The 72089-nt window shown below is 46.9% G+C and overlaps 1 long non-coding RNA gene and 1 pseudogene across 2 annotated transcripts; both read right to left on the reverse strand.

Annotated features, from left to right (window-relative positions):
- Nucleotides 1-12807: 12807 nt before the first annotated feature.
- LOC110142098 (uncharacterized) lies at nt 12808-24591 on the reverse strand. Of its 2 annotated transcripts, none has more exons than XR_002315228.2 (4): nt 24447-24591; nt 16547-16746; nt 15598-15786; nt 12808-13122 (listed from the first exon to the last, which is right to left on the reverse strand). It is a non-coding gene; the product is annotated as an uncharacterized lncRNA (long non-coding RNA). The 2 variants fall into 2 exon arrangements; XR_002315226.2 differs by having other exon boundaries at nt 12808-14500.
- Nucleotides 17469-18822, reverse strand: LOC139036726 (dnaJ homolog subfamily A member 1 pseudogene; annotated as a pseudogene).
- Nucleotides 24592-72089: the final 47498 nt, after the last annotated feature.

Here is a 72089-nt window from a genome sequence, read left to right on the forward strand (position 1 = left end):
TATATATACACATAAGTATATATATATATATATATATATCATATATATATGTATACACATAGGCTTTCCAGGTGGCGCTAGTGGTAAAGAACCTGCCTGCCAATGTAGGAGAGATAAAAGACGTGAGTTCAGTCCCTGAATCAGCAAGATCCCCTGGAGGAGGAAATGGCACCCCATTCCAGTATTCTTGCCCAAAAGATCCCAAGAACAGAGGAGCCTGGCAGGTTACAATCCATAGGGTTGCAGAGAGTCAGACATGACTGAAGTGACTTAGCAGTTACAAATATATATAAGCAAACATAAATCAAATATATTTTGCCATTATTATTTTGGGCAACTGTTATCTCTTAAATCAGAGAAGAATTGGAAAAATAAGTTTTTCTTTTACCTTCACACTTATCTTCTCTTCAACGTCCTTCTTTCTTTATGTAGATTTGAGTTTCTGGCCTATATTATTTTCCTTATCTCTTAAGAATGGTTTTAATATTTCTTACAAGGCAGATCTACCAGCCCAAATGCCCTCAATTTTTGTTTGACTGAGAAAGTCATTCTTTCTCCTTCACGTTTGAAGAATAATTTCACAGGTTGAATTCTAGTCTGGTGGGGATTTTTTCTCCCTACACTTTAAATATTTCATTCCACTCTCTCCTTGATTGAATTGTTTCTGTGGAGAAGTCGGATGTAATTCTTATCTTTAATCCTCCATGGGTGAGGTGTTCTTCCCTCTGGCTCCTTCAGGGTTTTTTCTTCATTTTTGATTTTCTGAAGTTTGATGGTGAGGGTCCATATGTAGTTTTCCCCAGTGTTTATAATTCTTGGTGTTCTCTGAGCTTCCTGGGTCTGAGATTTGCTGTCTGATACTCACTTGATGGGGGCTTTCGAGGTGGCTCAGTGGTAAAGAATCTGCCTGCAATACAGAAGACACAGAAGATGTGGGTTCTATCCCAGGGTCGGGAATATCCCCTGGATGAGGGCATGGCTATCCACTGTCATATTCTTGCCTGGAGAGTCTCATGGAAAGAGGAGCCTGGTGGGCTACAATCCATAGGGTTGCAAAGAGTCAGCCAGGACTGAGCAACTAGCACTTTCTTTTCTTCACATGGTGGTGAGGGGGGGTAGGGTCCTCTAGCCTGTGATTAGGTCTCTGTCTTTCATGAGCTTCTGTCTCTAGACTGTGAACTCCTCCAGGGTTCTCATTTTTTTCTCTCCTTTGTTAGAGACAAAGAGGCGGGGTGACAGGAAGAGACTGGAGTTGGGTATTTCCTTTCCCCAGTCATGTGTGTGTTTATGTGCTCAGTCATGTCCAACTCTTTGTGATCCCATGGACTGTATCCCTCCAGGCTTCTCTGTTCATGGGATTCTCCAGGCAAGAATACTGGAGTGGGTTGCCATGGTCTCCTCTAGGGGATCTTCCTGACCCGGGGATAGAACCCAAGTCTCTAATGTCTTTTGCATTGGCAGGCAGGCTCTTTACCACTAACACCACCTGGGAACTCCGCAGGTTAGGTTCTGGTTAACTAGTTTCCCTTGAGGTCAAATACTGTTAAGAAGAACAAAGTTCTCTGGAGCAGTCAAAAATGAATTCCTTTTCCCCTCGCCTTGCTGGAAGCCTGAGGGGATTTTTCTCTGATATTTGTTACAAGAGGATAGTCAAGTTCTTGGAGGTGCATCTCACAATATGGTGGGGGACCTATAACTGGGTCCCTTGGGGTTTCTACTCTCAGTGTCATTCACACTGGGCCAACACCCCCACGATTCTTGAATTTCAGTTCAGGATCTCCTGCCCCTTCACTGGCTGCTGCCCTGGAGATGCTGGGACTTCCTGCATTTGTGCATCTCTTCAACTTTGGTGGCAGCATTTGTCTGTGTCTCCCTTTTTAAGAGCCAAGAAGAATTGCTGATTTTTCAGTGTGTTCAGCTTTTCACTTGTTAGTATGAAGTGGTGACTCTCAAGCTCCTTCCATGTAGAACTGGAATCTGGCCAGTTCTTTGTTGGTAAATATTTTTCCCTGATAAATGCCTGTAAATCCCTACCTTTGACTCTGAGCATCACTAGAACAGATCCTAGTGGCCCAGCTGGCGGACTATGTTCCCTCTGTCCATTACTGTTCATTGAGAGTGACCATTCCCACTCTCTGACCCTTCCCCACAACCTTCAGGCTTCCTCTGCTCTTTGTATCACATGGAACATCCTTAGTCATCCATGGGCCTCACCTTGTGAGTGCACTAAGGTTCCCAACTTCCAGGGGAGCAAACTGAGCTTCAGAGAGGTCACGGCCCCTCAAATTTACCCCGACAGCAAGCGGTCATCTGGAGTCCAAGCCAGGCGCTATACAAGCCCAGCTGCCTGCTTTCCTGGAGGGGCCACTGTGCCCTCTGTGTGAAGTGTGGGGGGGGTGCTGCTCACAGCTGCCAGCAGCCAGCAAAACAGGCCTGAGAACAGGGCTTCTGATCCCGCTTCTGGGAAGCTAGGGTGAAATAATCAGGGCTATTTTTAATGTGGCATTTTATCATCTAATCTGCGGAGGGGAATGTACGCAAGTTTCCAGAGTAACAATTTAGATGTCTTGTTTGGAATTAATATCTTGCAGCTCTTAAAGCCTTGGAAAAAAAATTGAATATTAGTCAGGTATTTAGTTGCTAAGAGACGATGCAGAAGCAGCAGGCCTGTTCAGAGGAGACCATGGAAATGCCACTCACCATGGGGTTTGAATCGCTGGGTTTGTAGAAACACGGCTCTATCCCTCCAACCACCAGGGCATTTTTTTAAACAAAGAAGTTTCCTCTGACTCCTTTTCATGGTCCCCTAATTCCTACACTCAGTCCCGAAAGAATGATGGCCAAGCCCAGACCTGCTCATGTCGGAGGAAGGAAGGGCTGGGGGATGGGATGGTATTTGCTCAGTGGGCACTGTGGTCCACTCCATCCTCCCCTTGCTTCCCAGACTAGACCTGCAGGCCATGGTGTGGACACTTGACCTGAGTTGGAACAATCAGATTATGTACCCTGTGAATTTGGACCTGGGTCCGAGAGACTGTCATGTGGATGTCTCTCCAACACAAACAGACAGGACTGGGTGTCAGGGGTGACTGTGGGTATGGCCACTGGCTGGGAATCAGGTGGAGGGTGGGAGCAAACCTTTGTGTGCAGAAGCCCAGAGAGGCAGGTGGAGGGGCTGCTTCTGCTCAGCCTGCACCCTGTACCCCTGGGTCCCGTGAGACATGGGGATCCTTGTCCTGAGTTCTACCCCTCCTGGCTTAGGCAAGCTCAAGAGGTTTTCTATTTCTTGCAACCAAAAAATCCTAATTAATCTCCACTTGCTATTGGAGCATGCTCAGAAACACACTGTCATCATCAGTGTTCTCCCTGGAGACACGGACGTCTGAGTCTTTGGTTTTCAAGCATCCTGAGTCTTAAATCCTGGACTCGATGCCGCAGCCCCTCAGGGTTCTCTGAAATCCTGGTTAATCTCCTTCTATTTCTCCTTCCCTGGTACACCTGCCTTGGCCTCATCTCCGGAGCCCCAGGTGACACGAATCACTGTTCTCTCTGCAGAAGGGATGCCGGCCGTCATCAGAAATGCAGGTTGGTGATGACTCAGAGTGTCCTGTGTTAACGAGAGTCAACTGTGGGAGGGTAGTTAGGCTTGGAACTTGTTGAGGTCTGCATCCTGGCTCCATTATTCACAAGGCTTACGGCACTGGGCCCATTATCTCATTTTTCTAAGCCTCACATTGTGCATCTGTATATGGAGAAAAACAATACTCTCTGGTCTTGAGGATGAAAGGAGGTAGTCTACTGGCCTACTACTGTCAGCTGAACTGAGTCATTCCCACCCCAGCCAAATGTTGGGGTCCTGGCCTCCAGGACCAGAGAAGGTGCCTATATTTGGAGAGGGGGGTCCTTAGAGAGGTAACTGAGTTAAAGTAAAGCCAGGAGGGTAGATTCTCAAACAATGTGTCCTTATCAAAAGAGAGAGAGTTTAGGCAGAGGTAGGTACACAGGGGGCCTTCCCAGGTGGTGGTAAAGAATCCGCCTGCCAAAGCAAGAGACGCAAGAGATGTAGGTTGGATCCCTGGGTCAGGAAGATCCCCTGGAGGAGGAAATAGCGGCCCACTCCAGTATTCTTGCCTGGAAAATCCCATGGACAGAGGAATCTGGCGGGTCTCCAGTCCACGGGGTCGCAAAGAGTCAAACACGGCTGAGCGACTGGGCACACAGGGAGAACACCCTGTGAACATGCAGGGAAGGCCCGGAGATGCAGGTACAAGTCGAGAAACAGCGAAGATGTCAGTAAAGCAGCGGGAAGCGGGGAGAGGCCTTGCGCACATGTTCCCTCACGGCCCTCAGAAGAAGCAGTCCAGTATGCAGCTCAAGTCACTGCACATTCCGGCTGCTGTGTCTTCCAGCGTTTCTCTCTTCCCTCTGATCCTGAAGGGCACCCCCCCGAAACCCCATGGGGAGTCTCTCCTTCCTTCCTGGGGAAGCTCTGAGGAATCCAGCTAATCTCAGGATGCTACAGTGGAGAAGCCAAGCCCTGAGCCACATGGAGCCATGACTTAGCGTGTTTCTGGAGGGTCCTCGGGTACCCCGCTGTCTGCACTGCACCCACTGAAGACTGAATCCCTTCCATGTGACCCACAGAGGAGAGTCTGGGTCAGAGGCTGAAAGGATGAGGAAAGAGACCCCAGGAAGCAGACATGGGTCACCTCTGGAGGCTGTGGGACTAGAGATGACGGGAGGGTGAGAGAAGCCGTCTCCCTGAGTGCCTGGTGACCGAAGAGAAACACAGACCCACAGCCAAGCCCTCACTCAACCTGTCCTCTGGACCCTGTGCCAGGCTGATTATTGAGTCTTGGGATGTATTTTTGTTTTATCTGGTGATGCCTATCTGTCTAGTCTTCCTTCCCAAAGTTCAGGGCATCTTCCTTCCCAAAGTAACAGAAAGAGCCTGCCTGCCTCCAGCTCAGAGAGGATTTTGAGGATCCAGGGCAAGAAGGCTAGGGAGGAGGGGAAGCCAGTGCGAGTAAGGAGGGGTGGGGAGGCCTGGGTACTGCTTTCTGATGCCCTGGGCCTTGCACTCCTCCAACCAGAGGTCAGAGCAGCAGGTGCAGCCTCTTGGGTTGCCTGCATCTTGACTCGAGTCTCCTGGCTGACAAGCAAGAGACAGGAAGTTCAGCTTCTCCATGGTCCTGCCAGCCATCTCTGTTCCCAGGGCCAGGGGGGTCAGCTAAGTGTCTCTGCAGCCTGGAGGTGAGCGCTATCACCACAGCCACTGCAGGTTCCCTGAGGTCTTTGAAGCCAGAGTCCTGCTCAAGCTCAGCTCTCCACGCACTGGAGAGAGAAGGACGGCCACTCTGACAAGGGCACTGGACCGAGGGGGCACCACTCCGGCCCTTGTGGCCTCCTCTGGCTTTCAAAGCTTGTCACTTGGGACGCCTGGGGTGATGTGCCCTGGAGGCCCTTCCCAGCAGCATCCAGAGGAAATGGTGCCCCCACCCCCACCCCGAATCTCCCTGCCTCCCTCCTCCCATCCCTTCAACTCGCAGCTGCCAGTTTCCCATTTTCCCTCTCACGGCAGCACATCAAATTGTGAGCAGGTTAGTGATGCTTTATGAAAATGTTTCATATTCCCAAGATTCAAAACTGCCATCATGCAAGTTTTTCCCATGGAGATGGTGTAAACAAAGTGGCTTTCCCAGTGGTCACTCCCATCAGTGACATTTGGTGGGTGGTGAGGATCCAGGACGAAGCAGTGAGGCAGCAAGACTCACAGAGTAAACGCTCATCCATCCTTTCCCAACCCATTGGTCATCCTAAGCATCTTAGTAATAGGAGTTTCTGTTCCAGAAACCTTGCTGGAGAGAAGACTCGAGGACATTCTAAAAACCAAAAGATTCTCCAACCTCTGATAAAACGAAAACTGGTGCAACTGCTTCAATATATTCATTCTCTTTGCTGTTAAGACAAAGCAACCTTAAATCATTACATTAAGACGTTTTAGCAAGGAAAACGATAGATTCCCTGAATGATGTGTTTCTCCCTACCTCGGGATGTGGGGGATAGCAATGTTTTCAGAGGTGGAATCTCAGCTAACCACTGAGAGGACCAGAGGATTCTCTCTGGTCATGGTGGTCCACTGAATAATGGTCCCCAAAGGTGTCCATGTCCAGTTTCACGGAATCTATGGTTATGTCACCTGACTTGGCGAAGGGTCTTTGTAGATGTGCTCACGTTAAGGACCTGGATATGGGAGTGGATCCTGGATTATCTGCTGGCCTTGATGTAATCATAGGATCTTTATAAGAGGGAAGCAGGAGGGTCACAGTCAGAGGGAGAGATGGGGAGATGCTATGTGCTGACTTTGAAGATGAAAAGTCCGTGAGTCCAGGGATGTGAGTGGTCCCTGGAAGCTGCTAGAAAAAGCACGGAAACGAATTTTCCCCTGGAGCCTGGAGCAGGATGCCGTTCTTCCTGCTCACACCTTGTTTCTGGGCTTCTGACCTCCAGAACTGGGAGTGGATATGTCTGTGTTGCTCTAACGAGGTTGGTTCTAATTTCTTACAGCAGTGCAGGAAACAGATGCTGGAGTCCAGTGTGTACTCCACACCTTTCCCTCCAGTCCTCTCTGCTCATCCCTCCAAAAATACGGTGGGACCAGCTAAGGGCTGAGGGCAAGGAGGCAGAGGGCAGGAGGTGTTGACATGCATGGCCAAGAGCATTCTTCTTTATTCCCACTGGCTTCCTTCTCTTAGTTGCACATTTGTTCAGGGGACAAGCTAGGCATTTGGGGTTGGGCTGTGTGTTTCCCAGAGGTGTGGAAGGTCAGCAAGAGCATACGCTTGGTCTGTTTGTGCAGCCCACTACCCATCCACCTCTCCCAACACCTCCACCGAGGCACACAAGTGGATATACAGTAGGTATTTGTTGGTGGAGTGAAGGCACCCTGCTAGACCCAGACTTTAGGCTGTATTGGGTCAGCAATTTTCTTGCATCCAGATCAAAAAGAAATGAAAAGAATGCATTTAAGCAGTGTCAGTGTGCCTCCACCATGGGCAGCCAGGCTCCCACCTGCCCCCTCTCACCCCGTGTTTTCCTCCTGTGGCTCAGGACAGCAGGACTTGCTCATCTGGGGGAATCGCCTTCCTGTGGGAGTCCTGGCTGAATCTGATATCCTAAACATTTTCATTAAGGGCATTCTTTAAGGTATGCATTATCACCCTGGGCAGCAAGTGCCAGGCTGCTCAGAGTGAATTACTATGGTTAGCACCTGAGCTCCTGCCGGATTGCTGTGGCCCTGCATACAATTCAAACCATTTCAGGCACTCAGAAAGAATTCAGCCTTTTGGAATCATCCAGAGCTATCACAGAGGGTGAGCTGGTGGGCCCGTGCTGTGTTTCAAGGGACAGTGACCAGCCCAGGGGGTGATGACATTGCATCACATCTGTCCTGGATCAGACCAGACCTGAAACTCACCTGCTTTGAGCTAAGACCTTGCTTTCATTCCATCCCATATAAAGTATCTTGAATGATGTGGCATTTGTAGCATCAACTTCTCTACTTTACAGTGAGGAGAAGTCAAGTGTCTTTTCCAGAGTCCAGCTAGTAAGTACCTGGTTGCAGTTTGTCCCCACAGGCTGTTGCTAGAATCAAGATTCCCAACCCCACCTATGCTTCTGCCTACTACAGGTCACCACAGAATTTGCAGATGTAAACTTAATACCCATCAGTCCTAAAGGAAATCAACCCAGAATGCTCACTGGAAGGACTGATGCTGAAGCTGAAGCTCCAATACTTTGGCCACCAGATGTGAAGAGCTCACGCATTGGAAAAGACCCTGAATTTGGGAAAGATTGAAGGCAGGAGGAGAAAGGGGCCACAGAGGTTGAGATAGTTGGATAGCATCTCTGACCCAATGGATGTGAATTTGAGAAAACTCTGGGAGATAATGGAGGACAAGAAAGCTGGCATGTTGCAGTCCATGGGATTGCAAAGAGTCAGACACAACTTAATGACTGAACAACAACAAAAACTTAACACAAAGAAGAGATTGCCAGATGAGAAGGTCTAACCCCGTTAGGTAGTGAGTTCCAGGTCCATAGAAGCATTCAACTAGGGGTTAACCCATGGCTCCAGTCAGTGTCTTCTGAGTGCAGAATAACCTTCCCAATTTTGCCTCCATAACAACATAATTAGCCTTTAATTAGTCTAGTCCCCTTAGGAATAACAGGAAGGGACACAGTGGGACCAGAGCTCTGAGCATCATGAGTCATTTGTCTGCTTTCTACAGTATCACATGCCTAGGATTTTGTTAGCTGGTTATCCGTGAATAAGGTAACACGTGAGTTACCTTACCGGTTTCTGCTGTCTGGCAAGAAAGGAAACTCCCAGGTTTGGGGCAGGGCTGGGGTGCGGGGTCTGCCCTACCCTCCTCACCTGAGACAAAGGAACCCCAGGGCTGTAAGAGCAGAGGCATTACTTCTGACAGTTGTGGGACTTCCCTGGTGGTCCAGAGGTTAAGAATTCACCTTTTAATGCACGGAGTGTGGGTTCCATTCCTGGTCGGGGAACTAAGATTCCCCATGTCGTGCACTGTGACCAGAATTTTAAAACAAACAAACAAAAAAAGGCAGTCACTTTCTTGATTTCTTTTTCCCCCTCATTAAAAAGTGATCCGCATCCACGTCATCAGGAACACTAGCAGAAGACACAGACGGAAGAGGAGCACGAACTCCTGACCTCCCTGATCCTCTCCCAGGCTCCGTGAATGCGGGTGGGCACAGGAGAACCTCTGAAAGGGCAGAAAATCTCAGGGCAGCAGAACCAACTTCTGAAAACAGTGGAATATTGGCAGCCTGGATTGAAATACTTCTGGAAAGTCATTTGTTGGTTTGGGAAGAGTTCCAGGAGCCAGAGCCAACTAGATCAGGTAGAAAAAGATGGCTAAGAGCATGCATGCCTCTTTCCATCAAGCAAATATTTACTGAGCATTGCTCACTCCAGGGCCTTCAACACTCAGGGAACAGCGAGGCAATTCACTTGCCTTAGCAGGACTTATGGACAGTGAGCAGAGTGAATGGTGAAATACAGAGCATGTTGGATGCTGCATGAGAAGCTGTCCGTCCATGGAAAGGAATGCCAAGTGGCTACGCTATGCCTGCCACTGGGACATCCTTACAGAGGTCACCGTGTTACCTTATTCACGGATAAAGAGCTGATGGAGTGACAGCCTGGTGGAGTCCAGTGAAGGGTGGTGGGGATGACATATGCCCAGCACACAGTGGGTGCTCACACACTCAGCTGGTTTTTACCCCCTTGCAGGGACAGTCATCTCACCCACTTTCTGTCCCTGCCACAAAGACACATGTGCACACACATAGGTGACACATTTTACTCAGAATAATTATAAATATAACAAAGCATGGTGTTTTCTCAGCAGCAGAGGGGGCGCACCCTCTGACCAACCAAGTTTGCTCATTCTGCACCTGTGGGTACATCTGGTGGGTCCCTCACTGTCTCCCAGAGTTTGCTCATGAATTTGTACAAACTCTGGGAGACAGTGAAGGACAGAGGAGTCTGGCATGCTGCAGTCCATGGAGTCATAGAGTTGGACGTGATTTAGCAGCAGAACAACAACAACTGGCGGACCTTTCTAAATACATTGGGCCTTTCCATCTTGGCTACAGGAGACGGACCCCCTTATGTCATTCCAAAGCTTCAGGAGGGGCTGACCTGTCTCAGGGTCCCTGTATTGGGGGGCATCTCCCCAATATTCTGAAGATGCTGACCCATGTGCAAACTGGCTGGTGTGGGCTGAGGACACAGTGGAGGTATACACAATGGTCCCTTTTGACCACTGTGTTTTGACCATCATAATTCAGATGAGGTTGTTTTTTAATTATCCAGTTAGTGCTTCCTTGTCGCCAGGAAGTGCACGTCTGACTCCAGAGTTGACTTAGGGATGTAACACACAGAAATGCATTATTGTGCTCCCTTGAGCACCCACCTCCAGATGCCCGTGTTTCCAGAGATTCCGCTTCACCGAGCTTTCCTGGCAACCCATCATTTCTCGGATCCCACAGGCTCCCCAGAGGAGCCCTTGCAGGTCGCTGTTTAAATGAGGAGAAAATTGGTTATAAATCAACTTAATTTTCAGAGATATTAATCCAAGGAGAACCCAATTTTGTGTGAGACGGTGGCTCCATTAGAAAGTTACCTGAATGCATAAGGAAAAAAAAAAGCATAAATGTATCTCTTAAGTTGAAGTCAGAGAAACATTTTAAATTGTGCCATGATTACATGTTCCTAAATGTTTTTCCACATTCACTCCCTTCTTGATTTCCTTCATATTGTCAGTTTGTCATAAGGAGGAAATACCGCAAGCAGGAGGAAAATGGCAGAAGCCGTGTTTACGTGTTGTCAGAAGCTCAGAGCATCTCTGACCCTCGGCTCTTAACTTCCATCCACTGGGTGGAGACTCTCATTCCCCAGGGTGGGACTGAGGGCTCTGGGCAGAGGATGTGCTATGAGTCTCTTCACTCTGTGGGTCATTTTAGTGTGTTCTCTAGACTCTGACTCCATCTGGGGGCTGGTGGAGAGACACTGGCCACTTTGGTTCCTCCTCCAGGGGCAGTAGGGGGACCTGGAGGCCACCCTTGGATGGATGGATGGATGGACGAACAGCCCTGTCCCCAGGGTGGGGGATGGGAAGATGGCCCCTGAGCCTGGAAACCACATAAGTGGGAAAGTGAGAAGCGCGTCTGGGAAATGATCAGTGAACCAAGGTTTTATTTGAGTTTGAAACCTGTTCTTTATGCATATGGATTTCCAAGATGTGATCTGGTACCCTGGGGCCAAAGAAGGTGTCTGCTTTGAGCTCTTCACAGCTGCTCTTCAGCTTGTTGCTAATCTCTGGATTGTGGTACTGCATTTGCAGTGTTTTATGTACTTATATAAATATGACATTTTCTAATTAAAAAAGAAACTCACATTTGTATGTACATTTGGGAAAATATAGGAAATTATTAAGAAGAAAATTGAAGTCTCCAGTCATCCTAGCATTCCTGTTTGCCTCCTTTCAATGTCTCCTGCCAGTGTTTGGGTTATAGGTGTGTGTGTGTGTGTGTGTGTGTACAATGCAAGACTTAACCGATCTTTTATTCACAAATCTGTCTTTTGCTTTTCCCCTTCTGTTCATATAAAAGCATAAGCATTTTCCATATTCTCAAAATATTTTCTGAGGATGAATTGGTGAATTGTGTCATATTTCATCATGTGGCCGTTGCATCATTTTTTTTTTTTTTTTTACAACTGGTATCTTCTTGTAGGTCATTTCAGCTGTGTGAAATTTTTCATTAATTTTGTTGCAATGCCCATCCTTGTACCTAAGGCTCTGGCTATGTCCTTTCAGTAAATCAATGATGTTTCTAATGGAGTGATACTGACTGTCACTCTGGTCTCAGAGACTGGACACTGGGAAACGTGATTATGCCCAGCTTAGACAGATCCTGACCCTCCCTTTAAGTGGGGGCTCCCTGCCAGCTGGGGGTTGAGCCCATGCTGAGCCCACAAATGAGGCTGGTTAGAAAGAAGGGGTTTGTAAATGGCTTACGCTGCCTTTGGTTCCAGACAGTCACAACAGGATAGATGTGGTGCTGGCTTCCAGATGAATAGGAGCTTTTTCAGAGATGTGAAAAGAGAGAGAGAGAACAGGTTAGGAGTGGCACGTCAATTTCTGACTGAAAGGAAAAAAATTGATCCAAAGTAAAACTCTCATCATTCCAAATATCAGTGTTTTCTTCTCCAGTTTCGTGCTGTGTCCAGCTGATTAGACTTGGAGGGGTTTCCAGACAATCACAGCAGAGTCACTCAAAGTCCACTAGGAGGACGGAACCTCTCAGGGTGGTCCCCGAGCAAGCCCAGCTCCGGGTCAGGGGCTCCACCTGCCGGAGGAACCACTTGGGGTCAGATGAGGGAAATACTTGGCAGAACATGACCCCAGAGCTCTCGGGCAGAGGATCTTGGTAGAACTGGTGTCTCTTCTGGAGGGTTGTTTAAATGATGCTTCCCCAGGACCAGATGGGCTGATGAGAAGTGGTTGATGTCATGAGGACCCATCCCTCTGTTTGGGGTCCATTGCAAGTGGCTCAGAATAAAGTTGAGCTTAGGATCAGGACTGAAGGAAAGGTTAGGGTATCTAAGAATCTGAAGATGCCAGAGTCCCACGGGGGACCGTAACCAGGGGACAGTCCTGAGGGAACCTGGGGTCTCCGCCTCTCCTTCCTGTTCCCTGCTGCTTTTTCTGCTTCTTTGAGTGTGTGGGGCTGAACGTGACTTCCTTAGCATTCTCTTCTCTACCCGCCATTGCGCTGAGCTGCTGGCAGGCCCGGACAGATCTCTTTCTGCCTCAGTGATGTGTCCCACAGAGGGACCGCTGACGGGCTCTGTCTGGGCGGGTGACCACTTGTGCTTCTGTTCCCGTGGCCAGAACTGTAGGGCTGACTCCTCCAGCTCCGCTAATCTCTTCGGACCTTTCTACCCCCAAGGTCTGGATGGCATGATGCCAGGAGTCTCCAAGGAACCTAAGATGTGCTGACCTCGACTGACCACTAGTACCCATGTCCACTCTTCTCAAATGTCTACAGCAAGAGTGGAAGGTGCAAATGCAGGCAGTCCTAGGGTTTCCAAACCACCAGGACTGATCTGAGGGTTGGCAGCCAATTCCTTACAGCTCCAATTGAGACAGCGCTGCTCCTCTTCCGACTGAGCCTAAAATATTGTCCCCCAGCCCCTCTCCCCCTCTCTAACTTTGTCCCTCCACTTGCAGCAGCCCGTTTGAACATGTCAGCACATAGGGATGTTGGTTACACAAAAGGCATCATTAAGTGCGATTGAAAATCAAACTGCTATTTCATTAATGGACCCATTATCAGGAAATACAGTGGTATTTGAATACCTGCCTGTGGTTACTATAGATACACCTCTCCTTGGGTTGCACTTCAAACAAATCGTTGGCGTAGCATTTCCAAGCTTTGTGCACCCGTGAGTGTTCTTTGATAGACGTAATTATCCCAGGCATGCTAGATGATCTTTATTTGAATGCTTCGAATTGATGAAAAATGCTGCAAATGCAGATTGTCGAAGGAAAAAAAGAACAGTGTAATTCATATCCTATCAGGTATTATTATTCCTTAAAAAAATGAAAATCAACGGGTCCATTACCTGCTCCTAGTTCTTATTTGGAATGAGCTGCAGGGAGATGACCATGCTCCACTCCCCACAGGAATTCTGGGAGCCACGACACCTAGAGATGGATGCCCAGTGACCCGGGTGCAGCCATAATCATGCTGGCACCTAACATGGCTGAGCTGCTAGCCTCTCTTCCCTAAAAGGTTCTTGACTCCTGGGAACATGTGAGATGGGAAACAAGATGCCCAAAGACAGAGAAGCTCCAGCTGAGCAGAGTTGGATGCATGGAAAGTATGGGTGGGAAAATGACTTCTTAATGTTCTGTCTTTCCAAGTCTGCAGAGAATAAGAGAATTAGAGCGCAGCCCAGAAGGGCAGCTGATGAGGTCCCCGAAGCGATGGGGCCGGGGGAGTCGTCAGCGTTCTCTGGGCCCGGAGTCTGCCCCTGACCGAACCGTGTGGCTCAGAACCCCGTATGGATGTGGCTTTCTCTCTGTTGGATTTTTACAGTCATGACACCTGGTTCATGAAGGAGCTGGTTCCTTGGCTCAGGTGCGTCTCCAGAGGTGACAGGTGGTTCTAATGGGAGGTGCGAGGAACCCACCCAGTCCACCAGAGCAACTTCTGACGCGGGCTAGCAGAGCAGTGAGGCCAAAGGTGTGCTGTCCGACTCCCTCACACCCACTGGGGAGCACAGAGGATGCCACGGGCCTTGTCATGTGGATGGCAGAGGTGTTCACACCACAGCGATCGGCGGTAGGAAAAGAACACCGCAGTGTGACTGCTGTGACATGTGGGCTGCTGGCATTTCACAGGGATTGCCTGAGAGATGGTGAAACCGGTGAGGATGGGGATGTCTTTTGTTTCCTATAAGCCAGTTAAAGGACCGTTTCATGCAGCTTGCAAACAACTAGTATACAGCGTGTCTGGTCAAAGCATTTCAAGGGAACTCATCAGGATAGTTCTCTAACAGAGCATAGGGAGGGGTAGTGGAGAGTCTATTTAGGCTGTGTCGCAGGATGAAGGGTAGTTTGAACTTCTGCAGCAGAGCATGGCGAAAGGAGGTGATGTGATGTTCAGAGCAGAGTCTCTGGCTGGATTTCCAGTGACTCCAACCATCTCTTTAAACATAAAACTGGTGTCTGGGAGGTGCGTTTGGCTGAGACCGAGCAGGTGGTTTCGGGAGTCAAGAACATGCAGGGAAGATGGGTTAGCAGCTGAGCCTCAGCATCCAATGACTGTTTTTAGGGATGCCTCCCTGCCTCTTCTCGTGATGTCTGCGGTGTCCTCCTCTCAGGGAACAGCGTAGGGCCTGAGAAGACAGGTGTGTTTGGTTTTCCTGATGTTACAGTCCAACCTATTACCTGCATGGGCTGGTCTGATCTCTCATTTCCCAAACTGTGCTGGGCTCTTTAAAATGGCTAAGCCCGTGTATCCCCAACTTTGTCAACAGCACTGCAGCTGGAGTTGATCAGTTCCCTCCTGCCTACTACCTCTCTGCAGCCCAAAACCCCTACCTGTTCACCCCCAGGCTGCTGCCAAACTGTTCCTCAGGCCTCCTTGATGCCACCCTGCCCTTCAGACCATGGGCAGACGGTTCCTTCAAAGCATGAACTTGGGTACTGTCACTCCCTTTCCTGAACTCCTCCGGGGGTCCCCTGGTGGTCACAGGCATCTCTCATTGCCTGGCCTGGGTAGCCCCTCTCTCCCTGGCGTCACCTTCTTTCTCTCCCCTCTCAACCTTGGTCCTGGGGGCAGGTCCTGACATTTCCATCTTCATACGCCTCCTGGTCTCTTCAATGCTGCATCCTGCCATCATTCCCCAGGGGAGCTCCCGCCCATCTTTTAGGCTAACTTCTGACATCCCTTCCCTTTACCAGGAAGCATTCCCCTGGCCCAGTGGCTAGTGAAGGAGCTGCTGCTCTGTCTCCATGGTGCCCCAGCACCTCATTCACATTGGTGATGGACATGGACCATGTTGGCGCCACACCCACACCTCCTCCTTGTCTGTGTCCCGACCCATCTCTGCCAGCCTGTGCTCCTCTGTCTAGGGCCCTCCTGGTCCTGCACAGTCCCCACTTCTGTGCCCGGCAGGCCAAGTGTCAGATGACTAGAGTCGCCCAGGAGCGGCTTCCCATCGACCTATCTTGGGAGACTGTCAGGAAATCCTCCAGCTCCCTCCGCCCTCAGGACAGATGACTCCGAGGTGCAGGTCTCCAGTGAGACTATCCCAGGTCCCCACAGTGGCAGCTGCCTTAATGGCATACCTCGATTAACTCCCTTCTTCCTGGGTCTCCCTCCAAAATAAGCATCTGACCCTTGAATCCTTGCTCAGGCTCTGCCTCTGGGGGAGCCTAAATGAAGGCAGGGTCCCTCATCAATCTGCTGTGGTCCCCGCTCTGAGCTCACCAGGGACGAGCTCCTGCCAGGCTGGCGGCTGTATCCCTGGTCCAGAGCATCCTTCCTGGGCATGTGGCTCAGCTTCAGTCAGTGCCAGTGAAGGAAGCACATGTGCTTGTTTCGCTCTTCAGCCAACAAGAGAATCGAAGGTTGCTGGCTGGCCTGCGGTTTGGGGCCTACTTGTGCCCAATTGTTTGCCTATCAGAGGAAGAATGGACAATTGTTGCTGGAGGCACTGTTATTTAATACTTTCTCTTCCTTTGTGATGTTCTAAGCTTTTCATGGAACTTACAAACTGGTGGGGGCAGGTGGGGTGGAGAGGTGAATACTTGTCTTTAAAATACATGGATGATCTTGACCCTTCTCTTGTTAGAGAAATTCACAAGCTCCTTGGCATTTGGGATCCCTGCTAGAAACATAGCCCTGTAGCCATTATTCCTCTGACTTTAATTAAATTGAGAATGATATCTCACCTGCAAGATAAGCCAAAAAAAAAAAAAATAAAAAGAGGGAGCGAGCAAAACTTGGAGATGTCCTTGTTTCTCTCCGCTTTAGCTCTGCATTGTGAGCATTTTTTTAAAAGGGAAAAATTCAGATTATTTATTGACTAAAATCTAATACAACTTTCTTCCTTTATTAATAATTATCCTTATTACTATAGAAACAGTACCCAAACAAACAGAAATTACCTGCAATTTTCTCTTGTCAAAGTTCACTCAGAAGAGTGGGCAGCTGAAGTGAATCCCCAGGAATACTTGAAAAATTATATAATTATCTACAAAGTGTACTAATGGTGCTAAAGCAAATGGCTTTTCATTTCTCTTGCCATCTTTGACCTCTTAGCACAAATAATCCCAGAGAGAGAGAGAGAGAGACTGCAACCACTTGCTCGCTAATGGGTAGGGGTAACTGCTGTGAGATTTGAAGCTATTTCTGGCAATTTCTGATAATTAATTACCTGAAATAGAGCGATGCTATATAGTGGACGGAGAAAAGATAAGACTGCAGCAGAGATGACATTTGGAGCCTGTTTAGCTTAGGGGAGACGGTTATGGGACAGATGGGAGGGCCCCCAGATGTGGTGTGTTTGCTCCCCTGGTTCTCAGGAAGTTGGCCAGAGGAATGGGGTTTCTGATGACTGGTGCAGATGACTTCTCCCTGGAAGAAAAGTTAAAGAGTGCATTTTCGGTGGTTGATACTATGCTGAGAAGGTTAACAATCGCAGTTGATATGGGGCATTTCAGCAGGTCCAGGGGTCACCACAGAAGGTGAAGATTGCCATCTTGGGGGCAGAGAAATGGAATGACTTGCCGAAAGTAGTTCAGTCTTGATCAAAAATGGATATTCTGGGCTTTCCTGGTGGCTCAGTGGTAACGCACCTGCCTGCCAATGCAGGGGACACAGGTTCCATCCCTGGTCCAAGGAAATCCCATGTGCCTCACAGCAACTAAGCCTGGGAACCACAACTACTGAGTCTGTGCCCTAGAGCCTGGGATTTGCAACTACTGAACTGATGTACCACAACTACTGAAGATCGTCCGCCCTAGAGCCAGTGCTTCCCTACAAGAGAAGCCGCTGCAATGAGAAGTCTGTGCACTGCAGCTAGAGAAGAGCCCATGAAGCAATGAAGACCCAGCACAGCCTTAAATAAAAACAATAAAATAAATAAATGTTTTAAAAAGTAAGACATGGGCTTCAACATACTTCTATTAGACTCTATTAGATGAGTTCAGTTTGTGAAGTGAGTGAAAGTCATTGAGTCGTGTCCGACTCTTTGCAGCCCCATAGATAGTCCATGGAGTTCTCCAGGCCAGGATACTGGAGTGAGAAGCCATTTCCTTCTCCAGGGGATCTTTCTTTTTTTTTTTTTTTTTCAGAGCTTTTATATTCGAGTTTATTCTTCATTTAACTTTTAAACACTACTATAGTTGAATATTAAAACAAAAGCAAGTAGTGAGCATATTATGATTATAGTCCTTCACTCAATCACTACTGCAATAAAACCCCAGCAGTGAGTGTTATTCACAGGCCTACTAAGAGGTCTGACACTGAACACCACCCCGAGGATGATGTTCATCATCCTCATATGCTTCTCCATTGTAATGACGCCGTCTTTCCTGATTTGGATCAAAGTCCACTAATTCTACCTGGTCCATTTCATCAGTCTCTTCTACTTCCTTCCTCTCAGGCAGAAGTTTTTCCAGCAAAGAGAGTTTATCAGGAGAGAGAAAGCCATTCTCAGGAAAGTTTACCTTAAATTCAATGATTAGGCGACCCTTTTCATATGGCCTACGATAAATTGGCATGCCTTCATTTAGCACACACTTGATATCTCCATGCTTGACGATCTGACCTGGATGAGAAGTGATGACTATAGTTCGGTTGTCAAGAGTAGATATTGGCTTCTGGAAGCCACACAATGCCTCAACCAGCTGTATGTCCATACACATGAAAAGATCTTCTCCTCGTCGAGTAAAAACAGCATGGTCCTTCTGATCTAAAACAATGATAATATCTCCTGGCTCCAGTCCTGGTTCTTGGTCTCCTTCACCATGGAATGTTATCTTCTGGCCATCTTTCATGCCTTTGTCAATATGAACTTTTCTTTTCTCGAACTATCTTCCTTCCATTGCAGTTTTTGCATCTATCTTTAGGACTGATCCGCTCCCCATGGCCCTGGCACTCCATGCAGACAGACTGAATTTGCTGAACCATTCCAGGTCCTATCTGATGAGTTCTTATTTGCATTCCAGTACCCCGGCAATTGGGACAGCATTCTACCGCTCCTTTCTTACCACCTCGGCCTTCACATTTGTCACAAATCACATTCTTTTGCAGAGCTAGTTTTCTTGTTGCACCATTATATAAATCTTCTAAAGTTACTGTAAGTTGATGCACAACGTTTTTACCTCTCCTCTCTCTCTGCATCCTGCCTCCTCCTCCGAAAAACATATCAAAGATGTCCATTGGGGAGCCAAAACCACCACCTGCTCCACCTTCTTTAATTGCCTGTTCTCCTCCTTTGTCATATAATTCCCTTTTCTTTGCATCAGAAAGTACTTCATAAGCTTGAGAAATCTGTTTAAACTTCTCGCCTTCATTTGGATTCTTATCAGGGTGGTACTTCAAGGCCAGTTTCCTGTAAGCCTTTTTCAATTCTTTTTGGGTGGCATTGGGTTTGACCCCCAAAACATCATAGTAAGTGGTTTCTTTCACCATTTTCTACAGCCGGTGAGCGGGGCCGATGCCGGTGTGGGGGAGCGGGAAGGAGCGCGTTGCTGTGCGCAGCTCGGGCAGCCACCGCTCCTCTGCCTTTCACCGAGCGTTCTGGAAAGTTCCCCAGGGGATCTTTCTGACACAGGGATCGAACCCAGGTCTCCCTCATTGCAGGCGGATTCTTTACCACCATGGAAGCCTGAGTTCATTTAATTGAATAATAAAAAAATGGGGACAGGGTGGGGAACTTTTTTAAATCAAGCTGAGCCTGCCCAAGTCTTTCTGTGAGTTTGATGATGTCATCAAAACCTCTCTTTCGACAGGTTGAAATTAACCAAGGTTGCGACCACCTCTGTGTATAAGAACCAATGGATCATGAAAGAGGGGAAGCATTTATTCAGAATTCTTTACCTAGGACTCCCTTAGGCTTCCTGGAGAAAAAATATATCAGCTCACACTTGGTTGCTGCCCTTAGGACTCTCAGATTAGCCCACTATGTTCATGCATGAGCCAGTTAATCAGCAGTTCAGCGGTGGCTTGTTTATAAGGAGATGGAGAAGGAGAAGTGGGTTTGGGCATGGTTTTTGGCCCAGGCAGGGGGCATAAGACCTCTCTTCCTCCTGGAGCTGCGACCTGAGTGTGAGATGCTCCTTACTGTTCGCCACAAACTCTGAAGCCAAGAGGAAGTCAAACGCACGCGAAAAAGAACCTTCTCTCTTTAGTGATTGAAGAGGCTCAGGAGTGAGAGGTGTGGAATCAGTGTTGACACAGAGCCGGCTTCGAGTGGAGTGGGGAGGCTGTTTAAATAATAATAAAACACTAACTGAATGGGAAGATCCATTTGTGTATTGGTTTCTGAAATGAAAGACGAGGACTGCTTTGCCTGTAATTGCTGTCAGGCTTTAAGCAAGCCTCTTTTCAGAACTCTCCTTTTCATGCGCCCGTGAAAATTGTTACCAAGCAACAAAGCAGGTCTGCAGTGGTGTGAATTCAGGAGTGATGGACACGGAGACCTTCCAGCCAGCGGCCACTGAGTGACGCCCGGGCTCTGGCTGGGGCAGGGCCTGCCAGATGTTCAGGATGGGACTGGGGGTGGGGAGGACAGGGTGTGAGGTTAAAAGTGTTATAAATAAATGAACAGATGTGTTTTCACGCACCGCACAGCAGCTCTGTATGGTCTGATTTTTTTTTTTTTTTTTTTTTTTTGCTGCAAGATGGTAGCATCAAAGGGTGGGTGTGCATCTCTTTGTGGGGACAGTTATGTCCAGTTCAGCCTTGGCCACCCGAAGCTGAAGGAAAAGTCCTGATTCAGGACTCCAGGGAGACCTGAGAACAGGGTGGTCCTGAAGCCCCAGTTCCCTTTCTGAAGTACAGCAGTGAACTGACCACCAGGGGCCTGGACCCACTCAGTCTCCCTCAGTGGTACCTGGAAAGTGGATCGGTCAGGTCTCATCAACACTACCTTGTCCCCTCCGAGTCGCTGCTCTGACCTGGCCGTCTCTGTGCCTGGAAACCCTTGGAGGCTGACCCAGCTCCCGTGCAGCACTGGCTGTACTTGTCTGAGGGCGTCTGAGGCAAGTTCTCTGTTGTTTCTCAGTTGTTATTCCCTCCAGCTGGAGATTCTGCCCTCATTTGGGGACTACCTAGCCTGATTCTTGGTCACCGGCTGCCTTCCCCAGGAGCGATTTTTTCCTCTAACTTGAGTGACTCATCCACCGCCTTTGTGGTTTCCATCACCTCCACACCTTGTTCCACTGCAAGACACAGCAGTTCACTTGCTAGAAATGCAGACAGACAGATATAAAATAAGCGAGGCAAACCATACAAGAATAGAGAGTGAACTTTAAGTGTACAACACACGGTCACTCCTGGATGATGAACATGGGGCAAAAGAAGTCAGATGTGAAAGTGCACGTCCTGTGTTGTTCTGTGGATGGGAATGTCAAGAACAGGTTAGGGTTGGAGGGCTAGAGCACAGAGGAACATGAAGAGTGCTGAAAATGCTCTGTCTACACCTGGGGGCTGGGGGCGGGGGGTGATTACACCAGTGAGGTTTTGGGACTTTTAAGTGCTCTGGACTGTCTCCGGGTAAGTTATCCCTCAGTTTAAAAGAGAAAGGAGACCCAAAGTCCCTTGCCTAAATAGAGTAATTTGGTTTGGGCCCTTGGCAAAATCAGAGATTCTCCCCTCTGGGTTGGACTAGTTGACTACCTTGGGGGAGACAAGGTGGGGGGCAGAACTTTCTAGAGATCTCTCCAACCTAAGAGGTGTGGTTCCAGAACCTGCCACAGACCCAAGACCCAAGATGCTCATGTCCCATCATGGGATCTCTGATTTGGATTCTCTGCATCTGTGGAATCAACCAACTGTAGATCCTGTAGGAATAAATGTATTCATTGGAAAAAAAACCTCAGTATAAGTGGATGTGCACAGTTCAAACCCACATTAATAAAGATCCAACTGTAGACAGATAGGCCACAGTTAGATAGATAAATGACAGATAGATGATCGATAAATGATAGATGGATAGATTGTTGTTGTTCAGTTGCTCAATTGTGTCAGACTCTGCCACCCCATGGACTGCTGCATGCCAGGCTTCCCTGTCCTTCACTATCTCCTGGAGTTTGCTTAAATTCATGTCCATTGAGTCAGTGATGCCATCCAACCATCTTATCCTCTGTAGATAGATATAATGGAAGAATGGGCCATAGAGGCAAAACTGAGCAATTAGGGCCCACGAAATCTTACTGCATTCCCACCTGCACTTGGCCTGGCCAAGGTGGTGGTGGCCTGGACCCGGGCAGTGATAGTGAAAATGAGAAGTGTTCAGAGGCTCTGTGTGTCTCTCAGATAATTCTGGCCAGATTAGCTGATCCACAGGAGGTGGGGTAGGAAGGGGAGAGAGTCAGTGCTGACCTGGGGGGGGGCTTGTTCTGCAGTAGACACCCATTTCCTCTTGCCCAGTGTCAAGAGCATTTTGGCCTGCGAGATTCCAAAGCCTGGTGAGTTCAGATCCTCCCCAGATGAGGACGATCTCCAGGACAACCAGGACCAAGCAGAGGAGAAGGTGGGTATGTCCACGGGAAAGCTGGCTTCCGTCTCTAGGAGGAGCTGTCATCACGAGTGACCCCTGGCGGCTCCTGAGTGCAGACACGGCCCCTTTGACATCAGCCTTCTGCAGCATCTGTGGGGAGAGGGGTGGGAAGGGGCGGGGAGGGGCTCCCTTTCTGGAGCGGGCTGTCTTCCCTTGTGTCAGCTCCTCGGAGCCCTGACACCAGGACTCTCCTTGCAGAGCGCTTGATGGAGATCAAAGTGCGCGTGTGCATCCTGTTATCCCGGAGCCTGTCTCCCCCCTGCCACTTTCAACGAGATTTCCGAGTCGTTCCGGGCACCTTCAGAGGAAGCAGTGCTCTCGCTCTGGCTGGCTCATATGGAGCAGCTCAAAGAAAAGCGTCTTTGAAAGCTTCCTCGCCTGTGTACCGCTTCCGTGAGCGCGGCCTGCTTTCCTGGGCTCCTGGCTCTGGCCTGCAACTCTCTGATCCATCTCATTTCCAAGTCCTTTGTGCAGAGTCCTAGCAGCCGGCTCAAATGGGAGCAATTAGCTTCAGCGGGTAATTAGGCTTCTTTGCTGGCACTGGGCTTGAGCTGCAGGACATAATCGACGATTTTTACTTCAAGTCCACTTTGTATCACCTCTCCCAAGCCTGAATCAAATGGTATGGTGTTTAGAAAACCCAATTACATTCCAGGAGCTTCCAAAACACTCACAATATGTTCTAACGAGGGTCCTTGCCATTAGCTTTAACAATGAATCTCTTCCCTATCTTTGCTATTCAACATTTCCCTGTTTATAAGGACTTAAAAGCTGACGCTCTGACACTTTAGCCACCTGATGCGCAGAACCGACTCATTGGAAAAGACCCTGATGCTGGGAAACATTGATGGCAGGAGGAGGAGGGGGCAACAGAGGATGAGATGGCTGGATGGCATCACTGACTCAGTGAACATGAGTTAGAGCAAACTCTGGGAGATAATGAGGGACAGGAAAGCCTGGTGTGCTGCAATCCATGCAGTCACAAAGAGTCAGACACGACTGAGGAACTGAACAACAACAAAAGACAAAAGTATCTCCTGACCACCCTGAATCCTATCACGGGTCAGCCGCAGGGTGGGGAGCCCAGGGTGCTGCTTTAGCAGCTTGGGTCATACATTTCACAAAGGGGAAAGACAGTGAAGATGAGGAGGGTTGTCTTAGAAAGATTTCACCACCCAATGGTCACAAACGGCATTGAAAGGTGATCTTAGGGGTCAAAGAAGAGGGACTTGTGGGAATTTCCATGACATCATTTGCTAAGACCCCACTTCCTACCGAGGTCACCACCTTCAAAGACATGGCTCCTATTAATGTAGAGAAGGATCTTTGCAGAGTCCCTGAACTGTCAGGCATCCCCACCTCTCTCTCCCAGACATTTCTGTTCATTGCTCTTAACTCTGTTCTCTACAACACACAGTCTGGGAAGAAACTCCACAGAGTGGGAGCATTTCAAGTGCTTGAAGGGACATCTGTGACCTTGAGATACCTTTCTCTTGCTAGTCACACACTCCTAGGTCCTCCAAAGGTCCTAGGTCTTTCTGTTCACACCTGTGTCCCCCACTTGGACAGGGATCCACAAGCCAATACAGTGGCTTTATGCCAAGGGAAAAGCATCCATCCAGGTGGGTGAGCTAAGCAAAGGCAGTTCCTCTGGGAGGTACCTGTGGGCATCTGGCTGAGCCAAAGGCAATTCTGCGCTAAGCAAGAAGGAGACCAAGGACATGGGGAAATTCAACCCCCATTCACCCTGATAGTCAGGGTCTTTGGAAGATGCTGTGATCTTGCCAAGAGTAGGCACCATGTTCTGGAAATTAACAAGTGGAAGAGCTGGTTCTCACACAACAGGGATGGACACTCATTGGACAGGCAAACATCACAGGGATGCACATGAGGAAATAACATCTAATGGCCATTTTCACCTTGGGGTTCATGTTTGTAGCACCTGAAGGATGAGGAAGTCAGGAGAACAATAAGTCATGGGAAGTGCCATCCTGGGGAGGAAGGGACCCCAACTGCTGTGGGACCTGGTGGGGTCCTGGCTCCACCCCTGCTCACTTTGGCCACATGTTTACTCCCCCCTAGTCTTGGTTTCCTTGTTTATAAGACAGGTGGGGGGATGCACACCCACTTCAGAGAGCTGTTCTGAGAGACAAAGGCTGTGATTTCTGTAGTGCTGCTTGCTAAACTTCTATGTCCCATATGTACTTGAGGTAGGATTATGTCGTCTAATTCATGTTTGGCCAAGATTCAGAGCATCTTGAATTTGCACAGAGAAAAAGCACTCAGGAGCATGGTGAGAAAATTGAAGGGCTCTCCTCACTTTCTAGGAAACAATATGGGAGCCAGGTGGATCTGCTAGGGCTTAGAGCAGGAAATAAAGACCACTTGATGGGGTAGAAGGAGACAGTGACTTAATATGAGGAGTCAGGTGTTTGTGAACTGGCTGGACAGGTAGGGAAGTGAATGCTAGTGATGCACAGACCAGTCAGCCAACATAGACCACATATCCTGCAGAAATGACCTGCCAGGGGGCTACCACCTCACCTACCTTTGGGAAGGTGGGAAATTGGGAGACCCACCGATCTATTGATGACATGTGGGACTGTGATCTCCCCATCTGGGTGCTAGGCTACGATCATAACCACCAAGATTCTCAGGCTTCATCCTGGCCACCACTTCCTGGAATGCAGGCTGGTGACCTCACACAGACTGGTTGAAACCAGACAGAAGGAGCAAGAATATGCTTCCCTTCCGTGTTCTACATCCCAAGGAGAATGTCTGATAGGCAGAACTAAATACTTGCCACCTGCTGCTGTTTAACAGGCTATCATAAATTTAGCACATGTTGATTATCTCGTAGGTTCTGTGGGTCAGGGGGCTTGGCTTGGTTCTCTGCCTTGGAGTTTCTTAGAGGTGGCAAAGAATGTGCTGGCCAGGACTGGGGTTTCATCTGAAAGCTTGACTGAGGAAGGACCTGCTTTCAAGCTCTCTTAACTGCTGGCCAAGTCCATTCTTCCAGGACTGTTGGGCTGAGGTCTCGACTTCTTGCAGGCTGTTGGCTGGAGGCTATGCTCAAGGGATTGTTGGGGCCACCTGAGTGTCAGCTTACTGCAGAAGGGACTCTGGAAAATATAGCTTTTGGCTGATCAACATCAGCAGGACAGGAAGCACTCAAGAAAGAAGTGTGAATGGATACCAAATTCCAACTGACCGTATTAGTGAGCAGGAGGAAATTAAACAACACCCAGCACAACAAGGAAGACCTTCAGTGGATCTAGTCTGGCAAATGGCCTTCCCTACCTGCCTATCTGGTGACTATCAGGTCTTTGGAGGTCTAGCGGCAGCTCAGAGGCCACTTTCTACAAATGCCCCTGCAGATGAGCCAGGTCCATGAAGCAAGGTCACATCCTATTGCTGGAAGGAGCCTTCTGCTCACAGAAGAAGATAGTATATTAGAATCAGTAATACAGTAGCAACCCTCAGCCCCTCCGTTGAGTCCTGGAGTCTCCACCTGGACATCACTCATCTCTCTGGCCCCAGGATCCTGATCTGATAAACGGGATCATGATGGTCTGCACCTCCCAGTGTGGTGAAGAGCTGATAACCATAGAATTATTAATGTTTTAAAATAATTGAGCTCTTAGCACATTTTCCAGAGCATGGTAAATACTCAAAAAACATCGGCTATTTTTATTTTTCAGCCAGATGCCCTCTTTCCCCAGATGAGGAGACTGAGCCGGAGGGCTAACGTGACTTCAAAGATTTTCAGTAGCCAAATGGTCCTGGGGCTGGTTAGTTAGTGGTGACAGTGAGTCCAGAAGCCAGTCCTGCAGCCTTTTTTCCATAATCTTCAGGAGAGATGTTTCTAATAAAATAGACAATTCTTTCCCCTGTTTAGGTTGGAACATATGAGACTGGATTTTAGTTGCTTTATTATTATTATTATTATTTTTAGGAATTATGTACTTAAGATTTTAGTACTTAAGTACTTTAGTACTTAAGATTTTATGTACTTAAAATTTAGCAAATTTTAAATTTGCTGCATGTTGACTAGTTATGGGAGACACACTCCCCTCTACAGCCTGATTACCTGGGTACATGTATGGCTGGCTGTCTAGTGTTCACAGAAGTCCCTGGCTCCTTGATCAAGGAAATACCCATGCCTTGACCTCTGCCCCCAATGGCCCTGGATCTGAAACTAAGATCCTTGAAACTCAGGCAGAGGGACAGCTGGTTTCCTGTGATGAGTCTGCACTAGAGAAACCCAACAATAATTTTTCCTGATTTACTTGAAGATCATTGCTTCCAAACAGGGTTTGGTTTGGTCTCTGTATCCTGCTTACTGGTGTTTCTCTGACAGATAAAACCTGGCGTGACTTGGATCCTTCATTAACTAGGCTGAAAGGGACAATATCTATCACTGATGTGCTGTCATAGGCAGGTAAGTCCCGTTGGCCATGGCTGCACTCTGAGACTAGCAGAAGGATGAATAGATAGCAGGCAAGGGTGGCAGCTCTCGAGCTTGGAGGTGACACTCCAGCATCTTGAGATGGCCTTCGAGGCCAGTGAGAAGCCAAGTTGGTGTATGACCCTAGGGGGACATTCCCAGTTGAGAGGTGAGCAGGAAGCCCATCCCTCAATTCACATCTAGTGGTTCCAGCTTCCTGGTGACCCTGAAGATCACTCTGGGCAGGATGGAGGATGGGAGGAACTCTTACGTCCACTCACAGAACATTTCACTAGACCCTCTTCTGGGGACTCTCTGCAAGAGCCCCCTGGGGGGGATGACATCACCAGTGTTAGAGTTGGTTGAATTTTTGTGTTTAAAATAAAATGTGTAAGTGTGCAGGGAGGGGGGAGGGTGGTTGGGGTGCACATTCAATTCACCCAGAGTATTAAAACAAGAACCTCACCCAGGCATCTTGCAGGGTCTCTGTTTAATTGGTCCAGGGTGGGACCCTATTGTTTGTATTTTTCAGAACACCCCGGGTGATTCTAATACTCAGTCCAAGTTGAGAGGCTCGGGTACACACAAATAAGCTTGTGTACAAAATCTCCCCATGTGTACAATTTTTTATTCACTCATCCACAATATTTACTCCTCCTATTTATTACCATGACAAATGGTGACAGAGAAGACCAACACCAGGCCAGTGGCTCATCAAGGAACAGGGCATATCTAGATACCTTCATATACATTCAGAAGGAGCTGGCATTTGCCGAGGAGGCTACTGAGAATGGGAGGAGCTGGATGATTTTGGTTCAGGGCAGGTACATTATGTTTGGGCCACAAAGTGAGAAATTTCACCTTGGGAATCTTGCAATGGAGAATGGTAGCCACTGCCTGTAGTAGGAACCCAGTAATTCTTAAGGAGGCATGGTGGGTTAAGCCTCCCACATGTTGGGTTGTTTGGAGTGATCCCATTATACAGCCTAATGGGAAGATGAGCCAGGATGATAAGGCCTGAATGGGCAGCTGCAAGTAGAATGCCAGCCAGTGTGTTTTCTTTTAGACACTCAGATTCATTTCATTCCTAGTGAATTTTCAGGGGACACGGCAGGATGCACCGACAATTTAGAGGCAGAGCCTGTGGAATCAAATGGATGGAGGCTGACCAACCTATTCATGCTTGGAGGGAGCACCTGGCAGTATGGGGACAGATGGCTTGGGGGAAGAGGAAGGACTGGAGGCAGATGGCTGTGGGTTCAAACCCAGTTTGTCCTGCTTATAGACTCTCCCATGTAAGGCACACATCCTTATCCGCACCAATAAGAATTCTGACAACTGCATCTTGGCATCACAGTCAGACCAGTGCTGAGCCTGGAAAGTCCCAGGTGCCACAGCTGTTGCACAAGAGGTGCTTAATGAACTGTAAACATGCTGGGTTTGTATCAGCTACCTACTGCCTCAGTGCTGTGTAACAAACCATCACAACAGTAACAGCTCAGGGAATAACCATACAGTCTTTTTCCACCCACGTACAGGTTGACTGGGTTGCTCTGCTGATATGACTCAGGCTCAGTGGACTCACTGGAGTTGGCTTGTTCTGAAGTTGGCTTCAGGTGGCTTGGAGCAGCTGGACCAGCCTCCACTCACTTTTTTTTCTGACAAGTTACCCTGAATATGTTCTCTAGGGAGTAGCAGGTGTCAAACCATGAAGGGAGATGCCCAAGTGACTTTTCCAGTCTCTGCTTGAGTCACAGATGCTAACATCCTATTGACCAAAAGTCACCTGACTGAGCCCAACATTCACAGAAAGGAACAATCCTGGGACAGAGTATGGATGCTGCACAGGCAGCCACTTTAGGGCCTTGGAGGCAACCACATTTTCATGGAGTTTGTGGTAGAAAAACTTGGAACTGGGAGATATTCTACAAATTTCATGTCCTTTCTCATCCTGATCTGAGGTTCTGTGATAACCAGTTTGATGAAAGGGGTACACATGCAAGTCATGCAGTTGATGAATGTAACTAGAAGACCATGATGACTAGGTGAGCCTGAAGAGGTGGAAACCAGAATAGAATATGAAGTCCAGAGGCTGCAATGACTCAAAACAAGCAAAATGATAGAATGTCCCTTACAATTGGCCAAAAAGCCTCCTCTATATAAGACCTTTCAGAATGCATCTGTTGAATGTACATTTTTCTTCTGCAGTTTTCTCAACAGTAAACATCGAAATAATTGAGCGTTTGCTGTTCAGAGATGCCTTTTGTGTGAACTAATAAATGTCTTTCCATCTTGTGTTTGGGGGAGAAGTTCAATAAAAATGGTCACAAATGATTAATGCTGCCTACTGCCAAGATGTTAATTGCTTCATTTCAGAGTCTAAACAGTGGGTCTTCCTGGGCAGCCCCCCTCCCAGGACTGAAAGGCTAATCGAGGAACAAAGGCTGAGTGGTACTTGCGGGTGATGGACAAACCCCTAAAAACAGAAGGATCCTGAGAAAAGGGGGTGGGGTCCTTCTCAGAGCTTCTCTGGACCCCGAGCTTCCCTCTTTCTTTCCAGAAAGCCACTAACCTGTGGGTGGCTTGGGGGGACAACGTGTTGACTTTTTGCCCACAAATCAGTCTCCCTTATCCCTTGAAGGAACTCTCCTCTGCTGCTGACTTTGAGAGTATCATTGCTGGGTTTAGCCAATTGGGGACCAGCCTCCCAAATCTTGACTTCCTTCCCTGGGATGCCCTAACTCATATTTACTTTCACTTAAAAGGGTATGATTTCTTTGGAAGAAATCAACAGTTTCCTCTGCATGCCAGGCTTGTTTTATGACATTAAATGTTTAAATAAAAAAAATTACACATGTATCATGAAATGTTGATGGAGTGATTATTTTTATTTTGCATGTGGGGATTACCAATTATAGTTCTTGGATTCTGTGCAGAGTGGAGTGTGTTAGTTCCTGGCCATCTTTCTGGGTGATACAAAGGCCCCCCCACCTGGCAGCTCTGTCTGTGTCATGATGGTCCCAGGAAAAGAGAAGAAAGATGGGGGTTGGGGTGGAGGGAGAACTAAGTGCCCCCAAGGGGTGGGAAGTGGGGAATTCTCTGCCTTTGTGCCCACTTTCACTCAGCCAACCAGTCCTCCAGGAAAGTCAGGTCCTGTGCCTTGCAATTTCGTGGCCCTTTGGGGTCTGCTGAGTCTCTGGTCATGGCCAGTGCTTGAGTGGAAGTGTCTGTATTTAAGCCATTACCTGAAGCTTTTTGATCTCTGACCTGGAGCTCCATGGAAACTCCTTAAGCCTCAGTTTCAACATCTGTGAAATGGGCAGTTGCCTTACCTGCTAGCAATACCTGGAAAACCGAGACAGGGCTTCCGAGAAGGTGTACCATGTCTGGACCTCCTGAGCACGTATGCCTATCGGACCCTGGGGCAAGCACTGGCTTCCTTTGTTGGTCTCCTGAATGTGCTGGATAGCTCAATTTCCTTTTTAAACAGAGGCCAAAACTGAGGCTGAAGAATTGATGCTTTCAGGCCCGGGACTGAAAGATGGCCAGGGACTAACAAACTGTGGAATTGAAGACTCTTGAGAGTCCCTTGGACAGCAAGGAGATCAAACCAGTCAGTCCTATAGGAAATCAACCCTGAATATTCATTGGAAGGACCGATGATGAAACTGAAGCTCCAACACTTTGGTCACCGGATGTGAAGAGCCGACTCATTGTAAAAGACCCTGAAGCTGAGAAAGATTGAAGTCAGGAGGAGAAGCGGACAACAGAGAATGAGATGGTTGGATGGTATGGACTGACTCAACGGACATGAGTTTGAGCAAACTCTGGGAGGTGATGCAGGACAGGAAAGCCTGGTGTGCTGCAGGCTGTGGGGTTACAAAGAGTTGAACACAACTTAGTGACTGAACAATACTCAGTTAAGTAACTTATAAAGTTCAAAAGCAGAAGTTGGAACCCAGTTGGTCCAATGCAAGAGTTTGCGCTCTTAACGCAGATGGTCAGCCCTAAGCCACTGACTTCTGAGCTGGAGGGGCAAGGCTATCCTTTTCTCACCCTAGAATGGCATCAGTTTGTCTATCAGTTCTCCCCTAATTGTAGATTGACCAGCTAACTGAACTAGAAGAGTTACAAACTCTAGGAATTGAGCTGCTGTCTGCCCATCACCCAAGGATTGTTCATCTGTGCTTTAAAACATCACTCCTCAGTGGGAGTGGTGGGAAAAGGCAGCATAACACAGCAAAACACAGATTTAAAAAAATTGAAACGCTGTTTGTTTTGCCTGGTGAGTGTGTCTGGTGCTGATGGAGCAGCAGCAGGTTCTGAATCTACAATGATTTTCCCGACTGCCTGTTCTCAGCGTGGGAACCTGTCCTTCAGCCCTCCGGAGCCTCTCCTACACCATGCTGTGGAGTGGGGCCAGCAAAGGTGCACGCCTGCCGCTCCAGGAGTGGGTAAAAATGCAAATCCGGGCCCTTGAAGTCATAATCCTGTTGGAGACATCACCTCCAGTTGCCATGGTGATGATTATGTTGTCAGAGGATTATCATTTCCTGTGAAGGATGAGTCCAGAGAACCAGACCAACCTCGAAGAAACAAAAGACCTTGTTCATAAACAATTGGTCTGAAAATTAAAACAAAACACAAGGAGTAACACATTAGCTGGCAAACGTGTGACACTCCAGATTCTTTTATTCCAAATAACATGGTTTTCAGGTTTTTAAGTTCAAAGCTTGTGTTAGGGGGGAAATTCTTTTAAAAGCCATCACAACAAGAGAAAAAAAGCAGGGAAATTTAATAAGAAACATGACAGGAGAGCAGAGAAAATACAAAAGTTGAAATATAGCAGATAACAGAACAAAAACATTAAATGGCTTTTAATGAAAGGGTTACCCTGAAAAAATACAACTGAAGGGGAGCAAAAATAATTTAATTATTTTATTACAAAGAGAAAGCAGATGAGCTGTCACTCATAAAATTAATCCACAAATTTGGGCTGAATTTGGAAAGATAGTTTCTGATGCAGACACACGTGGATGGAAGGACCCCATTTTGTCAACTGATTTACATGTAAGATGAATATTCTTCAACAACCCTGTCAGATTATGAATCGATATGAACAATCGAATGTCAGTTAAGCATTAGGTCTAAGAAAAAATCTTTCAAAAGTTAAGTTGAGAAGTAAATGTGTTTATAGGCATCCTGATATTTCATTCAAAAGACTTCATCAGAAGACTGTTCTGCCTTCTGTCCTGTCTCAAATTCAGATCTCCCTTAACACTCTAAAGAGCCAGCTTAGGACCTGGTTTCTGGTCAGCATGGCATCACCTAGCTTGAATTTCATTTTCACTCTGCACTCTCTTTCTAGATCAGAGAATGCTCCATCAGTGCTATTTTTTTTTCCACCAATGCTATTTTTGAGGTGTATTACATACCTGTGAATTACCCAGACTTTTTGTTGCTCGGTCTCTCATTCGTGTCTGACTCGGTCACTCCACGGACTGTAGCACTGTCCTTCACTATCTCCCAGAGTTTACTCAAACTCATGTCCACGAGTTTGAGCCTACCAAGGCTTCGACTCATGTGTATCCATCAGCACCTGCTACACTAGTCTCAAGTAATGAACCTTCACTGAACCCAGAACTTGGAACAAGTGTTTCTCTCTCTCGAGTCGGTGGGACACCAGTCATAGTTTTCTTTACACCTTTGCAGATGAGAGACAGGGAAGAAAGGAAGGCCCCGTGAAGATGCAACTATAAGAGGCTGGAAGAAGCAGGAAGGATTCTAGCCCTCCTACCTGAGAGCTCGGCTCTGCCCATACCCTGATTTTAGATGTTCATTCTCCAGAATGATGGGGGAATTCATTTCTGCTGCGTGAGCCCCCAGCTTGTGGCCCTTGGTTACTGCAGCCCCAGAACACACACAAGTCATGAGTAGGCTTTGCTTCCAGACAATTTTGGCCTTTCAGACATCCTGAGATATGGCCATGACGAGAGAGGCAGGGTCCAAGAATGCTCACCTGAGACCACCTGGCCCACAAGGCATGTGGCGGGGTGTCCAGGTGGCAGAAACCAAGCTGACATCTCACTGATCATCTACTTTGTCACCTCAATGGCCAGATCACTGTCGTGGCCAAGACAGCTGCTGGGCTTCTACGTGCAGTTTCTTATCAAGTGCACACCCGTGAGAGGCTTGGATGTCCCTATTCTCATGTCACAGGTGAGGAGCCTGAGGCCTGGGGCAGCAGATCTCCTTCCAGCACCCAAGCCTGCATCCCCTACTTTGGTGGAGGGGGGGTGGGAGGGGGTGTGAAATAGATTCCCACAGCCCCTCCTGCAGCCCCATGCACACAGCAGGTGTTCACTAAATGTTCACCACGGGAAAGAATGAGTCTTACATGGGGTGTCGGTGGAGTTCTTTTGTTTCAGGGGAGTCTTCCTAGAACACAGGGCAGTGCTACGTCCCAGGGAAGCTGAACATGAGGTACGCAGCAAGGCTAGCAAGGTGGGAGCTCTAATAGTGGCACTCAGGCTTCTTGTCCTCTGTCTGCCCTGTGGGTGGAGAGTTTTCTCCTGTCTTTCCTCCAGGGCCCAGGAAACTCCATCCCAGAAACCAAGAGAAACATTCAGAAGACAGGATCAGTTTCAAGACCCGTCTTTTCTCAAACCGAGAGGAGGCGAAAGACACCCTGTCTAGGCATGGAAACGGGTGAGAGTCTGAACCCCTTGAGAAGGGGCTGGGGCATCTCTGGCTCCTCTGCTGGCTCTCTGAGGTTTTCCTGAGTGAATCTGCTATGGTTTTCTTTGGAACAGCTCTCCCTAAGGGAAGTGTCCTGGGAGACCCTGGGAAGGTCATTTTGTTCATCATCTAATTGACTGAAGTTCATTGAGGATGAAAAAAAAGGAAAAGAGAAGAAAACGTGCCCAGAGAGAATAGAGACCCAGGGACAGGAAGAAGATAGATTGTCAGATACAGCACCATGAGGAGACGAGGGAAGCATTGTATTTTCCTTTTCTAATAACCTTAGTTAATATGCGATGATCAATCACACCATCACGGGCGTTTTTATCTCCCCTGAGTATCAATACGAAGTGGCACTGACGTGTTCCCAATACAGCCCTGAAAGGCGATGGGCGGGTACTTGTCTCTGAGAGCCTCGGACCTTGATGGTAGATCAATGATGTCAAAACCTCCTGCTCTGTCGTGAAACCAACTCTGATGATGGTAATTAAGCTGTGAGAGTTGGTCTGGCTGAACCCAGCACTCTCCTGCTGCAAACAAAGTTCTCATTGATCAGACATTTTTTATTTTTAATATTCATGGATTAGCCACACTCTCAAAGCACCCCATTACCATGTGCATTCGAAATTAGTCCTTCTCCAAGACCCAGAGATCCTGCTTCAGCGGCCCCAACACCACATCAGGAAGCTGGGTTTCCAAGTGGACCCGATGGCATCTGCAAAGTAGATGCTGGCACGTTTGGTGGAGCTTTGAAGTAGCCAGAGGGCTCTGCTCACCTGGGTGAACCCTCTCTCTCCCTGGGGAAGCCAGCTCTGCCTGCTGTCCCCTAAGAGATGGAGCCACTTTGCTGAACCAGACCCCAAGGTGGAGGAGGCCACGTAGACATTTGTCATATCCTCTAACCATCACAGTGTGCACCTACCAGACATCAACTGTGTGGTCAGGCACTGGGAACATGTAAACATCCAGGCAATGGGTCCATAGTGCACCCACCCCAGTCCCTTCTTTATGTCAACCCCTCAATGTCTGATGAAGTCCCTTACAAACCCATCTGCTTTCTGAAAACTGGAATGCCCATCTGCTGGGGGCCTGCCCTCCCCCGTTCTTGTCCTCGGATATTAGAAACTCATCTTCTTGATATATCTTACTTACCTAGAACTGCTTGGTCACCTAACTGAGATTTATTTCCAAAATCTCATTTGGAAAAATTAGGGAGATTATTTCTTGGGGAAATATTACACATCACAATGGGAGAACATTTTATTTCAGAGAAATGCTTCTTTCCCATTTGATCTGCCTTTAAAATCCACCCCATAACACATGCAGAATCATTTCTGACAATTCTCTCATCAACTCGGTTTCCTCCAGCCATGCACAGAGAGACTGCTGGCACGCACCATAAATCACGTCTGTCGGCGAGAGCATGGAGGGTGCAGAGAAATGAGGTCTCCTCTGCATTCAGAGGGAAGCATGGCATGGGGGTGTGGCCTTGGGAGTGTGTGCGTGTGCATGCGTGTGTCTCCCAGAAGGACCTGGGGGCAAGGAGAGGACCCAGAAGACGCTGGTCAAAGGCTCCGAGGGGACGCCACCAATCATGGTGCCACCGCCATGGGGAAGTACCCAGGGCCCTCTGCTCTCTACAACTATCCCTCCCTTTAAACTCCTGTGTCAAATACCCTTTAAGTCCTTGACAAAATAGCATTAATGATACCTCTTCAGATGGACACAGTGAAAACCACTGATGAAATAATGTGTGGCCAAGAATCTGGGGCCACAGGGGCACCATTCATTGCTGGTGGGAACACAGAACGGAGCAGCCATGCTGGAGAGCCGATTGGCCGTTTCATCAAAAAGTTACACACCCAATGACCACTGATTCAGGACTCCTACTTCTTGGAGTCACCCTGGACAAATCAAAATGAATGTTCATGTAAAACTTGTACATGAATGTTTATAGCAGTGATTATCCCAAACTAGAGATAGTCCAGATGACCTTCACTGAGGGAGTGGGTGGATGAACACACTGTGCTACATCCAAATGGTGGAATATTACTCAGCCATAAAAAGGATTGAACTGATACAACAGGGGTGAACCTCAGATGCATTGTAGTTAATGGAAGAGGCCAGACTCAAAGGCTTCATCCTATATAACATCACTCTCATGGTGAAACTGTAGGAATGAAGAGGTGCCATAGATTAGGAGGAGGAGGTCCTGAGGACAAACAGGAGCTGAGGGTGATGGATTTGCCTGGGTCCTGACTGAGAGGTGATGCACGTGGAAAAGCTCATTGAATCTGATACAGAAAGGTGAATTTTGCTGCATGCAAATTAAAAAAAATTAAACTGAAAAACAAAGGGGAAAGAAATATTTCTTATGATTAGTTGGACTTCCAAATCCTTCTGTTTAAGCAGAGTGACTGGTGGAGACGTCGACACTTGGGGAGCAGCCTCCTCATGCATGGCTGTAATCGTCTTGCAAGGCTGTCTTTCTGGCTCCGAGATTGTTCGGATGTTTACAGTCAGCATGGAATTACCACCTTGTGATGAGAGTGGAGGTCTGTGCAGACAGATGTGCTTGTTCAGGATCCAGGTGTGAGCCTCTGAGAGGGAGCTTTCAGCTCAGAGGTCTGGGAATGAAGAAAATAAGCTAAGAAAATGCAGAGCCAGGCAGATGCCTGTGGAGGTACAGGAGACTTCCTGCAGGTAAGAATCTGTGGCTGCAAGTCCCCCTAGAAAATAAAAAATATTAAAAGTATAAATAAATGATAGCTAAATGATAACCAGATAAATAAATGATAACCAGAACCAGGCCAGTTAGAACTCTTTAATTATTCAGATTGTGCATTTCTCTTTATTTTCCACCACCCTCTGCTTGACGACTAGAAGGTAAGAGCTGTACACATCAGTCACAGTTATAGCACTGAGAAACAAAGGACTAACTCAATATCTTAAACCAAAATGGGAAATTCTGGAGATTCCAGGATGGCTGATCTGGTGACCGTTAGCATACTTAAGGACAAGATTTTTTCACCTTTCTGCTCTGCCATTGTGTTGGCATTCGTTCCTGGACCTGCCCCTCATGGTCACAATGTGGCTGCAGTAGCACCCAGCTTCTCATTCTCAGAAAACATCACCCCAGGGCAGGAAGAGAGGACGGTCCTGTGCCTCCTTTTAAGAGGTAGAAAATCTTCTCCAAGAGTCCCTCAGCAGACTGTCCTTCATACCTCAATCTCAATCCCTGTGGTCACAGGCCACTTGTTATAGGAACTCCTAAACTGATCACCGTCCAGATGAATGATTTAACTAATCAAGATTTAACCACCCCACCCCTCTGGGCTAGAGCATGGTCTCCAACATCTCTAAATTAATAGTCATCTTATGCATGAACAAAACTGATATTTTTTTCTCTGAGCAAGGAGGCAGGTTTAAGTCAGAGGTATCTGCCAACTTCTTTTGTGGCTTTTACAAAGTAAATCTCTTAGAATTATTTTGTCCTTTAATTTGGGACACACTACACATCTTCATAGCTTGTTGGATTAAAATAAGAAGGTGACTGTTGCCTTAGATTCAGGATGAGGGGCATCTGACAGCTGTATGATACTTTAGGAGAAGAATTTGTAGGAGGTGAGGGGGCATTGAGGGTGGTGAGGGCACCCTGGGAAAGGACTCATCATGAGAAGTGATGATTGAATAATGATCTTCAACCACCAAGTAGTTCTGTTACGTTATACGGGGCTGCTCCTAAGACAGATGGGCACTTCTATATTTAGAAATATGTTCAACAATGAGGATTTTCATGGCAACCAGAAAAATGTTTGGCGATGACTCTTCAGTTAACTTTAATCATTCATTCATTTAGTTAACGAGAACATTTTGCCCCAGCCCAGCACTTAATTGAGGCCTTCCATGGTGCTTTTTGAAAAGCAGGAAAAGAGGGAAAAGGAATGTGAGAGAGAAAGAAGACATAGTCTGACAGAACTAGACCCTAGAGATAGAGGGCTGGTGGTGGGTGGTGGGGAGCGGGGGAACACCAGGAGTGATGGGCAGTCAAGTATATGGGTGAATCCTGTGCTGGGCACTTCTGGGAGACAGGAAGAGAATGAACAAGATCTTGTGTTTTAAAATCTTCTCATCCATCAGGGAGATAATACAAGTACCCTTAGAATCATAATGCATTATATTTGTGATAGGTGGTTGGAAAAAAATGGGAAACAATGACTTGTAGCTTCAAAGAACTAAGAGCACATCCCTGCCTGGGGGCAGAGGGAGGCTTCTGAGGGGCTGGGGTGCGAGCCACATTTGGTTTGTACACAGTTGTTCTGATTAACCTCCGATGAATGAATGTGGGAGGGTTCTGGATATTTCCTGGGACGGAGGGGGATGATGAAATAGATTTACTACAAGAAGGAATCAGGTTGTGTCTTTTTATAAACCAGGTTGGGTTCTGCCTTAAATAGACCACTCACAAATTTGATTGACAACCTGCTCCCACTGGTCCTTATGCTTAGCATTCATCCTCTTCCTCACCCAAGGAACACATACATCTCTAGCTCATTTGGGCTCACCATTCCACGGGAAGCACTGGATTTAACAAATTATTATAGTAATATGTGTGTCGCCTTCACCAGCACAAACAAGAAAAGATCTCATAGGTGAAGGCAGAAGGTCAAGTGGGAGTTAGTTATCCAGGAGAACCCTTCCTGCCATTCTGGAAAACTTTTGAGCTATGAGGCATCACACACTGAGTAATCACTTGACCCACATCTGGAAATGAGCTAGTCCAGATCAACCCAGTGTCAGCTGGGCAGGTAGAGAGGTCCATTAATTCCCTGGTCCCATCTCACGTAGATGGCCACATAAAACTCTCGCGTTCTTAAATTTCACTTTGGATTTAATTAAAAACGCCAAGGTCATTCACTGACTATTCCAGCTAGTTAGGAGGTCTGTTCAATTTTTATGCGAATCCCATTAAAGTTCACTGCAGATATGTTAAAAATGCTAACTGTGCTACAGAAATTTTAAACCACTCTATGTGACTTCTGCCATGTGGAACAAGGGCATCCGACACCTACAACATCACCTCAAACCGAAATCAACCTCAGAGTCCGGCAGAGGTGGGATCCCAAGGACATCCATGAGGTCATCATGGCAGGAATTGACTCCAAGGAGACCCAGCTCTTTTGGCCTTGGCTGGCCCACCCCCTAAACTCAGTCCAGGTCCTTCCTGACTTGCAGGCAACAGACCCAGGGCCTGGACACCCCTGAGCTGTCCTGTCTGGTGGCCAATGGCCATGGGTGACTATGGGGCCCTTGAGATGTGACTCATCTGAAATGAGAGGTGCTGTGAGGGCAAAGCACAGACCATATTTTGAAGACTTAGTGCAAAAAAAAAAAAAAGCCTGCCAAATGTCTCATGAAGATGTTTCATGTTGATTACATCTTGAAGTAATAGCATTGGGATCTACTGGGTTAGATGAAATGCACTGCCTGTTTCTTTTCACCTGTTTTGATGTGGCTACTGCAAAAGTTTCTCATTGCACCGCAGTCCCACCAAACTTCCCCATGCTTCCCTAGCTCACCTCCTCCCATCAGTCTGGGAAATGCTCCATGTTGCAGTGAGATGGAGGCCCAGCTGTCCCCTTGGACATGTCTTCTGGACCCCTCTGTCGTCCTGTGTAAGGGCTTTGGAAAACACCAAAACAGGACACACAGCCCCATCTGTATGTGTGTTCTCTCAGTTCCTCAATTTTGTCCAACTCTTTCTACTCCATGGACTGTAACCCACCAGATCCCTCTGTCCATGGGACTCTCCAGGCAAGAATACTGGAGTGGTTGCCATTCCCTACCCCGTCTGCATGCACCTGCCTTAACTGACACCACCATCCACAACCCTTGGCTTTTTGGGTAGAGGAAACGGGTTGACCATTCCATGAAGGGAAAGGATCAGCTTTTGTGCAGCCACCAGGTTCAGTCAGTGTCGTTAATCCCCTTGCACAGCTGAAAATGTGGAGACTTAGGAGATGAAAGAGCTCTAAGATCTTAGAGTCATCAGGAGGCTGGATTTAGGCCTGTCTAACCCTGAGCCTGATTCTTTTGAAGCGACATAGCGTGTATGACCCCAAGCCTGTTTATTTTTGTTTCTAAAATAATTGATGTTTAAAGTAGCCTCACTGATCAGCACAGCTTATCTGTATTTTTCACACACTCCTCATGAATCCTGAGCTCTTTGCAGGGAGTGAGAGGGATAAAGTTGATCACCTCCTTCTACCTGCCTGCAGGTAAGTGACAGCCATCGCCTTCATCTCTTCTTTTTCTTCTCTCTTTTTCGAGCTGACAAGAGAGGGCTGCCATGTCAGCTCTCTCTGTAAGATCTTCAGGGATTCATGTCTCCCAGAATCTCTCAGGATCCCTTTGGTCACTTTCTTGTTCTGGGAGCGGACACGTGCAGAGAATTTGGGTCTGGCCTTGGGTAGCTTCATTCGGAGGCCTCTGTGGCCCTTTGTGAATTAGAACTGCCCTGCCAGATCTTTCAGTGCCTCTTGTAGTCATTCAAAGATGAGGACATGAGTCATGGGGTCATTCTCCTGGCAGGTGGGAAATGGGGCCAACAGTGGAGAGAAGCAGACAGTTCTGAGACTCAGGCCCCATTTCTAGAGTCCAAGATCCGGGCTCTCCTGTCCTGAGCTGGTCGGGGCTTTTGGACAATCTTAAGGTCATGACTGGGCCTTGGGTGAATGGTACCATCTGCTGCCACCCCAGTCTTCATGCCCTTTGGTGGGGATCCCAGGCCTCCATCTGCCCCCTGGGGAAGTACTGGTCTGGATGGTCTCCATGCATCATCTCCTTCCCACAGTCCTGTGAGAGGTCCAATCCCCTGCTTTCCAGAACCAGGTGTAAGCAGAGTGATCATGTGGCCCAGAGTTCAGGGACACGGGGTTCAGGCTCACACACAGAGCTGTGTCTCACGCTGCCCTACGCCCCACTGCTGGGCAAGTTCAAGGGGCTTGGAAGAACTTTGCCCCCTCCTCTGTCCTCTTCCTCTGATTTCCGCTATAGACACAAACCTCAGCATCTCCCAGGAAGTGATCCCGCATTTAGCACAGAGCAACTCACACTTACCAGCTTCCCTGGTGGCTCAGTGGTAAAGAATCCACTTGCCAATTCAGGAGACACACATTCAGTCTTTGGGTTGAGAAGATCACCTGGAGAAAGAAATGGCAACCCACTCCAGTATTCTTGCCTGTGAAATCCCATGGACAGAAGAACCTGGAGGGCTACAGTCCAGGGGATCAGACATGACTTAGCAACTGAGTTCACAGGTGCTCACACTTACTCCAAGACACACGGCAGGGCCAGCATGGTCTCCCCTCTTTCAGGCTTGGCCGTGGGAGCAGGCGGGATCCAGGAGGTGCAATCAGCTGCCCCATCTATCACTGCTTCTCCAGTCCTGGTTCCATCTGATTTGCTTCTCCCTCCACTTCAGACCAGGGTGGTCAAAGGAAAACATTTTGCTTCCCTAAAAATAACTAAGGCTCGGTAATACTGAAAAGAGCCATTTGTATGTCTACTGTTGAAACCACATGGAAATTAAAGTTCTATCAATTATAACATAGAAAGTCTCTTTCAATGTAAACACCCACATGCAATTTACTCTGGGAGTGTGTATACACACAGCGGATATCAAACATATTCAATGATCATTAGTGACGAGCCACTGAGGCTTCTGGCTGGTGCCTCTTTGGGCTGAAAACGTTGCTAGACTGTCAAAATGCCTGGCATGGGGGTCCTGTGCTCCTTTGCATTGTTTCTGGATTTACTTGGAGGTACTGAGGTCCTTGTTGGTCAAGATTGGAGCGATGGGGAGGCACGTGATCTACCCCGGCTGATCTGAAGGCAATATTTGTGCATGCTCACTTGCTTAGCCATATCTGATTCTTTGCAACTCCAGGCTCCTCTGTCCATGGGATTTCCCAGGCAAGAATACTGGAGTGAGTTGCCATTTCTTCCTCCAGGGGATCTTCCTGATTCAGGGATCGAACCCACGTATCCTGTGTCTCCTGCAATGGCAGGCAGATTCTCTTCCACTGAGCCACCTGGGAAGCCTGTTTATATTCAGTTAAAGATGCTAGAGCCATCCTGTCACTCATCTCTGCAGAACAGCCCTGGTGAAGTTGCCGCCCCCTACAGCAGAGGCTACACTTCCTCCTCGCCCTTCCTGCTGCTTCTCAAAGTCCAGCTCCAGGTCCTGAGCCCCCAGGCCAGCTCCCTCCAGCCCCTGCCCGCTTGCACTTGTTCAGACCTTACAATTCCCTTTTGTCATGTAACCCCACATGTACAGGTGTCTCCCTTCCAGCTGTGTTGGCAGCATGTGGTCAGACAGAAGGCCCATCTTCATGCATTTATTCACTCATTCATTCAGCAAATGCTATTGAACAAATCTGTTATTGATCTACCAGTTTCCTCCATTCACAAAAGTTGTGGTGAAATGGGGGAGATAGACAATGAATAGTGGAAAACAAATGTATCTGTGAAATACATCATGGGAGCCCCTGTGGGGTTAATGAAGACCTGGTCTGAGCAGTGGACCAGCCCAGGCTCAAGGATGCTGGGAACACACTTGACCCATGGTTTACTTAGCAGTTACTAAGTGCCTGTACTATGAGGCTCTATATCTCATGCCCTTCCTGACCCAGTGTCTCCCTTTTCTCTAAATCAGGAAGCAAGGCCAGGGTGGAGGCAGAAACTCAACTGGCCATCAGAGGAGACCGGGTCCTGAAGCAAAGCGGCTGATTCTGAAGTCCGTGCTCAAGGCCACTGCCCGGATGGGTTCAGGTTTCTCCATCAAAACTGCTGTGTCCCATGATGTCCTAGGGAGGAAGCAGAATTGGCCCTCACAGTTGTCTCCACAGACCAGAGGTGGGGTGGGGCGGTTTCCTGCAGTCATGTGGTCCCAGCTCCTATTTGTCAAACGGATGGCAGGCCACTGTCTCCTGGAATTTCTGTGAAGTGTCAATGAAGCAAAGAGTACGTGAAAATTCCAGGAACCAAGCCAAGGACCGGCCCAGGGTGGTTGCTTTAAGAGAGAGCGTGGGTGCTTTGTTCTGTTTTTGTTTTCTGGTTTGCAAATCTCCCGCGGGTGCGGGGGTACTCGGGTACTCGTCTGCTGTTGGTCCTCTGCGTAAACCCACAGGCAGCGCCCTCCAAGGCAGAAAGGAAGCGGGTTCCCCTGCCCTTGCTCTCTTCCCACAGGGAGAGTGGAACACTTATTTTATATTTTTTAATTTTGGCGAGACGCACCCACTTTCTCTCCCTTTTTAGCACATTTGGCCGCCTTCCCCAACCTGCCTTCTAGGGGGTCATTGTTTCTTTTGTGATCTTGATGCTGATAAAAAAACAAAAACAATTAAAAAAAAAAGGCCATTCCAGGCAAGCAATCCTCTTGTTTATTGATTTGCCATGTCATGTTCTTTTATGCAGACATACGTTTTATGATAAAACTTCAGACTTGCGTTTTATGACAATAAATAATGCTTTGGGCTTTCTGAGCTTTCCTGAGTCCACGTGAGGTCCGAGCCAGCTCCGGCTTCAGGTTTCCAGCAGGTCCTGTCCCCCCACAAGTCGCCAGCTTCCAGAGTTAAGATCAATTTTCTCTTTTTGAAAGATGAGCCATGGCCAGCTGGAAACCACCATCTCTAATTGGCAATTAAATTCTACCGCTTGCTTTTTTATACAATATCTTCTCAGCTGAAGGACCTCTGTCATTCGGGGAAAGAGCAACCCCACGCCTTGACCAGAAGTTTTCACACTATTCTGACCTTCATCCTGTGCCTGACATCCCCCCAGGAGGGAAAGCTATGGTTGTTGGAAGGGCCACACGTTTTCTGGGAAGATAAGTGATGGCTGAGCCCACAGAGATGTTCCCCTGAGAAGGAGGGTACTTTCCTACCACTGCCTCACCAGCCCCGCCTCTGGCTGAACCCAGGATTTCTCTTGATTTCTGAAGCTTTGAGATTCTCTGCTTGTGGGGGCATGAAGAAGCAAGGTAGGAATCTCTTGCAAAGGGAGAAGCATTGGTTCCTGAGGCCTGGCAGGGTGACCCCTGGGAGTGAGGGTCTGCCCAAGGTCCCACCCTGGATCCACGCAAAGGTTGGTGGGAGTTTCCTGGAGAAGCAGGGGTGGAAAAGGGCAGGTGATGGGTGGACCAGAGCCTAATGTGGGAGGAGTATTCCAATCTGCATTTGATGGCTTGTGTTTCTTAAACCACCGCCTTCCCTCTGGGTCTCATTCATGCCTAGTCCCACCAGGGATTATGAAGCCCAAATCCATCTCCATTATGGCCAAACGCCAGTGCCCGCAAAGCGATTAGAGCTAATTAATGACTTCCTGGAGATCATCCGGTGTCCCCACAGCACCTTCAAAGCCAGCTCAGATTCTTGTCTTCAGCCCCACCTGGAGGCCAGGGTGAATCTGGCTGGGTCTGGCCCTTGTGGTGGATGCGGGACAGCAAACGGGGAACCATGGTAGTAACCAGTCCTGCAGCCCCCACAGGCGTCTCTTAGCTGCTGCATAGTTATGCGGGAAAAGTACAAGTTCTTTGGTGATGATTGCAATCTTAGTGGCTCCCTGGACGAACCAATCGCTTCCTGCGGTAGTAAAATGAACAATTCATCGTAGATTATTTGAAGGCAAATCACTTTAAGTGTAAGAATAAAAAGACAAATTGGCAATTGGATTTTGTGTGAGAACATAAGTGGATGATTTGCATTGGCGAGTGTGCTGGGAAGACTTAACGATGCTGCGGGGAGAGAAAATGCTGAAATGAGGTCAGTCCGAGACGTTGTCATTTCGGGACTTCTACCTGGAACCCTGGAAGAGGACCACAGGCCAAGGCACCGGCTTTCAAAAACCTCCCTGCAGTTAACTTTGCCAGAGCGAGGGACCAGCTTTCATAACGGACTTAGCCCGGGAGGACCCGAACAGCTTGTCAACAATGTAACTGATTTTTATACCACACTTTTTAATGGGACAAATATTGATGTTGTCCAGAATAAGTCTTTCTTGGATTGTATCCAGTTCCCAAGAGCAACTTTGATGGAGACGGCGGCTCTATTAGTTCCAATTTTGCAGGGTGAACCCGAGAAGCAATTGCCTCTTTAAATTGCCAAGGTCTCCCGGGACAGAAAACCAGCGCTCTGTTGAAAAACATTCAGAAAGAGCCTGCCCCCTCCGCTGATGAAACCTCTTCTCCAGCATATTCTGCTGTATGGAAATCTCATTGATGGAATTCCCAGGGAACCTATTCGGAATAAGCAGCATTGTGAGAACCTATGCTATTGCAGCCTCTCAGGGAGCAGCACCAACAGGGTGCCCCCTATCCCCCTACTTTTCTGTTCTTTCTTAAACAATTATATTTTATTTTTACACTCAACTTGGGGCTGGAGGGTAAGCTGAGCTTGCCGACCTCATATGGTTTACTGTCGATCAGGAAAGAGATGTGGTTATTGGATGCAGATCCCCAGGAGGCTGAGAGGCAGGACTTTGCCGCAGATGTGCCTGGTACCCAGGGTGGCTGCTTGACTCTGGAAAGGAAGAGCATCCTGATTCTCACCTCCTGGTTCTAGCATCACACTCAGTCGCTGCAAACACCGCGTTCCAAGTGGACACTGCCATCACCAGCCTGTGAAGGCAGAAGGAGAGGCTTCTGTCTTAATAACAACCTTTTGGTCGAATGTATTTGGTATAAACTAAGTGTAAACCGGCTCTGTTTACTATAGGACTTCTCAGAATGTTTCTCAAGCCAACATGAGCATCACTAATCTTCCAAGTGAGGTGGGCTGTGTTGGGGTGCAGTGTGTCTACAGGGTTGTCATTCAGTAGAGGCTCTTTTCTTAACTACATTTGCACATGCTCTCTGTACCTGATGGTCTTCTGGGCAAACACACAAGAGTAAAAGAGCCAAAGTGAAAAAAGATGGCACACAAAACCCAGGGAGTGGGCGCGGGAGTGGACTCAGGGGCACAGGAGCCAAACAGACCACCCTGTTTAGAGAAGCGGCGCTGCTAAGATTCCCAGCAGCTGTAGGGCAGTTTTGTTTTCAGATGAGAGAAAAGTCTTTGTGGAGACCAAGTATTCCAGGAGTCAAACTCAGAAAGAAGGGCTTCTTCTGTTTGTGCGGGATCTTCCGGGGCTGGAAAGCCAGGGCCCCAGCAGGTCGATGTCAGAAATTAGGCCAGAGCATCTGCATGGACTATCCAGCCGAGCTCATCCCTTCTGTCTGCGATTTGCCAGCGTCTTCTCAGCAGTGGGCATCCTGCGGTCTGGGACACTGTCGGGCAGTTGCTAGGTACTCAGAAATGATGAATGAAAGGAATGCACCCATCACTGCAGAGGGTCAGTTCATGATTCTGAGAATGGACTGTGTGACCTCATCCATGGTGGATGGTTATAACCACAGCAGAACACTGACTGCTGGGGTATGCCGAGAGAAAAGTTCTGGATTAGGCTCTGAGCCATGTTCTAAGTACCTGCATTCCTGGGTCCAGGTGCTACAACAACATGCCACAAACTGGGCAGCTGAGACATCAGACCTTTACTACTCACACTCCAGAGGCTGGACATCCCAGACCAGGGTGTCTGAGGGTCAGATCCTCCTGAGGTCTCCCTCCCCAGCTTGCAGGCAGCTGTCTTCTCACTGTGTCCTCAGGCACCAGCATTCCTCATCGCTCTGTGTGTCTTGGTCCCCTCTTCCTATAAGGACACCAGTCAGGGAGGTGATGGCCTACCCTAGAGATCTCTTTTAACTCCAGTTTCCTGTCTGAAAACCCTAGCTCCAAATACAGTCACCCCCAGTGGTACTGGGGGGCAGGACTTCAGCTGGTGGATTGGAGGGGGAGCAGATGAATCACAAGTCCAGCCCTGCCACCAACACTCCTAGGTTGGTCCAGAAACAGGTGATGGGACTCCAGTGTGTGCATGTGGGGGTGTCCTCGTCCTTGCTCACACACAGAATGTTGTCAGAGTGAAGCTGTGACTCACTCCTGCAGGGCTCAGATGTATGAGACATATAACAATACATGTCAAGGGGGCTCGTCCAGTTCCCAGCATTAGGGCCCCTTCCCACTCCTCCCTCTGCCTCTTGGCTTCCAGTCCTCCAGGAGAGCCAGCCCCCCTGAGTTGGGGTGGGCTCTGCCACTCTGGAAGGTGTTGCCCGGTTCCCAACTCCAGCCCATATGACCTTCTGCCACACTGTGGGTTTGGGCTGCTGGCGGGTCCCACACAGGAGGCTGCAGCCTGGCTGGGGGCTGTGAGGATGCACAGGGCCCCTTCCAGGATGAACAAAGCCTGCATGTCCAGCTGGCACTATGATGGGCTTTGCAGGGATGTCTGAAACCCGAGATGCGAGACCAGCTTGCTCAGCCTGGTGGGATAAACTCAGACAGAGCCAAGCTCTGTAAGTTCAGCCTCCTCCTCCTTACCTGACTGTATATACATTTTCTTTTCAGATACCAGGTTTGCTTTATTGACTTGGAGCTGGCCAAGCAGGGAAGAATATGTACATACAAATTTGCCAGCTGCACGCAGTGTCTCGTTGTCGGGGAATAAATCCACTCTGATCTGGCCTTCTTCCCAGCCAGGTTTACACAAACAACCTCACAGTTCAGTCCGATTATTTTCAACAGATGACTCCAATCTGACACTAGGTGGATGCTCGCTGCCCCGGGCACCGGGCGTGCTGCCCTGAAGAAGCCTAGGGCACCACTACGGACGATAACACTCGTGTCTGGCATGGTTGTGTCGCTGGTGGAAAGGATAGTGGGCCCAGAACTCACAGGGAAATGGAGGTGCCTCCCTGGCGGGATTCGGGGTCTGCATGGAGACAGGGGCTGTTAGGCAAGGGGCTGGTTGTGTCATGGCGGTAGGAGGTGGAGGCGGTAAAGGGGGATTCTGGCTGTGGTGAGGATCTGAAGGAAGACCAGAGCACAGGCTTGTGTCCTCCTGGCCCCTCAGGGTGGGAACCCTTCATTCTACCTTTTTAAAGAAAAGCAAAGGATGATCATCATGTGAAAAATGCACTGTCTAATAAAAAAGGGAGGACCCTACCTGGTGGTCCTATGGTTGAGGCTCTGCGCTCCCAATGCAGGGGACCTAGGTTTGATCCCTTGTCAGGAAACTAGATCCTGCATGCCCCAAGTAAGACTCAGTGCAGCCAAAGAAATTTTCAAAAGGTGTACTCAGAAACATCATTTTGCTGACAAATGTCCATGTAGTCAAAGCTATGGTTTTTACAGTAGTCATGTACGGATGTGAGAGCTAGACAATAAAAAAGGCTGAGTGCTGAAGCATTGATGCCTCGAACTGTGGTGCTGGAGAAGGCTCTTGAGAGTCCCTTGGACAGAAAGGAGATCCAACCAGTCACTCCTAAAGGAAATCAACTCTGAATATTCATTGGAAGAACTGATGTTAAAGCTGAAACTCCAATACTTTGGCCACCTGATGGGAAGAACTGAGTCATTGGAAAAGACCCTGATGCTGGGAAAGATGGCAGGAGGGGAAGGGGATGGCAGAGGATGAGATGGTTGGATGGTATCATCGACTCAATGGACATGCGTCTGAGTAAAACTCTGCTATTTTCTCTGATGAGAGGAGGGTTTAAAGCCACCGAAGAATAATAAGGATTGTCTCTGAGAAGTGGGGGTCACACTGCTTGTCCACACTCTTCAGCCTCGGCTGGAGCAGGGGCCACACTCACTGAGGTGGCTGGGGTCCTGGGAAAACAGCAGCCTGTCCACATGCTGGAGGCAGTGGCCAATGTCCTGGAATGAGCACCAGGAACATGAGAGCCGCACAGAACATTACCCAGGAAAATCCTAGCTCTGTGGTGGGTCCGGGCTGGGTCAGGGAATGTGTGCTTTCACACAGGACAGACAATCCTTATAACTAACCACACTTGGGAAGCACAAGAATGGAAGGGACTTAAGAACAAAAACATGTAAAGTTGGGAATAAGGACCTAAAGAGGCATCAAAATAATAGTCTAAGGATGTGAGACTGAAAATCAAAATCAGCTGCACAGTCTCAAAACTCATCCACTCTAACCTAACACAGTGGGTCTCAGGCACATTTGTCTTTTTATTTTCACATGGATAAAGCAACAGATAAACAAAGGAAGTGTTCATATATTATCCTAAAACCAAAATATTTTCTATGAAGTATCAGCTGTAACTTTTAACTCCCTTAACATTCATCAAATGCCACTGGTGCCCATCGTGGCCTCTGTGAGTGGGGACGTCAAGCCATGTTATTCAAGTAAATTATTACAGTGCTGTCGCTGTTGCTGAGTCGCTAAGTTGTGTCTGACTCTTTGTGACCCTGTGAGCTGCAGTACGTCAGGCTTCCCTGTCCTTCACTATCTCCCCTTGTGCTCAAACTCATGTCCACTGAGTCAGTGATGCCATCCAAGCATCTCATCCCAATGATTGCAATAGTAACCATGTATTACTATAATAGTAACTATATATTATTACCGTAGTAACTATAAATCATTACATGTTATTACAATAGTTATCACTGTTCATCCTTATGATGAAAACAGAACCAAAGATGGGTCGGGTTAAACATATCAGCATGGGCCTTTTCTGGAAGTTCCTGGGCCTTTTTCTGGCTGCACAAAAACCAGCCAAGGGGACTTAAGAAGGCTTTTGAAGGTTGCTCACCTTCATCATGCAAAGTGGTTACTAGAGGTAAAAGCAGGAATTCTTAGTGGGATGTTAATGTGTGTGTTTGTTTCTGGAATTTTCTCTTCCTGAATCTGGAAAAGGAAAACAGCAGGTGCTGAGTCCCCGATGGATCTGACCTCAATATTGTGACAAGCTGGTAAGATGCTTACAGCCTAGCAGTGCTGTTCTCCTGTCAAACACGGATGTGAACATGGACGAGAACCCCGGGTGTGAGCATGGGTGTGGTCATGGACATAAACACAGGCCTGGGCATGGACACTCTGCAGAAGGTGACAGGGCAGAGGCCTTGTGACTGAGGGGTGACTGCCACTCTCCACGCACAGCTTCATCTTGCCCTGGACTTTCCTCCCATAGAAACAACCACCTGAGACCGCCCCCCATGCCCCATCACAGATCCGCCTCTTTCTGACTGTCCCTAATCCAGAGTGAGACTCCACTTCCTTAGGGGGTATGGACCCCCCCTGGGTGTGCGATGTCGCTTGCTACAGCAGGTGACAAGCCAGCACGTTCCTCTGTGGACATGATTGGAACATCACATCCCCAGACCCGGTAGAGAGCTGGCCTGTTGGTCCCCTCACCCAGGGCCATGAGCCCAGCTGAAAGCAGAAGGGATTTGAGGATAATTCAGCTTGTGTTGCAGCATCAAAGTCTGAGGATATCGATCAGGCTTGAGGGTGGCCCAGTGATGAGCAAAGAGGGGAAGAAAGAAAGGGAGGAGGAGGTTAGAGAGAGATACACAAGGGGAGAGCATCAAGCTGGAAGGAGAGAGAGAGACAGAGCCGCCTTACCCTGGGGAGGGACACAGACCAAGGGCCCTGGGCTATAGCTCAAGGGCAGTACTGACCGCTGGACCTCTGGGGGATATGAACTGTCATCCTTGTTCAAAGCCCCAATGCCCGTGTTCCCTGTGATGCACAGAAGTAGTGGTACCCAGGATTTCATCTCCCGGCTTGGACAGAGAGCATGCCAGCCTCAGCCAGCAAAGACTGAAGCCAGGTGATCTCTCTAGTTTCTCTGCTTCACTTAGGATCTCTGTGATCTTCAAAGGACCCTGGGGATTGGCAAGAGGGCACAAAACAGCTGAACTTACAACCTATCTGAATTTGCAGCTTCAAAGTGCGACTGCCCTCCAAGTGGCACCTCTTGGAGCAGCTCGAATAGGTGACAGAGCCAGTCATCCATGGAGCTGCCGTCTTTCAGAACAGAAACCCTGGTTCTGTGCCGGAAAAGATTGAACTCTTTTTCCAACTTGTTGAAACTGTTTTGACTCAGTCTTTGTCTCACAATTAATCCATCTTCTGAGCAAACATCTTGCACCAGCTGAAAATGTGTGTGGGGGGCTAGGAGAGGGAATTGTACATCTGCAGTGTGGTTAGTTGTGCTGCTCAACGCAAAGTGAAAACAGTCACTGTGAGCCCAGTAAACCTTTCTTGTCAACAAGAGGCTTGTCTCTTTATTTTTTTCTTTTTTTTTTGAGGCTTGCCTCTTTAAAAAGAGGCCCACAACTTGCTCTCCTAGCAAAACCCTTTGAAAGCTTCAAATTCATAAATAAAACCCAAAATAGAATTTGAACATTAACTGCTTTATCCAAGGTGTGAAACAATTAACACTAAGCAAACCCTCTCACCATAATTGTTATGTAAACAGTGGGATTGAATATAACCAGGGACAGACAAAGAGCGTGAAGGATCATGCAGATTTGTTAAGATAAAACCCCAAGTAAGTCTACTTAGGCCAGGCAGTTTCATATTTGGAACATGGGTTTTCTTCTCTTTGCTTCAAATCAGAAGACGGTGATGGCAAACATTTTGATTGGTGGACTTACTAGGGTTCAGCCTAAGCTTATTTTGCCTTTAGTAAAAAAAGGAGAAATGACCCAGGAATCTGGGGATGTCATAGCACCTAAGGGACATCCCATGTGCCATGTGAGGTCCGGTTCACGGCCAAGCTGCAAAAGACCTGAAAATTTTCTATCAGGAATGTCTTATAACACCAGCAACCTAACAAGCAAAAGATCTTATAAAGGAGTCCATTTCCTCCATTCTATGTAGAATTAAATAGTGTGCTTGAAAAGCACAAGTGTGTTTATTATTTTTGGGGATAAGAGAGAGAGATGCCAGCTGAGATCCAAAAGCTTTACTTATATCAGAATTCCTTATTTCCCCATAAAAACTCATATGCAAGTGAAGTTTTTTTTTTAATGGCAAAGGAATAAATTTACACTTCAACTTTTTAACACATTCATTCTCTCTGAAAATTCATCTCCACAAGAGTAAGCATGTGTGTAATATGAAAGTGAAAAGTGAAAGTGTTAGCTGTTCAGTTGTGTCCAACTCTTTGAAACCCCATTGACTGTAGCCTGCGAAGCTCCTCTACTCCATGGAATTCTCCAGGCAAGGATACTGGAGTGGGTTGCCATTCCCTCCTCCAAAGGATCTTCCTGACCCTGGGATTGAACCCAGGTCTCCTGCATTGCAGGCAGATTCTTTACCGTCTGAGCCACCAGGGGAGCCCAATATTAATATTAAAGATATTAAAAGGTACACTGTCATTAAAAGGTACTTAGAATTGCCATTTTTAACTCCAAGTCTGGCCAGAACAATTTGCCTGTGCTTAGCCTCACCTGCAGCATGAAAACATGCCTCCTCTGTCCACACCTACCCTCCTGGCACCAGATGCCAGGCCCATGGAGAATTTCACACCAGGAAGAGTTAGAAAGCATAATTTGCTAACATTCAGTTCTTTTGTGTTGCATCTGAGTTTCACATTAAGCAGTTTGCACCTCAGAAAACATTATTGGATTTATGTTTCTGAAAGTACTTTTCATTATTCATATTTAAATTATGTTCCTTTGAGAAGGAGATAAAGCCTGGAAATTTTCATCAAGAGACAAATGATGAAGGTAGTGAAAAACCTCAGCCTTTTAGTATTCGAGGTATAAGACATTCCAACAGTAACCAAAATACCGAAATAGCACAAAGTCTGACTGTAATGTGTTTAATGATGCAGGGAATCAGACGGGTTACATACAATACACTATTTAAAACTTTTGACATTCGATCAGGTTGACCAGATGCTCAGCTCTAAGAGAATGTCAGTCCATCCCGCTCCAGGGTTTTGAGAGGACAATGCTCCTCAGGTGTGCTGGACTCAGGTACAAGGTGTGTTTAACCTGCCAGACAGGCGCCCAAACCCAGAACACCCAGCAGGGAAAGCATGTTTTCTTCATGGGAAGCAATAGTCCTGAGGAAAGAAGCAGAACTCCAGCCATCAGCACTGTTATTGGGTCGTACTGGGTAGTCTTTCATAAAAAGTCAAACCAAATAAATAAATACATGAAGGTATCACTTTTCTTTTAAATTCTCGTAAAAGCAATGACCCAGAATAAACCCCCTTTTTGAGAGAATTTTTTAAAGCATTTGAGTTTGCTGCCACAGAAACAAACAAAAACTGTAGCATGAGATAATTTGTTCTTGGAGCTTTATATTAGGGTGTTGTTGTTGGTTAGTTGCTCAGTCTGTCTGACTCTTTGTGACCCCATGGACTGTAGCCCACCAGGCTCCTCTGTCCATGGGATTCTCCAGGCAAGAATACTGGAGTGGGTTGCCATCCCCTTCTCCAGGGTATCATCCTGACCCAGGGATCAAACCCTTGTCTCCTGCGTTGCAGGCAGATATTTTACCACTGAGCCACCTGGGAAGTCCTTATACTGGAGTGGTGGATAACTTAGTCTTTGATTTTCTGCTGAGCTAGGAAGTTCACTAGAGGCCCCTGGAATCCATCACCAAGACAGAAGCTACTCATCTGAGTACTAACTAGGAATCAGGCACTGCCCTAAGGTATAGGATGTGAATGGCACAGGAAATCGGATAGACGGAAATGAGGAAGCACGTTCCCTAACTACTCAAGTTTCCCTGACTGCACACCTTATCTGGCAGCTCCCAGCTGAGGCCGCAGCAGCAGGTGTCCCCTCCTGGGTGGGTTCCTTCCAGCCCTGGCAGAGGAAGCTCAGCAATGGTCCCCTCTCTGAGGTTGTCAGGGAGCAAAGCCCCTTCAACGTCCTGGGCTTACTGGAGCCTGTGAAGGGCTCCCAGACTTTCAGAGTGTACCACATCTTTTCTCTGCCTGGTCCTAAGGGTGACTCCCACAGCCTGGTGGTGTAAGTCATCCAGGGAGTTCTCAGGACCCCATGACTTTGAACTCCCTTCCTTTCCAATCCCTCTGTGCTGTGAGGCTGTGAGGTGTGCTGGGCCAGCCCTGTCCCATTGCATGTTCTTTATAGAAGCACTGGGGCAGGTCCTGCCATGATACCCATTCCACGGGTGCAGAAACTGAGGTACAGGGAAATGAAGTCCCCTCAGAAGCATTTCACAGCCATCAGGTGGAGGCCTCAGGATCCCAACCTATTTTAGCCAAGCACTGAGCCTGTGGTCCAACCCCACCTGCCATCACTGAGCTGTGGTCCAACCCCAGCCACCAAGTCATGACCCCCCAAAGTATGTGTTGATGAGTATGAGGTTTGTGCATTTTGGACCCACACAACTCTCTCCAGGGCTAAATTCCCAAAAGGCACTCAGTGACAATTTACCATTGATAATTTAGTAAGTGCAAGGGAGAAAAGAATTCCTTTAGTGAGATAAAGAAACCAGACAAGTGTCTGTTGCAGAGGTGGTGGGGGTTGCTCAGGCCAGAGTCTCTCAAACAGATTCATTGACCAGCTGACCCCAGCTCCATGTCCATCAGATGCCCTGGGAGGGGGCTGCTGGTGATCCTGGTTTTGGCCTTACCGTAGACTTGCTGCAGTAGCTTGAGGAACTGGGATGGACCCAGAAACAAAACCTTTACGTCGTCCCTTTCATCTCCTGGAGGCAGCAGGTATCCCTATTGTCACCGGGAAAGGAGTTCCATCCTGTGCATTCCTAAAACCAAAGCCAGGGAGCAGAGGTACCCAGAATTCCTGAATATAAATATTCTCTAGAGATAAAATGTGCTAACATTTGCTGCAGAGTGAAGGGTAAAGAACACACAAATTGTTCATGGAGTCAGGTAAGAGCCAGGCTTCTTCCAGAAAGTACAGTCGACTTCCTTAGAATGTTTCTCCTGCAAGGAGGCCTCGTGGCGGATAAATAGCCCCTCCGAGGTAACAGATCAAAAGCACTTAGGTACAGATAAAAGGATGAAATACAGCTGCAATTCTTTGTTATGGGATTTCGCGAGGACACTAAGAGAACAAGGTTAAAAAATGTTAAATGTTAAAAATGGAAAAGGACAGGAAAGAAAGAAATAGATGCTGCAAGGTTCACCAGTAAATAAAACCACGGCATCTGATAAAAGTGGCTGTCATGTGTTGTGACATTTGTTTGGTTTTAAACAAAACCAGGAAGAGCATTTGGGTTAAACATCTGGGTTTTGACCTTACATTTGGCCTAGGATATGAAATTCCAGGGAATCTTCCCATGAAACATCCCTCTTTAGAGTGTGGGCCATCAGTACCAGGGCAATGAAAACCTGGCAAAGCCAGGGACCCCCTCAGAGAACAGGATGAAGCAGAGAGAGATGCCAAACACTAATCCTCACCTGGAGATCACAGTACATCCTTTACTGGCCACGTGGCTCAATGCCCACCAGTCACAGAAAGCATGTAAGAGGAGGGTTTCAAAGCTTTGGGTTTCATCTCTCTCCTGTGGGCCTGCCTGCTACCCAGTTCTAAACTTGCTGCATCCTTGGGTCCCATGCCCGAGATGCCACCTTCCCACCCATTGTCTTCGGGATTCACACTGCATCTCAGTTTCACTTCACTATAGCCACTGGCTCCTGCACATTTGGTCTGACCTGAGAACAGAGAAAACCCTCCTCAAGCCACTCCTCTGTTAAAATCTGGGCTCTGTCTGCTGAGAGAGCTCCTGATTTTGTTGTCTTATATCTCCTCCTTTCTTTCCCACTGGCTGGGTCAATTCCAGGCCACCTGTAGCTTGCACCTATGTGTCTGGAAGAGGTAATCTTCAGGAAGTTGGATGAACCAAGCTGTCCACTCTCCCCTCAGTGACTATTTTGCTTTTCACCCGTCTTTTGTCTGAGTTAATTTCTTCCTATCTTCCTGTTTGTAAATGTAATAGATCCTTAGAGCATTGTTTTGAGGATTAAATGATATCAGTCAAGTTAAGGTTAAAGGAAGACACAGGTCAAGTGAGTTTGATGGTAGAGAAGATTATGTGTGTGTGTGTGTGTGTGTGTGTGTGTTTGTGAGCTTTGTAATTTGGGTGCACAGAATGGGAGATGGCACACCTCCAGCTGGACCCTGGAAGACCTCATCCTCAGAGATGAAACTGAAGAAGACTGACTTTGCTGGGAAGACAACGAAGAGAGATAAAGAGCTGCCGTCCGGGCTGTAGAACTGCATGGAGGGAACCTGGGGAAGAGGACCCTGGGGGTCTGGACCACAGTTGCGTCATTAAGCCCACCTGGGCTCAGCAGTGTTGGGGGAATCATTGCATTATTTTCTTCTTTTCTTTTAAACTTAGGTTGTGGTTCAGGTTCTGTCTCCCGTTCAATTCTTAATGTTATCAATGACTTTATTGTGTTTTGTCGTTCTTTACCAAGCTTGCATTGTCTTTTCATGCAACAAAGTTTCAAACATTTTTACCTTTTTTTTGAATCTTAAATCATGGGAAAATGCCTAGAAAAATATCGATTTATGAAAAATCAAAAGGAATGCAGAGTGAGACTGGGGCCGTGAGACCTAATTTCACATCCTCTTTCCCAGGGGCTGACGAGGATGGTGACTGTGATGTTGGCCAGGCTGTGCTCAGAGCAGGAAGGGACTGACTGCGGTGCAGACAGCTGGGTGCTTCTGGGTGGAGGCACCCTCCCCCCGACCCTGAGTCCCCAGTTCCCTCCTGGACGAAGGGAACACACACCTGCTCATGTGTGACGGGAGGGGCACAGTGACTTTGATGAACTTGGCAGATGTTCTGGGGCATCAATGACAACAGGAACACTGGGGATAATGTTCATCAGCAGCAAAATGAACAGATAAATGGTGTGACCCACAGGGGACCCCCAACATGGCAGCCCCCAGAGGGAGACATCAATAAGTCACAGAAGAAATGACGCGTGCTTTTTAGTAGAAAGTTCAACAGCATACAAGGTCATGTGAACACCAAGGGATCCATTCAGACATAGCAAGGTTAAAAAGAGAGGAGAATGAAAAACACACAATTAATTTAATTTATTATTATTAGTTTTTAACTTGGAAGATCTCATTGGCTTTATTTAATTTTTATTTTTCTTATTTAACTGTTACATTCATTACTATTTTTAAATTGAAAATCTAGTTGACTTTATTGAGTGCTGCATGAATGGGGCAGCGACTCATATCCTAAACAGAGAGGTGCTCCTGAGAAGCGCATCTTAGGTTGCTAGTTTCTTCTGGGAGGAGGGGGCTGAGAGCAGAGGGGCCCATGGGTGGTTGTGAGCAGGCTGGCTCTCCCATGATTGGAGGAGTTGCTATGGGTGTCATATACTGTGATTAGTTGCTCAGTCATGTCTGACTCTTTGCGACCCCTTCGACTGTAGCCTGCCAGACTCCTCTGCCCATGAAATTCTTTAGGCAAGAATACTGGAGTGGGCTCCCATGCCTTCTTCCAGTGGATCTTCCCTACCCAGGAACTGGACCCAGGTCTCCTGCATTGCAGGCAGACTCTTTATTTTCTGAGCCATAGGGAAGGCCAAGAATACTGGAGTGGGGAGCCTATCCCTTCTCCAGGGAACCTTCCCAACCTAGGAATCAAACTGGGGTCTCTTGCATTGCAGGTGGATTCTTTACTATCTGAGCTACCAGAGAAGCCCAGGCATCATATCATTACTCATTATTATGTAAGCTGTACCTACTTATCACACATACCTTTATACACTAAGAAAAAATAATGGAGGAGGGAGTGGTGTGTGTCAGGCATGGTCTCGTGGACCCTCTAGGTTTTGCTGGAGGATCTGCAAGGCTCTGCTCCATGAGTATTGCAGTTGGGTCCCACAGTCACTGAAAAAGTCTTTGCTGTTCACTTGGAAAGTCAGACTGAGTTGGGTGTCCTGTTCATCAAGTTGCTGGCAAGGCCGACTCCCCAAGTCTTGAGTGGGGCTCTGACAAGCAGGGGTCAGTTGGGGAGAAGTGTTTGCCACTTTTAAAAAAAGATGCCCTGGTCCCCCGCACCCCCTGACATTCCCACAGAGCCAGAGATGCCCACCTCTCAAGATGACAGACTGGGACATAAATAGGTTATAACCTCAAAGAATATTGGGCTCACAAGTGACCAGTGTCTTGACAGCTGCTCGGTGGCTGATAAATAACCCCCTGTGACAGAGACACATCTCAAGACAAGTCTTTTCAGGGCAGCGTCTACCAGTGACCTGTGGGCACAGAGGCTGGCAGGGATGTCTGCAGGGGTCTGACTGGGTGGCTGTCAGGATAGTAAAATATTTAAGAGGCAGGTGTGATTCCAGGTGATCTCTCTGCCCAGGAACACAGCTAAGGGAAGACGCAAATCAGTAACCCCTCCTAGAAATGACTCAGCCTTGGGGAGCTCTGCTTCCTGCTTGGCTGACCCGGGGGAAACAGGGGGTTTTGGCACCTTGAGGCACTGTGGGGTCATGGAGTTGGACTTTGGAGGGCTGCAGGGACTGGAGCTGCAGTGAGCCGCATGGCCTGTTATCATGTGGGGACATGTCCGCCTGTGTTAACAGCATTCAGGATTCAAGAGAGATCCCTTCTTTGGGAACTGCACCTGCTTTTCTCACAAATGTGCATGTGGTAGGGGGGGTTGCTGCTGGGGATCAGCCTCGATGGTGGCATGCAGGTAGTGGAGGTGTCAGTGGGCATTGCAGGGGAAAAGTGGGCATGTTCCACAGAGATATTGACAGAACTTCCCCAACTGTCTGTCTGGCATCAGCCTCTGATTTTGCAGGGAAGGTGGTCCCCCTTCCCCCACCACCCCTGGCTGCCGGGACTTGGATGAGGACTTGCATTTGCTTTCTATTTCAATGCCGGATAGGAGGCCTGTGAGACTGAACGTTCTTCCCCGAGAATAGAGCAGGTGCTTGAGAGAGTGTGAGGGACAAGGGAACACATTAAGCACTTGACTTCAAAGCTGCTGGCCACATTTTCAGAGCTTACATGGAATAATTAGTCAATTATCACCTTGAAAGACAAAAGACTGAGAAACAATGGCCCATAAAGATGAGGACTGTTGGGGAGGAGGAGGGGTAAATGAGGAGATTTAATTGGGATTAACATATACGCACTGCTATATATAAAATAGATTATTAACAAGGACCTACTGTACAGCACAAGGAACTCTACTCAATACTGTGTGTGTGTGTGTGTGTGTGTGTGTGTGTGTAAGTCACTTAGTTGTGTCCAATTCTTTGCAACCCCGTGGACTGTAACCCACTAGACTCCTTTGTCCATAGAATTTTTCGGGCAAGAATTCTGGGGTGGGTTGCCATTTCCTCCTCCAGGGTATCTTGCCAACACAGGGGTGGAACCCACATCTCTTGCATTGGCAGGCGGGTTCTTTACACTGAGCCACGTGGGAAACCAAGGTAATTGGGCTCATAACTATTTCAAGGCTCAGATTGCCAGTATCTCCACATCAAAGAGATATTGAAAGAAGAAAAAAATGTAATCCTAGCAGGAGACTTTGAGGTCAGCTTAGTAGTAATTAATATTGATAATGACAATGATAGCAAAATTGAGTACCTGCTACATGTGCTATGTGATTGCTGGAATTTTGTTTGTTTGCTTGTTTTTTTTTTTTTTTAACAAAGGTGGTACTATTTAATCCCTACAAAAATCCCTTGAGGCAGGACTAAATGTCCTTATTTTAAGGTAAGGACCTGGAGGCTCAAAAAGGTTTGTTAACTTGCGTGAAGTAACAGGACTATTGTTGTTGCTGTTCAGTTGCTCAGTTGTGTCCAACTCTTTGTGACCCCGTAGACTGCAGCACGCCAGGCTGTGTCCTTCACTGTCTCCAGGAGTTTGCTCAGACTCATGTCCATAGAGCTGGTGATTTCATCTAACCGTCTCATCTTCCGCCACCCTCTTCTCCTTTAGGAAGACAGCTCATGCCTCTCTCCTGATGGGCTTCCTGAGGATGAAGATGTCCAAGGCTGCCTGGGCAAGACAGTCTTGTGCCCACTTGATAGACATCTCAGGGTCTACAATCAGGTTTTTCACATCTCAATATATCAAAAAAAAAAAATGATGAGAAAAGGCATCATACTTCATCATCCTCTCAAACCTCATTTGATGTGGCTACTGGGCTCAAGTGAGCTGGGAGCCATCTCATTTCCTGCAACGCCTACCTGTTAAGATGAGTGCCTGTCTCAATAAGGCCCAGGTATAAAGACATTTATCTTCACAGTGGGAGACCCTCTCTGGGGATGCTTTCTCTGGGGTTGGTGTTTAGACATAGCAGGGACTGGAAGCAGTTTCTGTCCTCCTCAGCAGTAGGCCAGAGCATGCAAAATCTTCTTGGATGTCTCCTTTCAAGTGGAAAAAAACAAAACATTTGGAATATGGGTATATTTCTTTGTCAATTTGTGCCTTAGAAATGCAGGCTATCAAAGCCCCTGGTTTATAGAAAAAAGCCCTCAAAACCTCAAATTGATAGCTAAATAGCTTAAAAAGCATTCAACAGTAGGTTAGATTAACATCAAGACTGTTTATTCAGCACATGTTTCTTTTTCACTTATGATTCTTTTTTATTTTATTATTACTTTTTAGTAGTTTTTTTTTTCAGAGCTTACTATGGTGGCCAGGCATTGGGTTAAGCTCTGGAGATGTGCAGGTGGGCCAGAATTGGCATGGTTTTCATAGTCATGAGGTTCCCAGGTGGCTCAGTTGGTAAAGAATCAGCCTGCAATGCAGGAGACCTGAGTTCAATCCCTGGGTCAGGAAGATCCCCTGGAGAAGGCTACCCACTCCAGTATTCTTGCCTGGGGAATCCATGGACAGAAGAGCCTGGCAGGTTACAGTCTATAGGATGACAAAGAGTTGACATGACTGAGCAACTAGTACTTTCCCTTTCATGTCCTGAGCTTTTTAGCCTAGTGGAGTTGATCCTGAATCAGATAGTCACACAAATGGTGAAACACTACATATGCTCCCTCTTGGATGGGAACTGGGCTATGGTGTGTCCCTCACCACCACGTCCATCTGACACTGCTCTGAAAGTCCTGGTCAGTAAAGCAAGGCAAGAAAAACAAACAAAAGCTGCCACATACACAGAGTGAAAATAAATAAGCAAAGCTGTTGCTGCTAGCAGTTGACATCATTGTGCACACTCAAAAAATACAGTGTCTACAATAATGACACCTAGAACTAATAAGTGAATTTCATGTGGTCCTGGTACACAAGGTTGAAGTGGGGACATTCTGAGATGACTCCATCCATTTTTGCCCACCGCGCCCCCCCCCACCCCCACCATATGTCATGGCATGGCTCCATTGAGAGGTCAAGTCTATGGTTCTGAAACACTTGAATGTTGCGGGGAGTTCAAGATTTGGTTGACCAGTAAGATGACATGGATATGACAATTTGGGACCAGGTTATAAGAAGAACCCTTTCTCAGGGGAGATGTCCAGCCACCATGTGAAATATCCACATACTCTGAGGCCACCATGCTCTGAAAAGCCCATAGAGATGCTACATGGAGGACGAGATAATGTGGAAGGGGAGAAAGAGAAGGGAAGGGAGCCCAGGAGCCCTCAAGGGCCAGATGAGCAAGGGGGTCTGAGCTGACACCGGGTAGATCAGCGAGGGTGAAGCCCTTCCTCAATCTGTGGTTTACAAAAGCGTCAGTGAAGTGCATGGCTTGGGTTAAGTCACCAGGTTTGGGGCACTGGTGCTGCATGTGCCCGGGGGCTGTCATGTTGGGCAGCACGATTCTAGAAGAAAACATGGGAGAATGGCTTTGGGACATCGGTCAGATGCAGGACCCAGAGAGCACTGACACCTGAATAGAAGCTTGATTGAAAAAAAGTCATCAAAATGGTAAAATTTGCCTGTCAAAAAACATTCTTAAGAGACTAAATAGGCAGATCTGTTACATGGCCAAGGGAACTATACTCAGTATTTTGCAATAACCTATAAGGGAAAAGAACTTGAAAAGGAATATATACATATATTCTTATATACATTCCTGTACCCCAGAAACTAACAGGATATTGTAAGTCAGCTATGCTTCAGTAAAGAAAAACAATTTTAGCAGATTAAATAGGTGATTCACAAAGATAGAAAAACAAACATGTGCAATACATCCAGCTGACAAAGGACACATATCCAGACTACATATAGAATTCTTTCAAATCAATAGTCAAAAGGGAACCAACCCAGTAAAAATGGGAAAGAGAGTTTAAGACCCACTTCATAGATGAACCTGTCCACATAGCACAGCAGAGCAGTACACGTGGGTGGGAAGCAGAGAAAAGTGTGCCCAACGTCACCAGCCATCAGGAAAAGGCAAATGAAAGCCACAGTGAGATACCATTCATCAGAATGGTTAAAGTGTGAGAACATTTTTAAAAAGTGCCGAATGTTGGAGAGTATGTGGGGCGAACAGAATTCTGCTACTCAGCTGGCAGGCGTGTCAAATAACATAGCCCCTTGGAGAAGACTTTGTCAGTTTCTTGTAAAGTTAAGTATATGTCATCCTTATGACCCAGCAATTCCACTTTTAGATATTTACCCAAGATGAATGAAAACCTATGTCCACAAAAATGACTTTTACAACAATTTTTATAACAGACTTATTCATAAAATCCAGGAACTAGGGGCATCTGAATGTTCATCAGTTGCAGGGTGGAAATCTGAATTCTGCTGTATTGTATAGACGAATGCTGCTCTCAAGAGAAAGACTCTGCTAGTACATGCAACAGCATTGATAAAGCCAGACACAAAGGAATGTAGGCTGAGTGGTTCCACTTGCGTGAAATTTGAGACTAGACGAAACTCATCCACGGAAATCAGAAGAACGATTGCTTCTAAGGGTGGGGCTTGCCTCCTGGAAAGAGGAAGGGGGAAACTTTTTGGGTGACTGGTGTGTTCCAGCTGGTTTGGGATGGTATATACAGTTGATGTGTTGTTATGTGCACAGTTGCTCAGTAGTGTTCAGTTCTTTGAGACCCCATGGCCTGTAGCTCATCAGGCTCTCTGTCCATGAGATTTTCCAGACAAGAATACTGGAGTGGGTTGCTTTTTCCTACTCCAGGGGATCTTCCCAAGCCAGGGATTGAACCTGCATCTCTTGCATCTGCTGCATTGGCAGGCAGATTCTTTACCACCAGGGCTACCTGGGAAGGCATATACAATTGATGGGTGTGTGTAATTGTCAGGCGTATTGAATAGACACTTAAGATCTGTGCATTTTAATACCCATAATTTATACCCCAATTAAAACGACAGTCACATAGATAAAGGTGTGTATTTGGGATTCTGCAGGGAAGTTCTATGACCCTGGATACTTGTAGCAGAGGAATCTGGTCCTCTGTTCCCTGAACAAACAACGTTTGTACTGAGACATGAAGGAAGGCTAGACCTTAATTCGGAGAGGTGGTGGGGGCTGGTCTGAAGTCTCATCCAGGGATGTTTCAGTGTTTGGGGAGAGAACAGATGCCTGTGACCATCCAGGATTTTGGTGAAGATTCTCTTCTTAAGAACAGGGTGAGGGGGCAAGGGCTTCCCAGCCTGCACTCATTTTAAAGAACCCACCTATCAATGCAGGATATATAAGAGACTGGGGTTTGATCCCTGGGTGGGGGAAGATCCCCTGGAGGAGAGCAGGGCAATCCATCCCAATATTCTTGCCTGGAGAATCCCATGGGCAGTGGAGCCTGGCAGGCTATAGTCCATGGAGTCTCAAAGAGGTGGACATGACTGAGTGGCTAACACACTTATATTCCTAGATATGCATATGTGTATCTTCATAAGCAATTATAAAAAATACCACAGAGAGATCCCATATGCCCTTCACCAACTTTCCCTGACGGTAACATTTTGCAAAATTCAAGCAGGAGATCACAGCCAGGACATCAACAAGGATATATATAATCCACTAACCTCACCTGACTTCTCCAATTTTATCTGTCCTCACTCCGCTGTGTGTGTATGTTTAATTCTCAAGAGCTTTATTCTTTATATTTTAAATGTTATATCTCTATTTGAGTTTTACTTTTCTCCCTAATAATTTTACAAATTAAAGGAAAGGGAATTGACGAAGAAATTGCAAGCTCACATAAACTTGCCCGTTAAATTAATGATGTGGGACCCACCCATTGATCTATTGTAAAACTTGAAATTTCTTAATTGAAATGGGGACTAGGGGAAAAAATATAAAAATTAACCATAAAAGCTAATGGTACAAATGGATTTCTAACATCCAAATTATTTAGGGCTCTAATTAAATGAATGGTGAAAACTTGCGTCCTGGGTATAGAACCCCCATGAAAATAGATTCCCTTTACTGTAAGGGTTAGCACCCAGATTTGTTGCCTTAGCAAAGTTGTTAATGCCAGCAATGTCTTGGGGACAGAGAATGAACAAGGGTCACTCAATTCCTATTATTTCGAAAATGATGCTTTCTCTCGGTGAACATAATCCTAAGTACACAATATGTTTTCTCAGGAGTGAAATGTAGATATGATGATGAAGATGATTGTCTATCTCTATTGAAGGCTCACTACTCACCTAGAACTCTCCTTAAGGAATATTGAATAATAACAGAGCCACTGCACAGTGGAACATAAGGAGGCAGAGTGATGTACAGTAATTTTCAAGGTCCTCGGGGGTAATGGCAATTCCACAATGCACACACAAGTCCATTCAACACATGCATCTTAGTTTTTAATTATTTCAGCATTTCCCTCTATCCTATTAATGTAATTAAAACACAAATTGGCTCAAGATTATTAAGTGAAGTTCCTGGTCTAGGCATCTTACCTCTGGACTCTCTAGTGGACAACTTGGCTTTCCTGACAGCATGGTAGCTGGGCTCAGGGAAGGCCTCTCCAGAGGACAGGGTGGAAGCTACCTCTGCGGCCTGGCTCTGACTTCACAGATCATTCCTTCTTTGTTGCTACCTGTCTGCCCAGATTCAAACAGAAGAAACACAGACCCTTCTACTTGTGAGGAGGAGCCTTAAAATCTCCTTAGTTTGATAAAACAAATATTAAAATTAAGAAAGTATCTTCATCAAAATGCAAGTCTAAAACCCTGCAAGGGCAAGCCACAGAGACAGAAAAGATACGTATGATATATTTAACAAACAAGGGTCACATACTCAACCTATACACAGGACTTCCACAAATCATTGCCAGAAGTCAGAAAACTCAAAAGACAAATGTGGTGCATGCCATCTAGCATAATCTTGTAGAAAGTTTAATGGAGATATTTTTAGTGGTGAAAGAAAAGTGAAAGTGTTAGTTGCTAGTCGTATTCGACTCTTTGTGACCCTGTAGACTGTAGCCTGCCAGGCTCCTTTGTCCTTGGTAAATGGATGTTATCTTGCAAAGGAAGGCTTTAAGAGAAGCAATTCTGCAGGGTAGGGGTGGTTTGTGGGCAGTTTGTACAAGACACTCATCTCAGCCCTGGGCTACACAATTTTACAAACATAAAGCTACTGTTCTGTTGATTCTGAGTTATGGAAACCAAGGGTGTCCCTGATGGCTCCGTTGGTGAAGAATCTGCCTGCAATGTAGGAGACCCAAGTTTGATTCCTGGGTTGGGAAGATCCACTGGAGAAAGGAAAGGCTCCCCACTCCAGTGTTCTGTCCTGGAGAATTCTATGGATTGTGTAGCCCATGGGGTCACAAAGAGTTGGACATGACTGAGCGACTTTCACTTTACAGAAACAAAGACAATATATAACTGTTGGAATTAGTTTACAGATAGTTTCATGATGAAGATTATCTATTATGATGAATTTTATGAAATGGCTTTGTTTCAAATATTGCTTTGAAAGAATTTTAAAATGTATTTTCAAAGGTGATTTTAACTTATTTACACACATACCATTATTCAAACACTAACATTTAAACAAATAAAGCCCCGCCCCCATCCCCCCAGTTCTCTTAGAGAATATATGGAGCTATTACTGCACCATTTATGGAAGGTGCCATCTGCCTCACTCTTCCAGGAAGTTCATTCCTACAACCAGGTACGGCACCTTCTTGGGGCTCCAGGAGACCCAGTCTGCATCTTTGTATGGCATCAACCACATACCAATGGAATCATCTCTCTGTATTAATATCTCACCCTGCCCTGTTCCTTCTCCCAGGCTGTGGAAACTGAAAGTGTTAGTCACTCAATCGTGTCCAACTCTTTGCAACCCAAGGGACTGTAACCCTCCAGACTCCTCTGTCCATGTGCTTCTCCAGGCAAGACTATTGGAGTGGATAGCCATTGCCTTCTCCAGGGTATCTTCCCGACCCAGGGGTCAAACCGTGGTCTCCTGTACTGCAGGCGAATTCTTTACTGAGCCGCCAGGGAAGTCCAAGAATACTGCAGTGGGGTTGCCACGTCCTCCTCCAGAGAATCTTCTCCACCCAGGGACTGAACCTGTGTCTCTTATGTCTCCTGCATTGGCAGGTGGGTTGGCTACCTGGGAAGCCCCAGGCTATAAGCAGTTTCAGGCTTTGCAGATAATTAATTCATCTCTATACTCCTACTTATTAGCACTGTACCTGAAAGAACAAATAAACAAAATGTTTTTGATCAGTGAAGGGATATTTGAATAAATTAATGAAACACATCTTCTTTCTCTTTTTCTCTAATTGCATGACTTTGAGAATGTTGTTCAATAACCTTGATCACCAGTTTCCTCATCTGTACAACTGAGAGGGCAATGTCTGAATCACAAGTTGAGTGAAGACTCAAGGTGATGACCTATGCAAAAGCGCTTATAATAGTGGAAGCGCAGGGCGGATGTGAGCTGAACTCGAGAGGGTGCTGATGGTGGGGGTGTGAATGATAGATGACAGGGAGGTAATCAAGTGAAAGATGAACAGGAAAGGAACTACATGGCATTTCCCAAGGAAGACACCTGGGTGCCAACCATAACTTAAAACAATAGCAGATGATCTTCAAACAATTGTCATTTAGAACAAGCAAGAGCTACTTTATTTAAGATCTAAATATGCTTCCCATAATTAGTTCTCCACTTAGCTCAATAAATTCCCCTGTAAGCATATAATTCATTATAAATAAATATTACCATGGAGATGCCATGATTATAATAATTTTAGAGTGTTTACCCTATATGAATGCTTATTAACCGTATGCATTTACCATTGTGTAGTAAATGTCTGAGCTTTCTAATGAGCAAGTCTTTTCATGTTTATATTCTGATTATTATCTTCACAAGCACAATCCTGCAGACAGAATTGGGAAGCAGTGTGACATCTTGGGAATGTCCTTGAGGATGGTCTCACTGATTCCTTTTTATTTCAGTTTAGCTCAGAGGTTCTCCAGAATCTGTGAAGAAAGCCTTATTCTCATAACAACACTAAAAATTGTTTGTCTCCCTTACTCCAAGTTTTTTTTTTTTAAGTGAACAGTGAGGTTTGGGGGTGCACAACAACTAGAGTGATAATCATCTGATTGCTAAGGGGTGATTGCTTTTTCTGGAGTTTTAAAATCTTCTCAGCTTTAATTTGGAAAAGACCCTGATGCTGGGAAAGATTGAAGGCTTGGGGAGAAGAGGATGAGATGGTTGGATGGTATCATTGACTCAATGGACATGAATTTGAGCAAACTCCAGGAGATAGTAAAGGACAAGGAAGCCTGGTGTGCTGCAGTCCATGGGGTTGCAAAAAGTCGGACACTACTGAGCAACTGAACAACAACAAACAGCTTTAATTTCTTATATGGTAAATACATATAGACAAGGAGAAGAGTTTGGGTATTTTTGCTAATTTCTAAGGGGAAAAAAAGTTCCATAGACTCAAATATTTGACAAACATGATCTAAATTGTGTCCTCCAATCTCATGCCCAGATCAGACACCTTCTCTGTCCTGGAGGTACAGCAGTGGGTTTAGAAGACTGTGGAGAGAGATGGAGATGGAGGTGCTGATGGAGAGATGGAGATGAGAGAGGTAGATAAGAGAGACCGAGACAGAGAGATGAGAGGCAGATGGAGAGAGAGATGGGTATTACTGGGTCTGCACTGGTCAATTCCTCCTGTATAACAAACCATTCTAGAAATTAGTGACTTAATTGCCTCAAAGCATAAAAATAATATTTAACTCTTGATTTTGAGGCTCGGCCGTGGGGCTAGGTTGAGTTAGGTGATTCACATATTCTCAGCTGGGCTCTCTCTTCTCTCTGAGGTCCACTGTGGTTGCCCAGGCAACCCCTTCTTTTGGGTGGCTGGTATCTGCTGTGGTGCCTGGGATCTTCTCCATGCAATCTCTTCTCCTCTGGTAAGCCAGACAGGCTTGCTCTGTTGGCCGGGCCAGGTTCCAGAAGATCGAGCAGAGTCTCTCAAGGCTTCCAAGGCTTCTGAGTATAACCCCTCTTGGCCCAGCCAGCCACAGTCCCAGCCTACTCTCAAGGGCTGAGAACACAGGCTCCCTATCTCCGCTGGAGGGGTGGCCAAGTTCCCGCAGAGAGTGTCCTGACAGCACCAAGTGGGGCCGCTTTTCAAACTGTCCACCACTGGCCCTCACTCTCTGCCACTGCGTACTCTGTCAATCCGGCTGTCCCAAGGGGTGCGGTCGGATAGTCATGTCCCCTGACGGCCAGCTGCTGTGTCCAGCAGTTGTTTTAGGCAAAATCATACAACTTTGTCTTCAGAAGGTGAACTCTGCACTTATTTAAGTGGTGTTATTTGTAAGAAACAGATGTTTGGAATTATAACCTGTTTTTCTCAGAATCAAGGGCAATTCAGATTCCTCAGACCGTCTTCTGAAATGTGCATTGTGTTGATGGAGTTTGGACTTGACCCAGAAACGGGCACCCGTGGGTACTACTTCACAGCTTTTGACAGGGAGGTCCTCAGAGTAGAATCGGAATGATGTCTGACTCTCCTCAGTCAGTTTCAAATAATTGTAATGCATAAAACACAGCTGGAAATGTGTGTGGGGGAAACCTTTGAGTAGCTGGATGGTTCTTTATCTCAGCATCAAAGTGGGCATTTAAAGGTAATCTCCATGCGGCAGGAGGCATTTGTTCTAAACTCGATGATAAAACCCAAAGTGCTAGTGTGATTCTGTGGCCAGAAAATACAGAATTTCAAGGAAAGGAAATGATTTAATTTAATTCTTTCTCTGTATTCTGTTTTTTTTTTCTTCTTTTTTTGAAATCGCGATGTTTGAGTTTTTAAATAAATATTAGCATTTTGAATGACACCATATGGTGAGCTCATATTAAAAGCTTTTCTCCTTTCCAGGATGCTGGAGAGTGTAAACTCCAAAGCCATTCTGAGTGATCACTGAGCTCCAATAAGCACCCCGGGTGCCATTGATAGCAACCTGGACGCCCTTACTGAAGCATTATTAGGAGAGTCCAGAAAAAGTATCCTGGAAAATGAACCACTTCTCAAATCCACAAATCAAAGCAGAGTCTCCAAAGGATTTTAGTGCCCAGAAATCACAAGTCTGTTCAAAAGAGAGTTGTGCCTGTGCTTTCTGGAAACTTCTCCTGGGCTCCCTAATTATGGTGAGATAAAGACTGATCAGCTGCATCAGCTGTAAGCGAAGTGAAACATGACTTTGCATCTTGAGGAAGCATCCTTCTGAGTTACTGCTTGTCCTACCCATGGTTGCCCGTGGATTTATCACATGAGCGTGAAGTCCAGAGGTGGCTTGTTTCCTACCGCCTGGCCCACTGTTGGTGATTTTCGGCTGTCTCACTTGGTTATGCCAATAAATCTGAGTGAATAGCTGGTGATTTGTTATCAGTTCTCCCCGGATGGATTTGAGGTTGCATTTCCAGTGATGGGTCTTCAGAGCGGGAATACAGTGTGAAGGGAATGCTTAGCCAGTTTGGGGAGACTCGAGGGGTCCCGTCCTCTTCCTGATGAAACATGTACTATCAGAGCTGACTGAATGTTGGTGAAGCTGTTGGGAGGAGGGAGAGGTATGTGGGGAGTAGAGTAGGGGAGCCTGGCTCCAGCCCAGAGCAAGGTCAGGCTTTGACTCTGATGTTAGGGGTCTGAACACAGATGACGGGATTCTCAAAGCTTTTTCCATATTATTCACAATTATTATTGATTTTCCCCAAACTTAGCTTTGGAGATGGCAACCCACTTCAGTATTGGTCCCTGGAGCATGCCACGGAACATTGAGGTCTATGGTCCATTGAGTTGCAAAGAGTCGGACACATGACTGAAGCGACCTAGCATGTGAACTTAGCTCATTGCCAGCCAAGGTCTCGTCAATGAAAAATTTCAACAAGTAAGCGCACTCCATCTCCCATGGAGCGGGTTTTAGGGAAAACCGGAATTGTCCCAGAGCAAAGGCTTGACTCAGCTTTTCTTAGATTCTGTTCTGGAAAAATTTCCCAGCTGAAATTTTTAGACTTTGGTGAAGGGAATATTAGTTTATGGATCTTGTTTGGAAATGGGTTGTGGCGTAAAGTTGGAGAAAAATGAAATGGATCTTCCAGCTTCAACAGAAACTTAAGTAGTTAAAATCAGGTCTCTTCATATGATTGGACATGCACTGTTGCAACATTACCAGTCAAAGTGAACCATTCTCATGGGTGAGCCTTGTCTTGGTGACTTTCTGCTTTGTTCACCAGAATGTCCACTCACACCTGTTCCTGTGTATTAGACTTCGGTTGGTCCCAACACATTTTCCCTTATTTTCCGTATTTTTAAATTTAATTTTTATTGGAGTAGAGTTGACTTGGAATGGTGTGTTTGTTTCAGATGTACAGCAAAGTGAATCAGTTACACGCATACATATATCCACTCTTTTTTGGATTCTATTCATTACAGTTATTGAGTAGAGTTCCCTGTGCTGTACAGTAGGTCCTTATTAGTTACCTATTTTGTACATAGCAGTGTGTCTATATGTCAATTCCAACCTCCTGATTTATCCTTCTCCCTTCTATAGTTTTATTTAGCAGATTTTCATGACATTCTCTAGTTTCTGCTTCTAAAAGGAAATCTATATCTTTGGAAGAATTTTTGAAAATTTGAACTAAAATTGAAGAACAGTTTAAAAGCATCTTTTGAGCAGGGAGATTTCGGAATTCTCAGCCTGATTTCTCAGGGGTTCACAGGATCCGTTTCAGATCTCTGAGGTTCCTGAGGCTGCCTCCTGGTACACAAGTCGTCCATCCTACCTTTCTGAGGTCCTTTTGTGGACTGACTTTCTGGACAACTTAACTGAGTACAGTGTAAGGAGTGTGTTACTTGCTCGGTCATGTCCTATTCGTTGTGACCCCATGGATTGTAGCCTGCCACAAGAGCTAAAAGAAAACTTTCAGAGATTTGGAATTTTTTGTTTCTTCTATTAAATACCCATGGGATATTCTGGGAACATACATTTAAAAAAATCATTCACCGGGCATCAAAATTTCAGACGTGATCTCCTAAGTTGTGGCAATCTGGAAGGAATGAAATTTTGAAACTCAATTGTGCTCCTGGTGAGTGCAGATGGAAAGAGCCTGTAACCCAATTCTCAGAGCTATTGAGCTTTTATCAGTCAGCGTTTGCTGATAGAGAAACTGCCCAGCAAATCTCTCTCTGCAAAGCAAGCTTGCCTAAGAGAACTGGAAGGAAGGACTAGCCCTTGTAAACCTTAATTCTCCTGGTAACAATCTCCGTAATGATTCCCTACATTTCAAAGGATTTCAAAAGACACATGCTCTTTTGAGGGAGTGGGTTGGAGAGAAGCAGGGACACATTTGGGGTTTTCCCTGATGGCCCAGTTGGTAAAGAATTCACCTGCAAGGCAGGAGACCCAGGTTTGATCCCTGGGTCAGGGTGATCCCCTGGAGAAGGAAATGGCAACCCATTCCATATTCTTGCCAGGAAAATCCCATGGACAGAGGACCCTGGTGGGCTACAGTCCATGGGGTTGCAGTCAGACAGGACTTAGTGACTAAACCATCAGGGACACATTTACAAATCAAAGTGGACCTTAGGCAGCTCTGTCGTTTTTTGCAGATCATTTATCCCATAGGGCTTCCCTGGTGGCTTAGACTATAAAGAATTTGCCTTCAATGTGGGAGACCTGGATTTGATCTCTGGGCTAGGAAGATTCCCTGGAGAAGGGAATGGCTGCCCATCCCAGTATTCTGACCTGGAGAATTCCATGGACAGAGGAGCCTGGCGGGCTACAGTTCATGGGGTTGCAAAGAGTCGGACATGAATGAATGATTTTCACTTATTCCATAGGTGTTCCAATTTTGTAAATAGTGAAGATGGACTGGCTTTTGATTTTGGTCTTTGGCATAGTTTGAAAACTCCTATACTTTTGAAGATTAAAAACCTCAGCTTTATTTACTTAGTGACTGTTCCTGCCTGGCACAGATCTCAGCTGGGAAAATATCACTGCTTAGCCCTCAGGGTAGGATTGTCACCGTTTCCTCTATCGAGCCTCTTTTGCTTGCAGAAACAGCCGAGCTCTGTCAGAATGTGTTGAAAATCAATATTAAAGGTGCTTTTTAAAAAGTTAAAGAAAAAGTTTTAGGATCTTTCCTCCTCCTCCCTTCACATGGAAATGACAGAAAAAGAGCATGGTTTTGAGATGAAAACATATGTCCTTTTAATGCCAGTAACTCAATGACTATCAGCTGCTGCTTTGAGCTATACCAATTCTTTGAGCCTCAGTGTTTTCACTGGAAAATGGGGATAATTACAATTATGCTGTGGAGCTGTTGAGCAGATCACAATTAGATACATCCCTAGGCCCATGACAGGCATAGAAAAGTGCGGATTTTTCTTGATTAAAAGATTCTTAAGTGACATAACAAACAACCAAATGTGGTCTGTGCACATTGTCTGCATTCGATCTGAACACACCAGTTATAAGAAAACATTATTGGGGCAATTGGAAAAAATTTAAATATGAATGTTTTTTGATGATGTTAGAAGAGGACACTTGTTTTTCTACATCTAAGAATGTACTGTGGTTTATAAGTAAATGTCTCCATCTGTTAAGAAAGCAGTACTGAAGAGTTAGGCTTCCCAGGTGGCACAGTGGTAAGGAATTTACCTGCCAATGTGGGAGATGCAAGAGATGCTGTTTCGATCCCTGGGTCAGGAAG

Source organism: Odocoileus virginianus, chromosome 9 (assembly GCF_023699985.2).
Source record: "Odocoileus virginianus isolate 20LAN1187 ecotype Illinois chromosome 9, Ovbor_1.2, whole genome shotgun sequence".
In the NCBI taxonomy this organism is placed as follows: domain Eukaryota; kingdom Metazoa; phylum Chordata; class Mammalia; order Artiodactyla; family Cervidae; genus Odocoileus; species Odocoileus virginianus.